Genomic DNA, 72,089 nt, shown 5'->3' on the forward strand with positions numbered 1-72,089 from the left:
TACTTTTTGTAGAAATGTCCTATGTTCTGATGAAACAAAAAATGAACTGTTTGGCCATAATGACCATTGTTATGTTTGGAGGAAAAAGGGGGAAGACGAACCGTGAAGCACGGGGGTGGTGGCATCTTGTTGTGGGGGTGCTTTGCTGCAGGAGGGACTGGTGCACTTCACAAAATAGATGGCTTCATGAGGAAGAAAATGATGTAGATATATTGAAGCCACATCTCAAGATATCAGCCAGGAAGTTAAAGCTTGGTCACAAATGGGTCTTCCAAATGGACAATGACCCCAAGCATACTTCCAGTCATGGCAAAATGGCTTAAGGACAACAAAGTCAAGGTATTTGAAAGCCTTGACCTCAGTCCTATAGAAAATTTGTGGGTAGAACTGAAAAAGTGTGTGCGAGCAAGGAGCCCTACAAACGTGACTCAGTTATACCAGCTCTGTCAGGAGGAATGGGCCAAAATTCACCCAACTTATTGTGGTAAGCTTGTGGAAGGCTACCGGAAACATTTTACCCAAGTTAAACAATTTAAAGGCAATGCTACGAAATACTAATTAAGTGTGTGTAAACTTCTGACCCACTGGGAATGTGATGAAATAAATCATTCTCTCTGCTATTATTCTGACATTTCACATTCTTAAAATAAATTGGTGATCCTAACTGACCTAAGACAGGGACTTTTTACTAGGATTAAATGTCAGGAATTGTGAAAAACGGTGTTTAAATGTATTTGGCTAAGGTCTATGTAAACTTCTGAGTTGAACTGTAATTACTGTATATTTGGTAGGCACTGATGCTGTTTATTGCAGTAGCAATCATGAGCAAGAACCAAAAATGAGCAAGAACCAAAAACCAAGCATACAGGGAAAGAAACAGGAATCGCACCACCTGTATTACTTAAGGAACCTCAACTTCAACCTCAGGAGGCTGAAGAAATTCGGCTTGTCACCAAAAGCACTCACAAACTTCTACAGATGCACAATCGAGAGCATCCTGTCGGGCTGTATCTCCGCCTGGTTCGGCAACTGCTCCGCCCACAACCGTAAGGCTCTCCAGAGGGTAGTCAGGTCTGCGCAACACATCACCGGGGGCAAACTACCTGCCCTCCAGGACACCTACACCACCCGATGTGGTGTAGGAAGGCCATAAAGATAATTAAGAACAACAACCACCCGAGCCACTGACTGTTCACCCCTCTATCATCCAGAAGGCGAGGTCAGTACAGGTGCATCAAAGCAGGGACCGAGAGACTGAAAAACAGCTTCTATCTCAAGGCCATCAGACTGTGAAACAGCCACCACTAACATTGAGTGGCTGCTGCCAACATACTGACTCAACTCCAGCCACTTTAATAATGGAAATTGATGGAAATTAATGTAAAAATGTATCACTAGCCACTTTAAACAATGCCACTTAATATAATGTTTACATACCCTACATTACTCATCTCATATGTGTATGTATATACTGTACTCTATATAATCTATTGCATCTTGCCATCTTTATGTAATACATGTATCACTAGCCACTTTAAAACTATGCCACTTTATGTTTATATACCCTACATTACTCATCTCATATGTATATACTGTACTCGATACCATCAACTGCATCTTGCCTATGCCATTCTGTACCGTCACTCATTCATATATCTTTATGTACATATTCTTTATCCCTTTACACTTGTGTGTATAAGGTAGTAGTTGTGGAGTTTTTAGGTTGGATTACTCGTTGGTTATTACTGCATTGTCAGAACTAGAAGCACAAGCATTTCGCTACACTCGCATTAACATCTGCTAACCATGTGTATGTGACAAATAATATTGGATTGGATTTGATTTGATCAGACTGCTTGACCTTAATGAGGCGAGTTAGAAAACGGCTAAACCAAACTAAAGTTATAATGGAAAATGGCTGCAGTCTGAGGTGACCACTTGTGTGATCTTGGAGATGGTGAGGGAAACAGGAGGCTGAGTTATGCTTGTGAAACATCCCCTTTGTGGAATTTTAAATACCCTGTAGCCTATTGAGCTCACTGTAATCTATAGTGTTTGGCTGGCTGACAGGGAGAGGGAGGAGGGGGTTCACACAGAGGAACACATCTAACAGAAATTTGACTAAATTGACTGTGTGGGCCTGAACTGCATACTTTTTGGACTATGGTAGGTCAGATAAGATCTGAGGTATTGAGCAAAATCATATTTTCACAGGAGAGATTTCGCCCTTTGTTTGGCCTGCAAGACTTGAACACATTAATGTAGTCTCTCGTTATTCTCCCTATTATAGAGACATACAGTACTATAGCTATCAAAGCTAGAAAGACAGATTCTCCTCTCAATATGGTGTCTTGATTACCAGGACCTCTTGTTTATAAATATGTCAAGCATTACCTGGTATCAGAATTGAGCAGATTAGGCCTGATTGTTAATTTTCTCAGTCCTATGTGAGTTAAATTCAAACATGGAGCAACATGCAAAGAACGCTGTGATTCATTTCGGAGAGCTAAACAACAAATAACCTGCTGCTTGTTTTGTGCAGTCGCCCAGAAAGCATCAGTCTGTTTCTTACTTCATATTCATCACTATGTTCCTCATCAAGGGTGCCTCTATTCAGAGGGAACAGAATGTTCTCAGAGGAGCGCAGAATGGATTTCTCACGCAGGTACAGAGTGCAAAGGAGAGGAATAAAAGCAAAGAACGTGAAGGTTGAGGCTCAATTAGTGTTAGTTGATCTTAGAGAGGAGAGGCCAAGTCAAAGCTTTGCTGAGGTCACAGCAATCCAGTCTCCTGCCACTCTTCATCTAACATTGAGCCCGTGGATTGAGATAAGGTTAGCCAACACGTTCAGGTTAACAACAATTAAATACACATTTTCTTGAATTAACTATCAACAATTTTTATGGAAGGTTTTTGCATTTTTGATGTTGTGAGTGGGCTTAAATGGAACATATCTGTGATGAACAGGCACTCAGTAGGAAATCATACATATTTGAGTATTTTCTTTGTCTTATGGTGAGTTGAATGAAATAACAGAGAAATGGCCTATGAGATGGTCTCTGTGATCCACAGAGGATAGAGCATCTAAACCCCATGGAGACCAAGGTCAGGGGATAGCACAGTTTTCCCTTTCCGTTAGGGACACGCAACAAAACATTTCCCACGCTTCGAGTGTCACATGCAGTTGCGTCTCTCTTTTTCTCTTGCTCCTTCTCTCACACCCTCTCTCTCTATCCTCCCTAGTTGAGGTTAGATGTAACCAAATTGGATCTCCATTTAACCTCAGAAGTATTTAAACTCAAGGGACATCAACGCCCCCCCCCCCTCCAAAAATCCCTCCCTAGCAGTTATTGGAAAATATGGACCCCCCCTCTCTCCCTCCCTCTCTCTATCTCCCCAGCATCTCTTTCTCATAACTTATGATAACATACTGTATGTCACCCTGCCAAAATATTATGGAAAGTACAGTATTTGTTGGGGGTTAGAGATAGTGGTGGGAGGACGACGGCCTCAGAGCTTGGGATGTGAACAGGCAGATGTTTCAACCATAACCACAGGTGGAAGAGGACAAAATCTAATTTTATTGGTCACATACACATATTTAGCAGATGCTATTGCAGGTGTAGCGAAATGCTTGTAAACAACTGTAGCTTAGTCTGATAACAAGTTCCTCGCCCAGGTGTATTTATTTACTAGCCCTTAAATAAAATAAAAACATTTAAATGCTGGCTGGAAAGCATTCTTTTAAAAATAATTCCCCCCTAGTCTGTTAGGGGGGAGGAGAAGGGGGGAAACAGAACTGGGCTCAATGCTTCTTTTTTATTTAGAAGCCTAGTACCCCCACTGGTGGTTCCCTCAGAGAACTTCCGCCTAAGTGGAGAACGACCGCCCCCTATCATTGAAGCCATGGAAGTTCAAGACCAACGGCGTACTGCAGGAGTTGCTTTCAGAAAACAGGATCCCCCATTATAGTGAATGAAAAAATGGCAATCTTTGTATAAATAAAAACATGTGTCCAAGACAATCAAGGTACCAATAATTGCTTCTACTACACCAGATGTATATCTTTGAACCGATCATCTAAAAATCACACAGAAGAAGTTATGAGGATAATTGACTTGCCAATGGCAGCCTGCAGGACCCCGGTTGGCCTTCAACTGGAGTTATTCAATAAGAGGGGCTGCACTGAGCTAGCCTGGAATGTCACTTCGTGGAGTAGCTCAAAGTGCGCATTTTATGTCTCCATGAGAAGCCATATTAACCAACTTCCTTTGGCTTCAATGCACTAGTGAGTCTTCACATAAGAATGAATGGTGTCATGTGATTGATGGCCTTGTCCATTCATATATACAGACTACAAGTTATTTCTCACTCGTCCATTGAAATAAACATACATTTATTTTACTAGTTTTACACCGATCTGCATTAGAATGGTTGGCGTCTCCTGCTACCTGACCACCTTGAGTGACCAAAAATTAAGGAACGCTTTGACTATGTACAGACTCAGTGAGCATAGCCTTGCTGTTGAGAAAGGCCGCTGTAGGCAGACCTGGCTCTCAAGAGAAGACAGGCAATGTGCACACTGCCCACAAAATGAGGTGGAAACCGAGCTGCACTTCCTAACCTTTTGCCAAATGTATGACCCTATTAGAGACACATATTTCCCCCAGATTACACAGACTCACAAAGAATTTGAAAACAAATACAATTTTGATAACTACCAGTTAGTTGCTCCCGACGCCAGTTGGGTACACTGCAACATCCACCGAGAGGCTCTTGCTGCCATGGGAATGCCTGACAGCTTGAAACACGTTTTGGGCACTACAGTAAAAATGGTTAACTTTGTTAAAGCAAGGCCCCTGAACTCTTGTGTATTTTCTGCAATATGCAATGATATGGGCAGCGACCATGTAACGCTTTTACAATGGTTATCAATGGGCAAAGTTTTGACACATATTTTTTAATTGAGAGACAAGCTTAGTTTTCTTTTACTGACCATCATTTTCACTTGCTTGCTTTCACACTGCTTGCATGATGACGAATTTCTCACACGACTGGATAACCGGGGGGACGTTTTTTCTCTCCTGAATGATCTGAATCAAGGATTACAGGGACAAAATTGAGGTTATGATTAAAGAAGTTGGAGCTCTTCTCTGTCTGCATTAACAAGGACTACACACAGGTCTTCCCATAATTGTATATATTTTGTGTGCAAATGAACTCAAGCTTACGGACAATGTCAAATGTGATATAGCGAAGCACCTGAGTGAGAAATGGACAACCAAAACAACTGGATTCGTTATCCCTGTCATGCCCTGCCTCCAGTCCACTTACTGATATCTGAACAAGAGAGCCTCATCTAAATTGCAACAAGCTGTTCTGTGAAAATTGAATTGAATCAGAAGCCGCAGACAGATTTCTGGATTGGGCTGTGCTCAGAGTATCCTGCCTTGGCAAATTGTGCTGTTAAGACACTGATGCCCTTTGCAACCCCTTACCTATGTGAAAGTGGATTCTCGGCCATCACTAGCATGAAAACTAAATACAGGCGTGGACTGTGTGTCGAACATGATTTAAGACTGAGACTCTCCAATAACACCCAACAGTGCAGGGGTATGTGCATCCTTTCAAGCATACCCTTCTCATTAACCTGTGGTGAGTTATTCACAATATTTGATGAACAAATAAGGTTTTATATGTAAGATGGCTAAATAAAGAGCAAAATGATTGATTATAATTATATTATTATTTGTGCCCTGGTCCTATAAGAGCTCTTTGTCACTTTCCACGAGCCAGGTTTTGACAAAAACTAATTCTTATGTTTAATAAATGTATTGTATAGTGTGTGTGTGGCAGGCGAACAATGATGTCAAAAAACAACATTTGAGAGTGCTCTGAACCTGGTGCTAGAGGGGGTACGCAGCAGGAGGTTGAATGTTTGAAGGGGTACGGGACTATAAAATGTTTGGGAACCACTATATTGGGTAAAATACTGCAGTGTGCGATCACAGCAGCAAGATTTGTGATCTGTTGCCCCTAGAAAAGAGCAACTGGTGAAGAAAAAACACCATTGTAAATACAACCCGTATTTATGTTTATTTATTTGCACATCGTTACAACACTGTACATAGCCATAATGACATTTTAAATGTCTCTATTCTTTTGAAACTTGTGTGTAATGTTTACTGTTCCTTTTTGATTGTTTTATTTAACGTTTGTTTATTATCTGTTTTAATTGCTTTGGCAATGTAAACATGTTTCCCATGCCAATAAAGCTCTTTGAATAAAATTGAAAGGATGTTGTGCTGTATCAGTTTATTCCCACATGGTGGCAGTACTCTCCTGTGAATGTTATCCCAGTGGTCGACCTCATGCAGGGGGCTCTTGGTTACAAAACACTACACAACCAAAAGTATGTGGACACCTGCTCGTCGGACATCTCATTCCAAATCATGGGCATTAATATGTAGTTGGTCACCCCCCTTTGCTTCTATAACGGCCTCCACTTTTCTGGGAAGGAATTCCACTAGATGTTGGTACATTGCTGCAGAGACTTGCTTCAATTCACCAACGAGCATTAGTGAGGTTGGGCATTGATGTTCAGTGATTAGGCCTGGCTCGCAGTCAGCGTTCAAATTCATCCCAAAGGTGTTTGATGGGGTTAAGGTCAGGGCTGTGTGCAGGCCAGTCAAATTCTTTCACACCGATCTCAACAAACCATTTCTGTATGGGCCTCACTTTGTAGACAAGGGGCATTGTCATGCGGGAACAGGAAAGGGCATTCCCCAAACTGTTGCCACAAAGTTGGGAGCACAGAATTGTCTAGAATGTTATTGTATACTGTAGCATTAAGATTTCACTTCACTGGAACTAAAGGGCTTATCCCAAACCATGAAAAAAAGCCCCAGACCATTATTCCTCCTCCATCAAACTTTACAGTTGGCACTATGCATTGGGACAGGTAGCGTTATCCTGGCATCCTCCAAACGCAGATTTGTCAGTCGAACTGCCAGATGGTAAAGCGTGATTCATCTCTCCAGAGTATGCGTGTCCACTGCTCCAAAGTCCAATGGCGGCGAGCTTTACACCACTCCGGCCGACTATTGGCATTGTGCATGGTGATCTTAGGCTTGTGAGCGGCTGCTCGGCAATGGAAACCCATTTCATGAAGCTCCCGACGAACAGTTATTGTGCTGACGTTGCTTCCAGAGGAAGTTTGGAACTCGGTAGAATTTGTATTTTTGTATTTATTATGGATCCCCATTAGCTGCCAAAGCAGCAGCTACTCTTCCTGGGGTCCAGCAAAATTAAGGCAGTTTATACAATTGTAAAACATTACAATACATTCACAGATTTCACAACACACTGTGTTCCCTCAGGCCCCTACCCCACCACTACCACATACAGTGCCTTGCGAAAGTATTCGGCCCCCTTGAACTTTGCGACCTTTTGCCACATTTCAGGCTTCAAACATAAAGATATAAAACTGTATTTTTTTGTGAAGAATCAACAACAAGTGGGACACAATCATGAAGTGGAACGACATTTATTGGATATTTCAAACTTTTTTAACAAATCAAAAACTGAAAAATTGGGCGTGCAAAATTATTCAGCCCCTTTACTTTCAGTGCAGCAAGCTCTCTCCAGAAGTTCAGTGAGGATCTCTGAATGATCCAATGTTGACCTAAATGACTAATGATGATAAATACAATCCACCTGTGTGTAATCAAGTCTCCGTATAAATGCACCTGCACTGTGATAGTCTCAGAGGTCCGTTAAAAGCGCAGAGAGCATCATGAAGAACAAGGAACACACCAGGCAGGTCCGAGATACTGTTGTGAAGAAGTTTAAAGCCGGATTTGGATACAAAAAGATTTCCCAAGCTTTAAACATCCCAAGGAGCACTGTGCAAGCGATAATATTGAAATGGAAGGAGTATCAGACCACTGCAAATCTACCAAGACCTGGCCGTCCCTCTAAACTTTCAGCTCATACAAGGAAAAGACTGATCAGAGATGCAGCCAAGAGGCCCATGATCACTCTGGATGAACTGCAGAGATCTACAGCTGAGGTGGGAGACTCTGTCCATAGGACAACAATCAGTCGTATATTGCACAAATCTGGCCTTTATGGAAGAGTGGCAAGAAGAAAGCCATTTCTTAAAGATATCCGTAAAAAGTGTTGTTTAAAGTTTGCCACAAGCCACCTGGGAGACACACCAAACATGTGGAAGAAGGTGCTCTGGTCAGATGAAACAAAAATTGAACTTTTTGGCAACAATGCAAAACATTATGTTTGGCGTAAAAGCAACACAGCTCATCACTCTGAACACACCATCCCCACTGTCAAGCAGTGGCAGCATCATGGTTTGGGCCTGCTTTTCTTCAGCAGGGACAGGGAAGATGGTTAAAATTGATGGGAAGATGGATGGAGCCAAATACAGGACCATTCTGGAAGAAAACCTGATGGAGTCTGCAAAAGACCTGAGACTGGGACGGAGATTTGTCTTCCAACAAGACAATGATCCAAAACATAAAACAAAATCTACAATGGAATGGTTCAAAAATAAACATATCCAGTTGTTAGAATGGCCAAGTCAAAGTCCAGACCTGAATCCAATCGAGAATCTGTGGAAAGAACTGAAAACTGCTGTTCACAAATGCTCTCCATCCAACCTCACTGAGCTCGAGCTGTTTTGCAAGGAGGAATGGGAAAAAATGTCAGTCTCTCGATGTGCAAAACTGATAGAGACATACCCAAGCGACTTACAGCTGTAATCGCAGCAAAAGGTGGCGCTACAAAGTATTAACTTAAGGGGGCTGAATAATTTTGCACGCCCAATTTTTCAGTTTTTGATTTGTTAAAAAATTTGAAATATCCAATAAATGTCGTTCCACTTCATGATTGTGTTCCACTTGTTGTTGATTCTTCACAAAAAAATACAGTTTTATATCTTTATGTTTGAAGCCTGAAATGTGGCAAAAGGTCGCAAAGTTCAAGGGGGCCGAATACTTTCGCAAGGCACTGTATCTACAGTACTAGTGAGAACTACAGTATATGGGCAATAGGTAGGCTGTGAATGTAATTTTCAATTGGGCTGCCCACCTGGGACCAACCTGGGTTTGTTCTCAGTCTCCATGTAGGAGCCAGATACTGCTGCCCAAGCAAGCTTTCTTAAGAGATGACTAAAGCAATTCTTTGTAAAATAAATACATGTTTATTTATAGTACATGCTCAGATCAAATGCAATGCAGGAACTCTGAGTAAAGCGATAGTTCAATCAAAATTACAAAATGTACATATTGGTTTCCTCACCCTGTATACAATCCCAAAAATGTGCATGTCAGTAGTGAAGTTCTCAAGCTAGAGGACTTTCAGTACACCAGTGTTCCTCAATCCTGGTCCCAAGGGGTGCACATTTTAGTTTTTGCCCTTGCATTCACATGCCTTATTCAATTCAAAGGTTTGATGATGAGTTGCTTAGTGAAAGGAAGTGTGTGAATGTTAGGGCAAAAAACACCAAAAAACACCACTGCAAATCATATAGAACAATCATGTTGGTAATTTGCGTATAATTTGCATCATCACACTTTTTGCCCTGTACTTAATGTACTCTATCGTGATTGCGTGATTGCTAACATGCAACATTTATATAACATACAATATTACAATAGTTTTTTGTTGCTGTTGTAAAACATCCCTTTCATAGCACCTACCACTCCATTCAGGAAAGCTGTCAAGTAACTTTTGCTCCATCGCCTCCACATTTATGATAGTATTCATAGCGAAATCAGCCCCTCGAGCAGTGCTGCTGTTGCTGTTTCACCACAGTTAATTAAGTCCTGACTCTTCTTCATCCATGTCTGAGAGTCTGCAGATCAGAAGTCTCCTCTGCCTTTTTAAGTTTGATCCAGGCCTGTTCATAGGTAGCTGTGAAAAGAAAACATAACCTATTTAAGGTTACTGATCTAGTGCAACATTTCAATCTTTACCTAAGGGCTCTAAATGGTCATCTTAGCTGGTACTGTAGCTAATTGGGTTAACCTTTTGGCCAGACATGGATATGGCATGTGGGCTACATGAGCCCCTTTGGCTGAATTTACACAGGCAGCCCAATTCAGTTTCTTCTTTCCACTAATTGGTCTTTCGGCCAATCAGATCAGTTCTTTTGCCAATAATTGGGCAAAAGATTTGAATTGGTCTGCCTGTGTAAACACAGCCAAAAGAACCCTTTACCACTTAGGTGCTTATGATTACATAATCTTAATAATTTTGACTATTGAGATTTCAGAATCAATTCCAAAATCATATTTAATTTCAACTTTTCTGATCAACCTGTTCTAATAAACTGAGTTTAGCCAGCTCAATAATTTAACATTATATTTATTTTATTTTAGTTAGTGTAGGAGGCAAAGTTTCTAATTTCAGTTTTGTTTTGGGTTCTTTTTTTTTTTCTTTTTTTTTTTTTACAACCTTTATAAAATTAAAATAAAAAATCCACAAAAAAATACTTGAGTCCTTTAAATCGATTCCACAAAAAAAGGACTTGATTCCTTAAAAATAATAAATTCCCAACACATTATAGCATGTGAACCGTGAACAATTCATTAGCATTGTGCAACCAAAATGGCTGCTGCCATTTAATACAGCCTGTCAAATTGTATTTGCCTTGGTACAAACATGACTTGGACCGAGTCGGCCAACAGTAGATAAATACAGCGAAGGCCGTATAATTAGCTACTGAGAAATGTTCACTCACAAAGAAAGACAAAATCAACTCAATCAAACACGACTTTTTCATTTACTACTAATGCAAGCTTGTTCAGCAAGCAAACCATGTTGAAGTTTAAAGTTAGGTCCAATGCAAAACTAGCTAGCTAACCAATGTTAACTAGATAATTCAACAATAGCACAGATAGATGATACAGATATTTCACTGCATGTATAAATGTGAGACATCCGGTTGGTGTTTCCTCTCACTACCAAATATGGAAGCCCAGTGGACTGCAGTGGGAGAAGATTGAGCTAGATGGATTTTTGCAACACAATCTGCACATTTTCTCATAAATGAAACATTTGATCTCCATACAATTTTCTGTTTCCAAAAATAGAATCTATAAGAAACAGAGTGCTTTAAGTTAGGTAGACTTGACATACCTAATTGTTTATATAATTGTTTATGACAACAGCTAGTGAAAGTGCAGGGCGCCAAGTTCACTATGGGCACGCAATTCATCCAAAGTGAAAATGCTGCCCCCTATCCCTAAAAAGGTAATGCAACCGCTGTGTCAGATTTCAAAAAAACTTTACGGAAAAAGCAAACCATGCAATAATCTGAGCCGGCGCTCAGAAAAATAATAAAATTATCCGATAATGTCCATTATTTATGTCCAAGTAGCTACTTTTGTTAGGGCATTAGGTACATATATCCAAACGCTCGTGCAGGTCCAGCATAACTTCGGACAAAAACTTCAAAAAGTTATATTACAGGTTGAAGAAACATTTCAAACTAAGTATAGAATCAATCTAGAGAAGCCATGGAACGCAGGTCGATATCATGTGAAATGCGCGTGACCAGGAAATGCCTCTCTGCCAGTAACCTGACTCATTCAGTTCTTATTCAGCCCCACAACACGGTAGAAGCCTCATTCAAGTTTCTAAAGATGGTTGACATCTAGTGGAATCCATCGGAAGTGCCACTTCATCAATATCCCACTGTGAATTCAATAGGGCCTGGGTTGAAAATCGACCAACCTCTGATTTCTCACTTCCTGTTTAGATTTCTTCTCAGGTTTTTGCCTGCCATATGAGTTCTGTTAACCTCACAGACATCATTTAAACAGTTTTAGAAACTTCAGAGTGTTTTCTATCCAATCTAATACTAATAATAATATGCATATATTAGCAACTGGGACTGAGGAGCAGGCCGTTAAATCTCTGGGCACCTTTCATCCAAGCTACTCAATACTGCCCCTGCAGCCATAAGAAGTTAATTAAGGACGAGTGCACTAGATAGTGGGCGTTTTCCTAATGAACGTCATGCATATTCAGCAAGGCACAAATGGTCTTCATTCTCTTTGGTGGTGGCTAGCTAGCTTGTCCCAAGTAGATATTTGGCTAGCTAATTCACTTTTTTTTATTTTTTTTTAAATACGCACATTTATTTGCAAGTTTTCCCACTAATATTAAGTTACTCCTGTGAATCAGCTTTTTTTCACGATAGAAACATATCTCATCAACAAATACCTTGTTTACTGTAAAATGGAAGGGTGTTACATCCTTTTCCCAGTTTTCAACAGACGTTGAAAGGTATGTTATAAACAATGAGAAGATGCATTTGGAGTAATTATTGCATGGTGAGTCACGCGTCCTTGGCTGTGTAATCAGTAATGTGCTATATCCATGACTACCCATCGAATCAATCGGCAAAGCAATGATCACTGATAGATAAAACATGCTAGCTACCAGTAATGAAACACATTTATAGCTGGATTTAACACAACTAAGTAAACTCACCCCATTCCGTACAAATGTGCGCAACCGCAACATTCAAACGAGGCTAAAAAGAAAACTAATGGGACTGCAGCGACTGTGTTGACGTCAAAATCAGGGGTGTGAACTAGGTTTCTATTCAAGCATTGATCAACATGGTAATGGCTCTATAGTATTGGAGAAAAGTTGATAAAACTGACCCTCTGTTACATCTTGACGTGTCATGTCGTAACGTACCGCACGCATAAAGCAACTATTTCTGTCTTACAATCTCTCTCCACCAGGTGTAGCACTTCTATCATCATTTAAAAACAATAAATGGACAGTGACAGGGGTAAGGGGGGGATACTTAGTAATTTTTTTGTCATCATTGCATGAGATCATCATTCTCAAAGCCGCTGTTTACTTCTAAGATCACTTTGGCACCGCCCTAAAAAACCCGATTCAAATTCGACACAAACCTTTAAATAGGTATGTAATAACCTCTTTATAGTGTTTTATTTACTTTTTAGAGGCGATAAGGTGATAAGTTGGACAGATCGAGTGAAAAAAAGCAATTGTCCCACACAAATCTCTCCTTCTCACTATCACGCATTAGTTTCGCTTCCCCACCCGCCATTTTTTTTTAACCGACGGGGCTCATTGCCTACTTGAATTATGCAGAAACGGGCAACGTGGGGGTCATGTAATTGATTCTGTTGGAAAGGGGAGTAATTGTGCTTTATAATTGTATTGACATTACAGTTGATCTGGAAATATGAAGTTTTTGGGGCACTAAAATAAGGGCAATTGTACAGACCAAGGCGATGTACGAGTTTACGTGAGTTTACGTTAGCATGAGGCAGCATTTACCAATGTGCCCAGCCATATTACTATTCTGTAATGAAACAGGGAGGAACCCATCTGACTGACTTCTGATAGACCAATAAATGCGACATTGAAAAACCCATCTCGACACTTGATCCCACCTACTCGGCTCACTTGCCTTCCATTGAAAATGACAGGATGTAGTCATTAGATAGGCGTGACTGACACGCCTATTTAGCTAACTTCGACAACACACATCAATTCGCTCAACAACAAGGCTAGCTAGCTAACTGAACAACAAGGTGACTCTTTGAGTGAAGTTGCTAGCTAGCCATTGTATTTCAGCCCGCCTTGACTTAGCTAACGTTACCAAATAGCGTAAACTAGCAACCATGCCAAACATTAACTATAACGAGTCTGCAGTCAGGCAGCAGCAGAAGATACAAAAAACGATTAGCTTACAACACAAGCAAATATTACATTTCGTCAGTTCCACTTACCGGTTGAATAACTAGATTTCCAGCTCCCGTTGTCTTGCCTGGACATCTCCAACGTTAAGTGCCTGAATTAGAAATTCTGTATTGTGCCCAATATTGTATGGGTATGTGCCCCAGGTGGTATACGCAACTGGGCCCCAGAGACAACCTCTGACCATATTCACGCCAGATAGCCCACTGGGGACCTATGTTGCCAACATGGGTTTGCCTGTGTGTGACCAAACTGGTTAACCCCACTATGTTCCAATCATAATTCCTGAAAAAATAACACCAGATGACTAAGTTACAGCCCATTAAAAATATATATTTTTGAGGCCCATTTCTGGCCCAAAATATTAACCAGTTAAGATCATCATTAAACCTTTTACCGCAGTGGGCTAAATCAGGGTCACACAGAGTGTTTATTTGTAGCCTTAAACAAATCTACTTTGACCAAAAATATACACCTCACACACATGGTTATGGGCTTAAAAAAAGAAGACACCTGTACCATGTCAGATATAGAGCTCAGTTTTTATATTTGTTACTTCTACCTTCGAGGTCAAACAACCATTATCTCTGGTTTGGAACATTGCTTTCCCAGTCAGAACATTGCTTTCCCAGTCAGAACATTGCTTTCCCAGTCAGAACATTGCATTCCCAGTCAGAACATTGCTTTCCCAGTCAGAACATTGCTTTCCCAGTCAGAACATTGCTTTCCCAGTCAGAACATTGTTTTCCCAGTCAGAACATTGCCTGGTGCTCCACTAAAGGGAATGTACATCTGTGAGTCCATGCTGAAGAGGCTTCATCAAAATAGTTCCGAGTACCCCTCTTCAGCATCCCCAATGCATTGAACAGCTCTCAGCATTTGCCTACAAACTAGCTTTATTGATACTCCTCGGCTGGGACTAATGGACATTTTGTTCCAAATAAGATCAGATCTAACTTAAATACAAATTCAGCAGCTCTGAGTTCCACCTGCGCTAGGTCCACTCCTCACTAATGACATTTAAATAACCATGACTTGGACACTTGTCATCAAGACATTGGCTGATTAAAAGACATCTTCAAAATTACATTTTCTAAATCAGATAATTATTCTTATCACATTTGTAGTGGGTACTATCCAATATTGTGTAGTCTACCAACAAATGAATTACTTGAATAGTTACCATGTCATTACATTGCATGTATTAGTGACAGTACTTTAAAAGTGTTACCTCAACATGATCTAAATTAAGTCATACAACTGGTTTTACATCATCTCAGCAGGATTATGAACCATTGTGGATATGTGAGATGGCTGACGTGGTTGTAGCAGCTGAGGAGTGTCAATAAAGCTAGTTCGGTAGGCATATGATATATGCTAAGAACTGTTCTGCCACAATGCTAGTTTGATTTATATCATTGGTTGCAAACATAGATGACTTGATCAAACAATAATAACTAACAAGGCTTTATGACTCTATATTACGTAGATGCTCTCACACTATCTCTCTTTTATTTCCTGTTTCCAAGAACTAGCTTCCAGTTCACACCATATGAAACAAAAGCTCAGATAGTCTACACAATGCACATACAATGCACAGTTATTAGCTGGAAGGAACATTTGGTGTTCCTGGTGATTTGGAATACATCCCAAAACGGTTGCCTCGGTGACCCAATTAGTGTAAAGTTAATGTCACTGCCGATTGGGTTTAATGAAAATAATCCCAGCCTCATAATAATCATAGTAATGATAGAGTATGAGCAAACATGTTCTATCATCATCCGAAGATGACCGTTGTATTGCATGTCTGATATCCTGTTACACTGAAATGGATGTTGTCTAGCTTCGTAAGGAGAGGCTCTGATCGGTATTATGAATAGTAAATATATAGAAAATCATAGCTAAATTACATATTTTGTGCTACTTAGTTATTAACTACAGTATATAGTGAACATTTTATTAAATGGCATGTTGCCAGTGTTGTACTACGCAGGCATAATCATGTACTGATCACCATAGTTGGGTAGGTTACTTTATGAATGTAATCCGTTACATTTTGCTGGTAACGTAACTACTGTAGTTACCTGTCCAAAATTGTAATCAGTATCATAACTTTTGGATTAGCCAAATTTAGTAATGTAATCTGATTACTTTCAGTTCCTTTGGGATTGCTTTCGTCTAATAAGTATTAGAAGAAGACTAAAATGATCCATCAAACACATTTGATGTGTCATCACAGTGGTCTGAATTGTGGTCAGACTCGCTGAGGTGGAGCAAACTTAAACTTGTGCCTTCTGTAGGGTGGCAAGTAGCCTAGTGGTTAGAGCATTGGGCAAGTAACCGAAAAGTTGCTGGTTTGAATACCTGAGCCAACAATATAAAAAATCTCTTTATGTGCCCTTGAGCAAGGCACATAACCCTAATTTTCTCCAAGGGTGCAGTACAACTATGGCTGACCCTGTAAAACAACAACCTATGTGGTGTATGTGACAATAAAGCACAATTTATTTTCAATGCTGAATTGAATGTCATTGAGAAAACATAAAGGTGTTAATGTATTTTTTCCCGCATACATTACCAGCAAAAGTATCTGTAATATGATTACCATAATTTTGCTGGTAACGTAACTGATTACAGTTACAGTTCTTTTGTAGTCTGATTACTCCCCAACCCTGCTGATCACAACCTACTATTCAGTTACCTCATCAATATAGTGAACTGACTCAAAAGTGATATTGGAAGTGATATTATATATGACAGACACTGTTTTAATATTGTGGTTTTGTTTTTTATTCAAATAACTTATAATTCTTTACAGTAAAAAACATCACAAATCAGATAACAGTAGAAATATATTGCACAGTTTTTCATCATTTGTTGGTCTTGTCAAACAGAATATTTAACACAGAGACAACAGAACAGAGTAGAAACAAATCAATAGAATAAATACTCAGTTCCCATAAACATTAAAAAAACATGTAGAAAACATGCCTAGTCATGAACACAGTGTTAGACATTGATGCAGTAGACTGGGACACTATAACAGTGTGTCTTTGATTGCAAATGTCCAACTTGTCAATGCATCCTTTATCATCCTTCCTTCAGCCCACTCTGTATCTCTGTACATTCACTGATGATAGTCGACATCATGTGTTGATATTGCCACCACAGTTCTTGTTCAAGTCTCATCTTCCATCCTCATGGGGTATCACTTTTCTCTTTCTCTCCTTCAGAGCTTTATGGTGATTGACTCTCATCATCTTTCAGAGTAGCTGGCACCAGAACCTCTGGTTCATGACGAGACATTCGTCCATCTGTACAATTCCCGTCTTGAGGCTTCACGCACGGTCAATGCTCATGGGCGATGCATTCATTTTCTTATTTAAAATTTTAGACGACCACAGTAGGTCCTCTATTACTAATTCACGCCTTCTTGGAGATGGATGTGCACTTTGCACGGAGTTGGCTGATCAGGTCTTTGTAAGCTGGGGAACGAAGGAAGCGAGGGTAGCAGTCCTTGGCCATGAGAAGGTAGATCCTATGCTGGGCCATGTCGAAACAGGATGTAGATGGATCTTTCAGGTTGGCCCTGGTGATGTCACGAGTCTCGTGGTCAATGTTCACCTGGAGAGAGATAATGGAGAGAGGGAGGTTAGTCATCTGCTGCAGTTTGAATGAAGGTTTTTTATTTTCACTTTTGAGTTATAATTAAGATTATTGAACGTGGGATGCTATGCAAATTCCATAGGTGAGGGAGAGTAAAGTAAGCTGTTGAGGGATGCATACCTCTCGGGGTGCGTCGGTGCAGATGAACTCATCATAGATTCTCTGGGCTTTTGCCGCCAGCTTGGCAGCAGACTTAGTGCTCCTGAAGTCCTCACAGGCAACGTAGAATGCAATGTTCTCCTCACTGAACTCTGACACCAGGAAAGCTGTAAAGGCCATCAGTCCGTCTGATGAAGGGAGAGAGAAAGAGCGAGAGAGATTCATATTGGTACAGTGCAATAACAATGATGCTGTGCAGTGGGCTATCCTAAGCATCTGTGTCCTTGCATTATCTGCTGTGTGTCTGTACACGTGTATGCATGTGTCTATATCTTGTGGTATAGCCACCAGCACAGTGCCAGCACGTGTGTTCTAATCTACAGTAGCGGCTGTGTGATGTGGTGAGGATCAAGTCTTCTCTTATCTTCGTAATTAGCGAGCTCCCAGTAATAATGGGGTTAAAATCTGGGGCTAAAATTGGACAAAATGTCCCACTCTAATCTTAAAGGATTATTTATGTCGGAACTAGGCTAATCGTGTATATGTTTGCATGTGTTTTTGCAGTGTCTTCAGAGTAAGGTTTACTTACGTTTACTGGACAACAGCTTTTCAAAAGACTCTTTCCACCTCATACATTGTTCCAGAGTAGGTCTAGTTTTGCCTATTTTGCAGCTTGCTAGACTCCAGTCGGGTTTTTGCAGAAAGCTGCCCAGCTTTGCTTTTAGTTCCTTGGCCCTAGAGAGAGAGAATAACATCATAGGTTAGATAAATACTCCACAAGCCCTTGAATTGTGTCCTTGTTCAGCACAATATTTTGCTACAAACTAGTCACACAAAAATAGACACGTCTCCGCACTGCAAGGTCTAAATTTAGAATCTACCAAAACCGCCTTCACTTTCACCATTACAGAAGCTACAACACCCAATAATGATCCCCTTTAATCCTCTCATCCAAATGCCAGAGACAGCAACAGTAAATGTGGATGGTAAAAAAAATGTTCTATATACCTTTCCAGGCAGGTGGTAGGCAGTAATGCTAGTCCTTTGCACATAGTTGCTGTGGATGATAGAGAGCGATAGCGAGATAGGTAGATGTGTAGCAGCTGAACTGATATCAACAGAGTGTGTCTGCATTGAGGGAGCAGAGAGCTTTTATCCTCCAGCCTGTGACTCATCATCAGCCTGCTCAGCCAATGACACGGCCTGAGGACTCTGCGTGTGTGTGAGGGAGAGAGAGATAGGGAAGGAGGAAAAGGAATAGGAAGGGATGGAGGGTGGAAAGGAAGGAAGGGGAGAGAGAACGAGAGAGATATAGAGAGGAGAGAGGGAGCGAGAGATGGAGGGAGGATGAAGCTGGAAATGACTGTGTGACCTAATGATAAAAGCTTCTGATATTTTTTATATATATTTTTCGACATCCCTGAAATCACACGTCCTTCATGTTGTTTGTTTTCTTTCTGTTCCCTGAAAACATGTTATTGTCTAATTGGACAAAATTAATCTCCCACTTACATGGGCCAGTGGGCATTTGTGTGTGTGTGTCCATTTCAGGGTGTGTGTGCATCCATTCATGTGTGTGCGTGCATGTGTTCAGTTCATGTGTGTATGTGTGGCAGTGCTTACTAACCATAAGGAAGAGGTGCCAACATGTGCACTGTTATATCCGCCACCTGTTGGATGTCAGCACAATGATTATGCTCTTCCTTTGTCTGCTGTATTTTTGTTAACCTTTATTTGACTAGGCAAAGTCTGGGGCAGCTGTTTTGTCTGCTGTATTTTTGTTAACCTTTATTTGACTAGGCAAAGTCTGGGGCAGCTGTTTTGTCTGCTGTATTTTTGTTAACCTTTATTTGACTAGGCAAAGTCTGGGGCAGCTGTTTTGTCTGCTGTATTTTTGTTAACCTTTATTTGACTAGGCAAAGTCTGGGGCAGCTGTTTTGTCTGCTGTATTTTTGTTAACCTTTATTTGACTAGGCAAAGTCTGGGGCAGCTGTTTTGTCTGCTGTATTTTTGTTAACCTTTATTTGACTAGGCAAAGTCTGGGGCAGCTGTTTTGTCTGCTGTATTTTTGTTAACCTTTATTTGACTAGGCAAAGTCTGGGGCAGCTGTTTTGTCTGCTGTATTTTTGTTACCTTTATTTGACTAGGCAAAGTCTGGGGCAGCTGTTTTGTCTGCTGTATTTTTGTTAACCTTTATTTGACTAGGCAAAGTCTGGGGCAGCTGTTTTGTCTGCTGTATTTTTGTTAACCTTTATTTGACTAGGCAAAGTCTGGGGCAGCTGTTTTGTCTGCTGTATTTTTGTTAACCTTTATTTGACTAGGCAAAGTCTGGGGCAGCTGTTTTGTCTGCTGTATTTTTGTTAACCTTTATTTGACTAGGCAAAGTCTGGGGCAGCTGTTTTGTCTGCTGTATTTTTGTTAACCTTTATTTGACTAGGCAAAGTCTGGGGCAGCTGTTTTGTCTGCTGTATTTTTGTTAACCTTTATTTGACTAGGCAAAGTCTGGGGCAGCTGTTTTGTCTGCTGTATTTTTGTTAACCTTTATTTGACTAGGCAAAGTCTGGGGCAGCTGTTTTGTCTGCTGTTAATGATCACTGCTTGGACACAAACACACAGGAGATAACAGGGAAGATAAGATGAGAATACAGTAATAATACTACATCTTACAACGGTAGGAATTACCCCTCAACAAAGATGATCTCATAGATATAAAAAGTCCAGGGCCTGTTTCAGGGAAGGAAATGTGGTTTGATTATTTTGTAAAGTTTAATGCTCATCACAACATTTGATTGGATACTAAGCATACTATGGATCATTTTGCTACTTGATATTGAATTTTTGGACCCCTGTAGGTATCCATTTTTCTTACTTTCTTATTTGATTAAACATTGAATTTGACCTTACTGCTATTAGCCCATAGAAACACATTGAATAACATATTTAGACATGGCAAACAGATAGTCAAAAAATAGATCAGAAAGAAGTTTGTGTGGAAGTGTCTCTCCTATATCTGAGCGATATAAGTCAGGAAACAGACTGCCATAAGACTCCTGAACAGCTAATCAAAGGGCTACCCAGACCCCTCTTTTACGCTGCTGCTACTCTCTGTTTATAATCTATGCATAGTCACTTTAACTCTACCTACATGTACTGTACATATTACCTCAATTACCTCAACTAACCGGTGTCCCCGCATATTGACTCTGTACTGGAACCCCCTGTATACAGCCTCACTTGTTATTTTACTGCTGCTGTTTAATTATTTGTTGCTTTTATTTTCTATTTTCATTTTTTTTTACTTAACACTTATTAAAAAACTTCTTAAAGCATTGTTGGTTAAGGGCTTGTAAGTAAGAATTTCAATGTCAGGTCTACGACACCTGTTGTATTTGGTGCATGTGACAAATAAAATTGGATTTGAGTTGATATGTATATAATTCGACCCATGTTTAACCCCTTTTTTGGGGCACTAAACTACTTCCATATAATATAATTCCATACATTTCTTTAACTGGTACTAGGCCACCTTGTGAGGCTTGTGGGTGTCTTAGAGCAAAACAACCAACATGTACTGTATGTGTTCATGCGAGTCTCATCTTTCCATAGAGGGGACATATTAGCTTTGAGCGGTTTGGAGCTTCAGACGTTTCTGTGAAAAGACCAATTTTCGGGACATCTCCTGCTCTGACAAACACTGCTGTAGCTCTTGCACCGTACACTGCAGATGCAGAAGGCCGACATCGGCGGATTCGGTGGATTGAGATGCAGCCCAAAAACAGATATCTCTAGCTACCTCTTAGATGTAAGGTCCCCTTTTTAGGGGACCTGCTTGGTTCTGGTACCGGTTCCGACTGACCAACATTTATGCTTACAAATTGATCTGTGGATTATAAATTGATCGGTAGATCGAAATGGTTTGCATTTAGCGATAGCCCTGGTTCCCACAGACTAGTAGTCTTTTTTTCTGAGCCTGTGTGACATAGGATGTGAAATCTGAAACCACTTGAAGCTGGCATGTCACTCCTACCATTTTGTTTGCTCTTCCAACTGTCCATCAACTCCTGACTGAACCCTACAACACAGCCACTGACAAAGCACATACCTGCAATCATTACATCGTAGCAAGAGAGTGTGTTTTTATCATGATAGCACATTCATAGATCAATTTATAGCCATTTATCAAAAATAATTAGTAGATTGTAAACACAAAAACGGAAGACGAGTTCCTAACGAGTTCAGGAAGCAAAGCAGGAGCTCTGTGAGACGTTCACAGCGATGGGGAAGACATTTTGATCAAGACAGAGCTTTAGAAAATATGCAGATTTTCTCGAACTAAACATAAAATATGTATTTTACAATTATAAGTAAGGTGAAATCTTATTGTCGTTTTATAATTTGATTATGAGATATTTAGAAAGTGACTACACCTCAGCAATGTATTACTATTTTTTTAAATCAGAAAGGTGATATTTTAACCTTTCTTTGAGTGTGCAGTATTGCTAGTTATTGTTTATGGCCCTCTCATGATAAATTATTCCTTTTGGGGATTACGTAGATTACATTTTCGATTACATTTAGTTACGTTTAACTGGTTTAAAACCGATGGATATAGATGTTTTTTAAATTATTATGCTAATTAGATTTCCGCATTGACTTTAGGGGGTTTAAAAAATAATGCTCAGGTACTATTTAAAAGAAAGTAAAAAAAATATAATAAAAAAGCTTCAGAAGGGTTCTAAGTAGAACCTTCTTGACTTCCAAAAATCATCAAAGAACCCTTTCTTCCAAAAATGGTTCTTAGGATTTTAAAGGTTCTAGGTAGAACCCTTTGCCTTACAAAGAACACTACTCATCCAAAAAGGGTTCTTCAGATGAAAATCGTTCTTGGTAGAACACTATCCCTCCGCAAAGAACCCTTTTGGAAACACTTATTTCTAGGAGTATCTTCATAACGTCGTCAGATAAGATGCATCATTTGTATTACCCATCCTTCTTATACGATCGTAGAGAAAATAAACATTTGACTGTGCAATACACAAACATAATGATTGCACAATGCACAAATGCCATTTTTTATTGCAGCATTAATCAAGGTTAGTTTGCATTGATGAGGATGATTCACCTGCATCATCAGTGTATGGCTCATAAAATAGACCATGGGGACCATATGGGTATACCACGGGGAACATTCTGGTAAAAGACCATTCAATTTAATATGAGGGAATAAAAGGTCTCTCCGGTTCTTAGAAAGGCCTGGGAGAACCTGTCCACACACAGACACACAGTTATCATGGTGATGTCATCACACACAAAGGCCTGTCTGTTCTAACATCGGAGAACGAAGGAGGGAAGAAGTGTCTGGAAGGAAATAATACTGTGCTTGTTGTGTAAGGTGTGGGAATTACAAAAGGAACTCTCCGGAAGCTGTGAAGAAGCTGTCCTTGAGGTCTGACGCTGTCTTCTCTAAGGTTGGGGTTGCCTGGGTGATGTAAGCTAGGGTACTTTCTTCTATTCTTTACTTGGGAGCTATTTGCTCAAGCAGGAGGTGTGTAGGGAGGACATAGCCCTCTGTATTTTCTTTCCAAATCTCTCTTTCTATCTGTCTTGCTGCACCTTCTCAGACGTATTTTTTTTGCAGGTAAATGTGTCACTCACGATTTAATTGGCAATTTAATTGACACTGAAACATCACACTAGGAGAAACTACCAGAGAATAAGAGTTATTCTTTCCCCTACAATGCATCTCCTCCTGTAACATACTCTACATAGAAGCCTACAGCACTGGCATATACACAAGTAATTCAAGATTTATGCTAGGATAATGGTTTCTTTATGGAGGTGAAGATCAGTTATTGGAAGGCAAACATTATAAGGGATGCTTTACCCAGGTCTAGTAGCAGTTCGTAGTAGCCTTTTAGTCTTTGGTTGGGATTCTGAAAATATACACAAGCAACTGATACTCTGCAACAGTTAGATGCTCAATATAACACACTCACAAAGATCTGATTTGTTAGAAGATCCCCTGATAAGGACCTATTCTGGGTATACAGTACCCTAACCCTGCAGACACGCAGAGGAGTAGACAAGATATGACCCAAAGATATACGTTCACAAAACAGACAGTCATTGAGAAGGACTGTCACACATAATTTCATGCCTCCAAAGGGAAATATTAATTGAAAGCATCTTTCTTCTTTTATCAATTCTGTTCTAGTCTTCCATGGAATGTTCTTGATAATCTCCTGACTTAGCTTCTCTGAACAGGTTTGCTGGCATTTTGTAGTTTTCCTGTGTAGCAGCTGAGGGTGTTATTCTGCGCCAAATAACCATCTGTTTACCTAACTGTATATGTTCATCAATGCATAAATATTTTTTATCATCCTGAAGTTTTTTGACACCGCAAAGCCGAACAACACTGCATAAAACCTGAATTGACATTTCAGTTCAGGGCGGAATACAGTATCACAAAAGTTTTATCTGTGGTAATTATTCTTCTCTCCTTGTGTGACACCATGAGGGGTAGCCGTTGAGGACAAGTACCTTACAGTACCTCTCCGTACCTTCTTAGTCACATTTGGTCTCAGACCACCTGACCTCACCTTACTTAGGTGCTAGGTATCATCATTCTACATTACGCAACCCATAGATATTACAACATATTCTACGTTACCTACCCCTGGGTATCATAATTCTACATTACCTAGCCCCTTGGTATAATTACTCTACCTTATGTAGCTCCTAGGTATCATTACTCTACATTATGTAGCCCAGTTGGGATAATCACTCTACCTTATGTAGCCACTAAGTATCCTCACTCTACCTTATGTAGCCCCTTAGGTATCATCACTCTGCCTAATGTAGCCCCTAGGTATCATCACTCTACCTTATGAAGCCCCAAGGTATAATCACTCTACCTCATGTAGCCACTAAGTATCATCACTCTGCCTTATGTAGCCTCTAGGTATCCTCACTCTACCTTATGTAGCCCCTAGGTATCATCACTCTACCTTATGAAGCCCCAAGGTATAATCACTCTACCTTATGTAGTTCCTTGGTATAATCACTCAACCTTATGTAGCCTCTAGGTATTATACACCACATATTATTATTACCTAACACAGCCCCTACATAAAGTATCTCACTCTACCTTATGTAGCCCCTAGGTATCATCACTCTACCTTATGAAGCCCCAAGGTATAATCACTCTACCTTATGTAGTTCCTTGGTATAATCACTCTACCTTATGTAGTTCCTTGGTATAATCACTCTACCTTATGAAGCCCCAAGGTATAATCACTCTACCTTATGTAGTTCCTTGGTATAATCACTCTACTTTATGTAGTTCCTTGGTATAATCACTCTACCTTATGAATCCCCAAGGTATAATCACACTACCTTATGTAGTTCCTTGGTATAATCACACCACCTTATGTAGTTCCTTGGTATAATCACTCTACCTTATGTAGTTCCTTGGTATAATTACTCTACCTTATGTAGTTCCTTGGTATAATCACTCTACCTTATGTAGTTCCTTGGTATAATCACTCTACCTTATGTAGTTCCTTGGTATAATCACTCTGCCTTATGTAGTTCCTTGGTATAATCACTCTGCCTTATGTAGCCTCTATGTATTATACACCACATATTATTATTACCTAACACAGCCCCTACATAAAGTATCTCACTCTACCTTAACTAGCCCCTAGGTATAATCATTCTACCTTACCTAGCCCCTTGGTATCATAATTCACTCCAATGTAGCTCCTTGTATCTCATTCTATCATAGCCTTCTCCAGATCTCCCACTAAGCCGTATATGGCAGCTCCATTTGGATCCAGCTGGGAGGGATGCTTTAGTTATTAGGTATTGGATGGGCGGTCGAGACACATTGTTCGATCACTGCTAGCACATTCTGGGTCGCAGCTGAAGACAAGGCTGGAACGTTAAAGCATTTTTTGGTTTATTGGGTCATGAAAATATTATAAAGGCTTTTTTGGACACAAATGGGGAGTGCTTTCATGAAGTCTAATGTACTTAATGTGTTTGTTACAGTCGAACCCCATTCAATATATATATTTTTCTTAAATTCAAAGTAAAGTTTTTGCTAGCAACATAGGAGAGTTTGGCTCCCTCTCCCTTGAACAACATATTTTTCTTTATGTGGCTCCAAAGGGGCTTCCGCTACACAAACATCAATAATTGATTGCATTGATGTAAACCAATCAGCATTCATCACCAAGAGTACTTTCTGTCTCTTCTCTATCAAGGGTACTTTCTGTCCTCGCATGGCCATTAAAAAAAACTGTCACTCACCTCAGCTAGCAACAGAAACAGTTCAGTGTTTCCATCTTAACACAGATGTAACAAAATCCACAGGCATCATTTTATATAATAGTCTGTCTCTCTGTCTCCTGCAAAACCATGGTTTCCCTAGCAACTTGTGTGAATTGCCCAGTGGTGTGGTGAGTGTTCTGAAGGCCAGCAGCAGGCACCATAATGCCTGTGAAATCCGGTAAATAAGAAGTGTGTGTGGGGATATGTGTGTCTGTGTGTGTGTGTGTGTGTGTGTGTGTGTGTGTGTGTGTGTGTGTGTGTGTGTGTGTGTGTGTGTGTGTGCTGTGTCCGTGTACTGGAATATAGTTCACTTCAGTTCAATGCCACCGGAAAGACCCACAATGGTTCCCGGCAGCACAGACAATTTTTTAATGTTTGTTCGTTTTTGAGGACTTCTAGTCAACAGCAAGCAAAGGGATGGCTTGGTTAATATCATTGAGGCAGAATGATGATAGGAAAAAGACCAATTGCAATTCTCAAGGTAATTGATGAATGCAGCCAGCTGAAGGAATCATTAAGAACACAGAAGGCTGCTGAGGGAATGACGGCTCATAATAATGGTTGGAATGGAGTGAATGGAATGGTATCCAAAACATGGTAACCACGTTTGATTTGTTTGATACCATTCTATTTATCCTGTTCCTTACTATGAGGCTGTCCTCCCCAATTAATGTGTGACCAGCCGCCAGTGCTTGAGACACATGGGAAGTTGCACCTCCATGAACCCAGAGTTGACGGAGTGGGATCAGCTAACCCTAACCCTATTGCTATAGAGATGCTGGACATGCTCTATGGCTCTGGGGTACATAATGTCAGTTCAAAACCTCTATAATTGCAACGTCCATGAGTAGACAAAGATATTCTATGCAGTTTTTTTTGTGTAAATGTATGAAAGTCATCATTGGTATGCGTATGCTTCTTGTATGTGACAAGTATTGGTGGCTCTAGTGTTGATAAAATCAAATATATGAATGCTGTGAAATCACAATCCACTGTAATTCCAAACTTCTACAGCTGCACCATTGAGAGCATCCTGACCGGTTGCATCCCCACCTTGTATGGCAACTGCTCAGCATCTGACCGTAAGGTGCTACAGAGGGTAGTGCGTATGGCCCAGTACATCACTGGGGCCAAGCTTCCTGCCATCCAAGACCTTTATACTAGAAGGTGTCACAGGAAAGCCCAAAAAATTGTCCAAGACACCAGTCACCCAAGTCATAGACTGTTCTCTCTGCTACTGCAAGGCAAGCGGTACCGGAGTGCCAAGTCTAGGACCAAAAGGCTCCTTAACTGCTTCTACCCCCAAGCCATAATAATGCTGAACAATTAATCAAATGGCCACCCAGACTATTTACATTGACCCCCATTTGTTTTTTTACACTGCTGCTACTTGCTGTTTATTATCTATGCATAGTCACTTCACCCTACCTACATGTACAAATTACCTCAATTAACCTGTACCCCCGAACATTGACTCGGTACCGGTATCCCGTGTATATAGCCTCGTTATTGTTATTTTATTGTGTTACTTTTTACAATATTTTTTACTTTAGTTTATTTGGTAAGTATTTTCTTAGCTCTTTCTTGAACTGCACTGTTGGTTAAGGGCTTGTAAGTAAGCATTTCACGGTAAGGTCTAAACCTGTTGTATTCGGCCCATGTGACAAATAAAGTTTGATTTGATTTTGATTGATTTGAAACTAGTTTTCAATCAAATGCCATGCGATTAGTATCAGTTGAAATTACACATTTTTAGTACACGAATGTTCCCCTCCATCTGTGGTGGCAACATGGCTCCATGTGGTGAGTTTGGGAGCCTTAGGTGGCTCATCTGTCTGATAGTTCCCAAGTGAAGAGGGGAAGAGGGGAAGGGATGAGGTGGAGGAGGGTTTAGCCCAGAGCCAACAGATGCTGCCCAGGCCTCGTTACACAATATTCACTGTACGACTCCACAGGGACAGGCAATCTAACCTCTCCCTATTGGCTCACAATGATTTGAGGGCCCGCTTCAATCAAACCCACTTTGTAGTGTACAGGAAGTGGCATGTGTAATACATGTTATGGGATGCTGGTAAATCACCAGGTTGACACCTGTGTATGCTTCCGGTATTTAGAAGATGCTTTGTGCGCAAAAAAATGCATGTCCATATGAATATATGTAGACCTGCATTAAGCAGCATTCCCATCATACACACTGAAAAATAACATATTTTATATGCTGACATCACATGAACACTACAGACTTTAATATTACAATCAATCAAAAACCACATGATTTCACGTGGAAAGTCACAAGATTCCACATTAAATTTCAGATGTAAAATCATGTGAAAACGTGTTTTTGGAACACTTCATATGTGATCACGTTTTCAGATGTGTAGTTTCATTTTATCACACGTTGCTTTACATGATGTCACAAGTGATCACATGAAAACATGTACTTTTGGAACACTTCCACGTGTTCACATGTGAAATTCATGTGTTTTTTCAATAAGGGAGTGGCCCTCAATTTTCCTTGTGTTTTGCTTGTCTCCAACACCTCTTGTTGCTATGTACTTCCCTTGTGTTTGGCTGGTTCCTTCATAGCATATTGACTGGGCTGAGACAGTTGCTCAGTGACTGCATGTAATGTGATCACTGTTTTGTCTGTTTTATTGCCCTGTGATAAAACCATTTCACAGCTCCTCTGCCTCAGAGGAGGGACTGAGCGTGAATAATGTCCAGTTTATTGAATACTACACTAACAGAACCTTGAGGTGTTGACCACATGCTACCCATTGTTTGACTGGGTTTAACGACTGCATAGAGGTATCTCGCCTTTTGGCCATATGATCAAAATAGACTGCTAACTGATTAACTCTAGCATGCTGAGATTTGGTGCTTATCTTTCACTACACAATGGAAGCCTGGGAAATAACATGTTGATCACAGGTGTCTTACTTCACTCACACCAATGTGCCATTTTAAGTGATTTTGTCAATAACAATCAATATGTAAAGTCACCATCTTTTGGATGGAGGCATATGGGTTTCTACTCTCTGGGACTGTTGTTGTTGTTTCTCTGTAAATGTGATGAGTGAGGAGCAATCATAACAGCAGCAGGCTCTGGGCAGGTGATTGCGTTTGCTATTGATTAGGAAGCTACAGAGAGAGGAGAGAGAGTGTGGCACGTTTGTTAGATTTCTCATTAGTGAAGTAGAACAAGTGTTGCCTTGCCAACAGTTTGCTTTGGACATTTGTTTCTCTTTACTGCAAATACATATAGAAAGATTTGTTTTGTGGAAATAACATTCAAAAACAGATCAGCCAAAAACATTATGTTGATGTCTTATTTTATGTAAGAAAGGAGTACCATTACTACTGCTATTAGCAACATGCATGCCCATCATAATCATCACAATTACACAACCATCATCATCAATAATATCCAACGTAGCTCAGTGGGTGTGTTGTTTGTCTATTGACCTACATCGGCCCATGTGCTGCCCGTGTGCTGCCCGTGTGCTGCCCGTGTGTCTACGAATGAGAACACTGGCCTACATTTCCCCTGGTCCTCTTCCCCACAGTGACTCAACAACTTACATATACACAGCAGGCGAACTAAGTGGTGCAGTGGGCGAGACCACTGGGCACCTGGCCTACACATTCAAAGGGCACAGATCCCTCATGGCTGGCACAGCAAACACACATTTTTGACACCTGCACCTGTTTTGAGTTTTTACTAAATCCCCTCCTGAATAACCAGATGCTGTCCCTGTCTTCTTTATCTTTATCTTCCCTCTCGCTCTCGCCCTCTCTCCGGAAGTGTTATGTGTTCGTTGGTTTGGTCTGTATCTGTGTGCATTTTGTCTGTGTATAAAATTCAGCTTGACAACAGGTAATTTCATTTTTATAGAAAAAAACTCAAGAGGACATTACTTTCAAGGTATGCACCAATATGAACAAACCATTGCAAATATGTATATTTTATATTTTACTCATGCAGTTTGACTGATCCACAGTAAGTTTAAATCACATCTTTTAAAGTGTGTATATCATCAATAATTCAAATATACTCTATATTCTATGTAATTTTTAAAGAATAACAATAGAAATATTCATAATCTGAAAGAATATTACAGTATATATAGAACATGACGTGCTGCAAATGTTGAATAAAATTCCCAGAAACTTATCAACTTCAAAATGAGTATATATTGAGAGGATAAATACACATGAACAAAAACAACACGTTGTCTAATAAGAGTAATACAAGTATACACAGTACAAGGTCTTGTGGTATTTTGTTTTCTAAGTGCAAACTAGCTCGACACAATATCACGATATGTCTAAATTCTATGAATCCCTCTGTTAGAATCCTAAGTTGATACTTAAACTTAATCTTTTAACTTAAACTTTCACATGATTCACTATGACAATGGGAGACTGAAATCGAGTTACGCACATATATCTCAAGTTAGGACTTGAGGAATAATGGTTACTTGTGTTCTTCTAACTACTGAAGAAGTGTGTGTGTGTGTGTGTGTGTGTGTGTGTGTGTGTGTGTGTGTGTGTGTGTGTGTGTGTGTGTGTGTGTGTGTGTGTTTGTGTGTGTGTGTGTGTGTTTATACAACGGGTGGGTCTAATCCGGAATTCTGATTGGTTAAAACAGCAATCCAGCCGGTGTCTATTCCACAAGTTACCACTGGCTAAATCTATGAACTTAAAATGCCTATTTACTTTGTTCCATCTGACTGTGCAATCCACTGTCTCATCAGCCCAGCCAAGCAATTTATAAACTTGATCTCCACTATAAAAAGCATCTAGATATTATCTCACTTTTATTTTAGACTAACATTTAGTTTTCAACAGAGGAGATTTGTATAAACCTTGCAGCATGTCTCTCTGACATTTACAACATTGTTTCAATATTCAATTTCGATCTCCAGCTGTCCCATAGTAATGAACGTGTCGGGAGTCGGAACGAGACCGACAGGCAAGCTGCGTTTCTCAGCCAGTCGAAATCATGAATCAGCTGGCATAATTTTTTATGGATATATACAAAGAAATATCAATTGAAACAAGGTAAAATGAAATGAAGTGCAGCTAGTTTGCAGTCTTTCCAGCTTCCGTTTGAAGTGATTGCATTAGCTGTGTTGTTGGCTAGCTCCTCTCAACGACTGTATCCTGACGAGTGAGCAGATGTTATATGCCAGGTGAAATTGCGCCTCACTAGCTCATTGTTATGGATGTATACAAATAAATGTCACTAGAAAACAGCTTAAACAAATGCAAATGCTTGCTGTTATTCTGGCTGCACTTTTTGATGTGACTGTAAGTTAGCCATAGTTTTCTAGCTAGCAAGCAAGGGATAAGAACGTTGCTAGCCAGTATGGCAATGGAATATTTAGAAGGAACGACTGTGTCGCCTCCATAGATACAGAACAAAAAATCTGAATGACTGGGTCGCGTCTCTAGCAACCGAACCGATAGAATGAACAACCAGCCAGCTTGGGTAGCAACCCTAGATTTGGGACAATATATTGTGGAAGGATGAAATAGTATGAATACATTTATCAAATTAATTTTTTTAATGAAAATACGTCAATCATTATTTGAATATGTTGCTAACCCGTTGTATAAAAGTAATAATGCCCAAGAAGCTGATGTTAGGGCATATATTGGCACGGTTTGCCGACCCTCGACTTTGTCTCTGGCCTAGCAACACCCGTGCCAATATATCCTCCAAACACTGGCTTCACGGCATTATCACTTAAGTGTGCGTATATGTATCTGCGGCTGCATGTGTGTGTTCTTCAGACAGAGTTCCGTTGGCAGTGTGTGTACTGCGTTTTGAGTAAGTCCTGGTAGATCTTGGAGCGGAGGAAGCGTGGGTAAGAGTCTTTCTCCATGAGGCTGTGGACCCTGGCCTGGACCTCGTTCAGACTGGAAGGAGTGGGCTCCTCAAGGCTCTGTCTCGTCACCTCCCGTGTACGGAAGTCTATGTTTACCTACATTGACCAAGGGAGTGCAAAATAAACATGAGATATCTGAATCATCTAAGTGTGTCAATGTTCTATGAAAAACAGTATCAAAATTGAAGACAGTATCAAAATTCGTTTTATTCCATATAATCAAAGTATGTGTATTCATGTGTACCTATCTGTAATATTGCAGAGTTGTGGATTGTTTAAAAACAAACACAACCCTTAGCATTGATATTTAAAGTAACTGTCCAGGGAAAACAAACTTTTAAAAGTTCATATTCTGTTAACTAGGACCCAAATGATGTTGATGACTCATCCTATACTCGTTTTTGTGGCCAAAGCGTAAATTGGGGAGAAAAAAAAGTTGAAAAAAATGCTTGCTATTTCCTGATGGAACATAGTGTCATGTTGACTCATTGGCTGAGCTGGCCAATCAGCGGTCTACTCGCATGAATATGTTAAATGACCGGTATAACCATTCTGTTGGAGGATTAAATCTACACCGTTCCAACACAGAAAAGCTGCTTTATAACGTACTTTATGGTGACACGTTATCCCATATAGATGATTTACAGATAGGTTGTTGATAGTATGACTATGTTTTAATAAGCAATTGCCTGCTAAAGTTACAGTTAGGGTTATGTTTAAGAATAAGGTACAGTTAGTTAAAATGTTGCTGACAGTTATTGAACATTTAAATTTGGGTCATTTAGTAGATGCTCTTATCCAGAGCAGATGCATATATTTTCATCATGGGAATTGAACCCACAATCATGGTGTTACAAGTGCCATGTTGTACCAACTGAGCCATCTCCTGAACATCTACAAACCATCTACAAGTCATCTACTTGGGACTATTCCAATAAAGTGTTATCTAAGGAAAACTATTTTACTCATATTGTAATTAATTATAGGTCATATTTCATAGAAATCTGGAAACACTGCACAGTCACAATAAAACTGACAAAATGCATATTTTGCATCATTAGCTAGTTGATCCAACACAAACCTCTCTGGGAGCCTTGACATCGATAAACTCATTGTAGATCTTGTTGGCTTTGGTCACCAGTTTAGCGGGAGTCTTGATTTTTTTATATTCCTCGCAGGCCATCCAGAACTCAATGTTCTCGTCGCTGAACTCCGTCTTGAGAAAAGCCCGGAAGGCAGCCAGGCCATCTACGACACAAAACATCCATCAGCCAGTTAGAGGGGCTAATGGACAGCAAGTGTGTGTGTGTCTGTGCGAGAGAGAGAGTGTGTGTGTTTTTACAAAGATCTATATCGTATCCCAGCACCTATTTCTGAACATGGGCCAGTTTTTTTGGAACTGATGTGTTTTTTTCCACAGAGAGCACCTGTAGTTCCCTTGATGCATATAATAACAGGGTTGATTATCATGCATTGATATTGTCTGAGATGAGGAGTGTTGTCACGTCCTGACCTTAGTTCCTTTTTTTGTTTCTATTTTAGGCTGGTCGTGGCGTGTGTTGGGGTGGGCATTCTACAGTATGTGTTGTTCTAGTTTTGGTTTTCTATGTGCTTGGCCTGGTATGGTTCTCAATCAGAGGCAGCTGTCAATCGTTGTCTCTGATTGAGAACCATACTTAGGCAGCCTGTTTATCCCACTTGAGTTGTGGGTGATTGTTTTCTGTGTCTGTGTTTCCTCCATACAGAACTGTTTCTTTTTTCGTTTCTGTCTTTCACTTTGTTATTTTGTATTTTCATTTTCAGTGACTCTTCATAAAAATGACAAACACTTACCACGCTGCACATTGGTCCGATCTTTCATACTCCTCGTCAGAGGAAGACAAATCGCGTTACAAGTGTGCTTTCATTCTCAGTACATTAAACAGCCCAGCGACTAGAACACAAAAATGTGTCCCACAACCTTCCAATGAACTTTTTTTGTCTTCATCAATCAAAGATGAGATCAATTGTCTGACATCAATGATAACATGGAGGGAAGTCTTGTTTTACAATCGGCCGTGTCATGATGACATGTTTTATCCATCCTCCCTCCCTCACCTGTTATTTTCTCTTGCCTGTATTTGTTTAACATTTGCCCAGCAGGAGCGCCAGGAGAGTAGGCCATCAGGCCCAATCACCAACATTAGCCACACACTCTTACTAAACAATGGTTTTAGGAAGATCACCAGAAGGACACTTACTGCATGTAGCCTTGTAAAGATTTTCTCTCGCTGCTTTATTTTTAATCAGCGTCTTTAGGAATAGTCTATGATGTGTTAATGAAGCCAAGGCCTTCTAATGTGTGAATGTAGGTCAGTGTACATTTCAAACCCTGAAAGTAATGTTTACATACACGTAAATGTTATAATTAAATATTGAAAAACATATACATGAATGTTGAATTGAGGCTTATTTAGTTCAGCATAAAATGGACTCCCATAGAAATGAGAAGCAGTCACAAACCACATCATCACAGATAGGTTGCCTAAGGTACCCAGCCAGAAGCAAAGGGCAACCAGATAAATAGGATTAGCTGTGATACAAATGGGCTGTGGTTACATGATCGGCCGGGTGAATGTGATAACTGTGTTCTCCTGTTAGATCCAATAAGTGCTAAATCAGGAGGTGAGGACAGAGCCAATGTGGCCAAGGCATGGGAACAAATAGTACTGCTTCTGTTCCTCTTATGTGATTATAAAGTTGTGTGTGTGCGTGTGTCTTGATTCACTCCTTTATGTTCAGTGAAGCCGGATACTAAAGTCTGTCTCTTTGCCCCCTTGTGTTTGAAGATAATATTTGCACCTGTACACACTGTACATAGCCCATCTGTAAATAGCCTACCCAACTATCTCATCCCCATATTGTTATTTTTTGCTCCTTTGCACCCCTGTATCTCTACTTGCACATTCATCTTCTGCACATCTATCACTCCAGTGTTTAATTGCTCAATTGTAATTATTTTGCCACTATGGCTTATTTATTGCCTTACCTCCCTAATCTTATTACAATTGCACACACTCTATGTAGACTTTTCTATTGTGTTATTGACTGTACATTTGTGTTACCCCATGTGTAACTCTATGTTGTTTGTGTCGCACTGCTTTGCTTTATCTTGGCCAGGACACAGTTGTAAATGAGAACTTGTTCTCAACTGGCCTACCTGGTTAAATAAGGTGTGGATGCGACTTCAAACCATCAAGTTCACACCAATTTGTCTATGTTATACAAACTACACCACCTGTTAAACAGTTGGCAGTGGGGTCTACAGGATACTGTATACTATGCTTGATTAACTCATTACTTACAAATACTAATATGAGACATGCACACATGCAATGTTTTTGCAAATGTCCATTAACATATGACTTGATTTGTGTCCATGTTTATATCTCTAGTTTGGACAACATATTTATTGACCTATTAGGTATCCTAACAAAGGAACAGCACAATAAGACAACAGAAAATGTAAGACATTTAGTTTGCTTTTCAGGAACACTGGAAGAACAAAGCCTGATATAATGATTAATGAAGCCAGAATCAGTCAGCGGTTTAGAGGTCAACTTTTTCTAGTGCAAAACCTGCCCTGTGCATTGCACAGCACAACATCCAGGTTCTGGTTTTGGAAGGAACAACTAGTAATATTCAAAAGCAGCTAGGTGGTGTTCATTGATGCACTACAAAATCAAAACAAATATAATACAACCAAAGTCTTCTGTGCAATGTAATTTCACAATCCCTGTGGAGAGCCTAGTTATCACAGCTATTTCTGCGTGTACATGTGTGTGTGTGCACGTGAACATCTGCATGTGTTTGCATGTGTGTATTTGCGAGTGAACATGTGTTTGTATGTGTGTTATTGTGTAATACACAGAGAAGGTCACAACCAAGAGTGTGTCTCATTGTGTGTTGTGCAGTGCTACACATCAATAACCAGACAGACAGGGGATGTTAAATAAGAAGGGTTTAGGGGAAGAGAAATGGGCTGATGTGGAAAGCCATCCTCAGATAGGGAACAGATAAACAATCCTCTTGTCAAAGGAAATACATAGGCAAGCATTTTGTCAAAGGGACAAACAGAAAGAGTACAGAATGGGACGGAGGAGAAAATGTCATCAGTACAGTTGCCTGGTTTGCTTCGAACAGTTCGCTAACAATGACATGGACTCCCAGTTGTTTTTTGCAGGGTTGGTTGATAAAAGGTGAAATATTTATATCTAACTCTAAAGAGAAGGATCAACTGTTACTTTTTAATATAAAGGGACTATCATTTAAATTTCACTTACACTTGTGCGATAGAAGAACATCGAAGGAATCTGCCCATCGAATGACCTCGTCTTTTGTCAGCCTGAAGGAAAGACAGAGATACTGAGACACATGTTTTTAAATGTGTATGCAAATATGCAGTTGCAGGTTTTCAACACACAGATATTCACAGTTTCAAAGGTTTGTTTTAAAAGAGCCTACACCATCTATTGTGTAGTAGTCTAATAATTGTAGTAGTCTAATAATATCTAAATACTATATGAATGGGAGAGACTGACACCATGCAATCGGATATAAAGGTCTACTTACTTTAGGCATCTGGTGGTCCTGTCTTGGGCAGGGGGCAGGAACTCAGTGAAGTCGGTGTAGGAGTCAGACTTATTGGACAGGCAGGCTAGTCTGGTCTTCATGGTTCTGCTCAAATGACGGGAAGAATAGAATACAAGCATTTAAGAAAGTACAGTACATTTCTGAATATTGATCACATAACATCAAAACACATGATATCAGATGCAGATCACATTGATTGTCTTCTGATGTATACATTTCTCTTCACAGCTTTTTTAGACAGTAGCTAACTAAAGACTGAGCTATTTCCATGTACACCTACAGCTTGCAGCTCTGAGCATAGTCTTCTCAGAAAGTGCTCGGATCCAACTGAGCCACACAGTTGCTTGCAACGCCAGGGTTGTGGGTGCAATTCACATGGGGGACCAGAAGGAAAACGTATGCACTCACTGCAGTAAATAGCTCTGGATAAAAGTGTCTCCTAATGGATTAACAGGTAACAATGTTAACCTCCTGCCTATAGGCAGTATGTTAATGCATCAGTCATAAGCAAGGCCATGGTATTCAATCAGTGTACTGACCCTTCGAATGACTGCATAAGAAAATGGATTCAGATGTTGGAGGAGGTGGAGAGCTGGTTCAGGATGTGCCTGATGAAGTTTGCTAAACATCACTTCACATTTGTTTAGTCTGCACCGACCTGATGACGCATGGTCATTTGCTTTCAACATTTTTCTGCTTGCTAACTCACACTACAGTACATATCACACAATCAATCTGATCAATGTTTTGTCTATGGTGTTTCATGCACTCCAGTTGTAGATATAATCAAAAAGTGATGTTTAATATCATTACCCATTGGCCAGCTGCTGTAGGATTAGACAGATCAGACATACTGATGGGTCTGATAAGAGTCATTGCTCTAAATGCCCAGATAGACATTTACAGCAGGTGCAGCTCCATATGGAGCAGGCAACATACCCATCAGCTAGCCACTAGAGAACATCCAATCTGGGTAGTGAGCCACAAGCTTCTCTACCATGCATCTAGTCCCCCTGATAACACACAGACCAAACAAACCAAGCACTGCAGTGAGTGCCTAATATGCTGGAATGGAATGAGTACTCCCATCAATAGTTGGTTACATAAGGGACACAATCTCCATCCCGCTAGTGGGTAAGCTGTTAGATTACTCACTGTTGCTTTGCCTTTTGGTTTTGTTAGAATGGTCAGTCAAGCTTCAGTAATCCAAGGACTCCTCTAAGATCACTGGTGGTTGCTGGAGTTCTCTGTTCGAGCGAAATAAAGTCATGCATTTTTATAGTGAACAACAGCAAGGTAGTTAGTGTAATTATTACTCCCATTGGTGCTCATTGTCCTAATGCCAGATGCCACCTGAAGTCCCACCACAATATCAACAAACTGATTGGGTCCCTAAAGCTTATCTTATTCAATAAGCTTGATCCCTAAAGGCCACTAGTTTCCAAAACAATTTGTGGTTAAGATGGTTCAGTTGGATGGAGCATGGTGCTGCTAGCAACACTGGGGTTGTTGGTTTGATTCCTGCATGTGCCACACATACTGAATACATGATGTGTAAACTCTAGGTCAATTTGGATGGAAGTGTCTGCAAAAATGTACTACATTACTGTATTTTAGAATCTATCTGAACAAACACTTCCTCAACAAACATTGATGGGTGTTGAAGGAGGCGATATGGTGGATTGCTTTTCCGTCTGCTGTAATTGGGAACATTGCATGAAACGTACCACTCATGTTTCTAGAGAAAAGCACTTAACTGGAATTAATGGGCTTTCTTATCATGTACTCTTAAAATTCCACTCATAGGTTCTATCTAGGCAGAGCTGGTTTGTTATGATGCTCGGTGTGTGTTTGTGTGTGTGTTGTGTTTGTCTGTGTGTCTGTTAGTCCTTGTATTTGTGTGTGTGTGGTAACTTGATGAAATAGAAAAAGACTGGGTATACAGCTCTTCCAGGAGTCTCTTGAGAAAAGTACTTGCAAGTATTTGCAATCAAAATCAACAACAGGGAGATGTGGAATTGATTCCTAAGCTTTTTAAGCATTTCATTTTTTCATTTTTCTGAAGATGTTCTGATGACACTGATATATCTTCTACAATGTTTTGTTGCATTAGTCAGCCTAACACTGCAAATATTAACGTATGGGCATATATAGTTTTAAGCGTCAGTGATACGGAGGTCACATGATGAAACTACAGTATATAAAACCAAATGATGTCACAAAGTGTGAATTTTGAACCCTTTTGAGACTAATGACATTAATAGTTGCTAGTATTATGAGAAACTAATGATGCTCCACCGATTACTGTGTCGTAGATTTTTGAAGATAACTGCAAACTAATTACCACAGATATATCAAAAATATTAATGCATTTCAAGATGCATATCTTTTCCAGGTATCAATCTTTTTGGAATATACGTCTGCTGATTGCAGATTTCAAACCAGTCTGCAGTCTCTCTGCAGTGGAAAGCAGATCTGTGTTTTCCTGTTCTCTCTCTACTCTACTTAGCAGCGGGCAGAATCTTTTTTTGCCTACATGGGGTGGGTACACGTGCCTGCCTGCCTGCCTGCAGAGCTATTTATAAAGTTCTCTGACAAATCCGTGCAGTCAGGGGGAAGCCACTTTATGTTTTATTCAGCCATGCAGCAAGCACAGACTCCTGGAGGGGCAGCTATAAAAAGGAGTCTGAATTTTAATGTGTCAGAAAAAATGGGGATGTCATGTTGCATCATGAATTTTGAACATGCCAACATTATAAATTCCTCTTCAAAGATGCCTGGTTACTTTAAAGGGACCCTGAAAGTCTTGAAATTCCCTTTGATGTCATTTTGGTGCATTGCGTTTTTTTCAACTTTTCCTTTGCCCTGGTTTTCTTGTTCTTAGTGTGGAGAATGTAGTTGGAGAGCAGATCCTGGCATGTCCATCTGTCAAGCAAACATCACTCTCAGCAGCCATTTGGCAACGAACATGTATCACTTCAAATCAATCTATTACTTGTTGAAAAAAATGACCCAGCACAGTATAAAACGCTGCATGAATAACAACAACCCTGAATTGATGCAAGCAGTCTCTCACCTTGTAGAGTTTCTCTCTGTCGCTACAGTACATTATTATCTATCCTAAATGTTGCATTAGAAATGACGAAAAGCATTTCTTGCATTAAATATCCCAGTGTGTTTATGAGTTAAAAAATGGGAACACTGAAGAACTCTGTGTCCTTTTTGCACCCCCACTTTTTACCAGAGAATGATCATGATCCATTGGGTAAATTGTCATTTTGAATAATTAGTAGTGTTTTCAGCTAGTCTGTATTAAAATAGATATGCTCATTTTTTATATAGTATAATTAAAAATGGTATTTTGCACCACCGCCCCCATCCTTCAAGATGATTGGTTTTGAACTCTGGAAAGTTTTGCTTCACACCCGCACGCCACTGTTTTGGTTCAGTGCATTTAGAAAGCACTAGTTGCACCACTGGTGTTTAAAATGAAAAGGCACCTGCAAAATCAAATTGTTTATCTATTTTGTTGTACTGTTGTTACATTTGTATCATTGTTTCCTGTCAGATGGTGTTGGTCCAATGGTGTTGTTAAATATAATTTGAGATGAGGGCACCACAAGCAAATTCATTGTATCGTTTCACTTTGCCTATAACAACCATGATGCATGGTATTTCTGATTAGGCTTCGCTGTAGCGCGGGCTCTTTATTTTTTATTTTTTATTTCAACTTTATTTAACCAGGTAGGCTAGTTGAGAACAAGTTCTCATTTACGACTGTGACCTGGCCAAGATAAAGCAAAGCAGTGCGACACAAACAACAACACAGACTTACAAATGGAAAAACAAACATAGAGTCAATAATACAACAGAAAATGTCTATATACAGTGTATGCAAATTAGGTAGGGTAAGGGAGGTAAGGCAATGAATCGGCCACAGTGGCTAAATAATTACAATATAGCAATTAAACACTTGAGTCATAAATGTGCAGAAGATGAGTGCGCAAGTAGAGATACTGGGGTGCAAGGGAGCAAAATAAATTTAAAAAATAACAGTATGGGGATGTAGTTGGATGGGTTATTAACAGATCGGCTATGTTCAGGTGCAGTGATCTGTGAGTTATTCTGACAGCTGGTACTTAAAGCTAGTGAGGTAGATATGAGTCTCCAGCTTCAGCGATTTTTGCAGTTTGTTCCAGTCATTGGCAGCAGAGAACTGCAAGGAAAGGCGGCCGAAGGAAGAATTGGCTTTGGGTGTGACCAGTGAAATATACCTGCTGGAGCACGTGCTACGGGTGGGTGCTGTTATGGTGACCAGTGAGCTGAGATAAGATGGGGCTTTACCTAGCAAAGACTTATAGATGACCTGGAGCCAGTGGGTATGGCGACGAATATGAAGCGAGGGCCAGCCAATGAGAACATACAGGTCGCAGTGGTGGGTAGTATATGGGGCTTGTGTGACCAAACATGTTTTGTGTCGCGCCTGCAGGGTTGAAATATGCTTCTCTCTCTTTACTGGGGTGCTATCCTCAGATAATAGCATCATTTGCTTTCGCCGAAAAGCCTTTTTGAAATCTGACATGTTGGCTGGATTCATATCAATTGTAGCTTTAATTTGCTATCTTGCATGTGTGATTTCATGAAAGTTAGATTTTTATAGTAATTTATGGCACTCTGCATTTTCACTGGCTTTTGGCCAGGTGGGACGCTAGCATCCCACATATCCCAGAGAGGTTAACTTGGCTTTCGAAGACCTTAGAAAGGCAGGGTAGAATAGATATAGGTCTGTAGTAGTTTGGGTCTAGAGTGTCTCCCCCTTTGAAGAGGGGCATGACTCCGGCAGCTTTCCAATCTTTGGGGATCTCCGATGATACAAAACAGAGGTTGAACAGGCTAGTAATAGGGGTTGCAACAAATTCAGAGCAAAATTTTAGAAAACTAGAGCTCCGTAGACTTCCAAAGGTTGCACCTTAGCAGAAAACTGCATGTCTATCAGGAATCAGGCTAACACCAGGTGCAGACATAGGAGGCGGATAATATGAGTCTCAGAGTTTATAACAGTACAAGGGGCAGGCAATCGGTAGGTCAACGCAGGCAAAGAGTTGATATCCAAATCAGAGTCAGGCAGGTACAGGACGGCAGGCAGGATCAGGGTCAGGACAGGCAGAAAGGTCAGAATTGAGAAGACTAGTAAACACTAGACCACAGGAAACACAGGAACACGCTGGTAGGACTTGACCTGACAAGACGAACTGGCAACAGACAAACAGAAAACACAGGTATAAATACACATGATGTACTGGGAGACATCTGGTGGGGGTTGGACACAATCACAAGACAGGTGAAACAGATTAGGGTGTGACAGTAACCCCCCCACCAGAAGAAGAACCCTACAAATACTCAGCCCTGCCACTTCCACGCTGCCAGTTCATAGCCTCTGCTCAGTCAGTCTGTGTTTCCAGTCATTTGTTCCTGCATAGATTTTATTATCCTATTTGCCTGTTTTTCCCTAGCCCGACGCTGCTTTTCTCTCAACTACAGTTCCGTCCGCTCTGACTCTGGTCCGTGTCTCCAGCCCCGGACGTCCACTCTACTGCATCTTTGGATTCCACTCCGGACTTGCTTACCCTGCCCCTACTTCCCTTTCCCCAGCCTCAGCCTCTGTTCCTGGTTCCCTGCTACCCGCCCGAGCTTCCCCTGGCCTGTACCCCCCCACACTTTTCAATAAATACCTTAGTTACCTTATTTCTGTCTCCAAGGTCTGAGTCTGCACTTGGGTTCACCTGCTCCGCCAAGCATATCATTACGAGCAGTCTCTTTCGGACAATGGAGAATTTAACACTTTTCGTACTTCCGCCACAAACTCCTCCAGACTGAGGCAAACGGTGGACTGTTGCTCCCACACCACCGTAGCCCAGGCGAGTGCCCTGTCAGACATCAGCATTATCACGTACTCTATCTTTGAGCGGCCAGAGGGGAATGAAGAAGGCTGCAGCTCGAAGATGAGGGAGCACTGGGACAGAAATGACTGGCAGGTTCCAGAATCTCCAGTGTGAGAAATAATCAGTATGCCTATATGATTAAACCTTTGATATAACCCCCCCCAAGCTGTTTACAGGCATCTAACACCATTGTGCATTTTTGCTATCTATTTTCCCAAATTCAATATGTTAAATCTCATTGTTAAAATGTTTTCATTCAGTTACAAAGTAACGGTCTTGGCTGAGCCTCATTTGCAAACGCAGCAGCATAGCTGTGTCTCTGATCAAATGGAAAAGCACAGGATATTTGATTAAACAGCTCTGCTAAGCCATTTCTAACCTTGTTGCATCAAATATGTATTCTGCTAAGACAAGTTCATTTTAAACATTGTCATGGTGACAGCACTTCAAACAACAGCGTCAATTAAAGTCAATGTTGGAGGAAAAGCCGAACGGTCAATTAATGTGCTTGCTGAGATAACACTTTTGCTTTCCTCATAGTTTTTATTATTAGTCTGTTTCTTCATGATTTGTTGTCAAATATGTAACCTACTCACTGTGGTTGCTGTTCAAAAGGCTACTATTAAACAGAATTACCATTTTATTGTCTCTCATCTTAAAAAGGCAAGATTCTCAAGGTAGACTTACAGTAGAATATTTGTTCAAAATGTGTGGTTTTAAAAACCAAAACGCAATTACATTATGTATGCAGTGCTGTTCTTTGTTCTATTCATCAAATTTGGCCTACATAATTTAAAAAAATATGCAGGCTGTACATGAGTAGCTTGTACATTTTCTTGGGTATGAAGTAGCCTTTGAAATAAAGTGTTGGAGACACCTACTCCAAGCCAAACTATTCAACTATGACTCATATTAACAGAGCTACATTTGATTCTTTCTATTGCAGATTCAGGGCCTTAATTTATGGATATACAGTGCGTTGGGAAAGTATTTAGATCCCTTGACTTTCTCCACGTTTTGATACTTTATAGCATTATTCGAAAAGTTTTTCCTCGTCAATCTATACACAATACCCCATAATGAAAACTCGAAAACTGTTATTTTTAAAAACTTTTTTCAAATCTACAAAAAAAATGTAAACAGAAAAACCTGATTTACATAAGTATTCAGACCCTTTGCTATCAGACTAAAAATTGAGCTCAGGTGGATCCAGTTTCCATTGATCATCCTTGAGATGTCTGACCAATCGGATTTCATGCTTCAAGATTGCTTCGATCACGTGGACTGGAATATGTTCCGCATAGCGCCGAACAATAACATTGATGAATACGCTGATTCGGTGAGCGAGTTTATTTGCAAGGGCATCGGTAATGTTGTACTCACAGCGTCTATTAAAACCTTCCCCAACCAGAAATCGTGGATAGATGGCAGCATTTGCGCAAAACTAAAAGCGTGAACCACTGCTTGAATCAGGGCAAGGTGACCGGAAACATGATCGAATACAAACAGTGTAGCTTTTCCCTCCACATGGCAATCAAACAAGCTAACCGTCAGTATAGAGACAAAGAAGAGTCGCAATTCAATGGCTCAGACACGAGAAGTATGTGGCAGGGTCTACAGTCAATCATGGACTACAAAGGAAAACCAGCCCTGTCGTGGACCATGATGTCTTGCTCCAGACAAACAAAATAACTTCGTTGCTCACTTTGAGGACAATACAGAGCCACTGACACGGCCCGCTACCAAAACCTGCGGGCTCTCCTTTACTGCAGCTAATGTGAGTAAAACATTTGAATGTGTTAACCCTCGCAAGCCTGCTTGCCCAGACGGCATCCCCAGCTGCGTCCTCAGAGCATGCACAGACTAGCTGGCTGGTGTGTTTACGGACATATTCAATCAATCCTTATCCCAGTCTACTGTTCCCACATGCTTCAAGAGGGCCACCATTGTTCCTGTTCCCAAGAAAGCTAAGGTAACTGAGCTAAATGACTATTGCCCTGTAGCACTCACTTCCGTCATCATGAAGTGCTTTGAGAGACTAGTCAAGGACCATATGATCTCCACCATACCTGACACCCTAGACCTACGCAATCGCAATCACACTGCACACTGCCCTAACCCATCTGTACAAGAGGAATACCTATGTAAGAATGCTGTTCATCGGCTACAGCTCAGCATTTAACGCCATAATACCCTCCAAACTCGTCATTAACTTCTTTGGGATAGGCGGGACGGTAACGTCCCACCTGGCCAACATCCGGTGAAATGTCAGAGCGCCAAATTCAAATTAAATTACTATTCATTTTTAACTTTCATGAAATCACAAGTGCAATACATCAAAATAAATCTTAACTTGTTGTTAATCCAGCTAAGGTGTCAGATTTCAAAAAGGCTTTAAGGCGAAAGCAAACCATGCGATTATCTGAGGACAGCGTCCAGCACACAAATGCATAACAAATCATTTTCAACCAGGGAGTTGCGACACAAAAGTCAGAAATAGTGTAACCTTTGAAGAAAATGCCTTACCTTTGAAGATATTCTTCTGTTGGCAGTCCAAAAGGTTACAGTTACATTATTAAAAACGGTCCTTTTGTTCGATAAATTCCTTATTTATATCCATAAAAACTCAGTTTAGCTGGCGCGCTTCAGTCAATAATTCATTTGGTTTCCCTTCATCAAAATACATACAAAATTAATTAAATTAATCCCAAACGTTACCAATAAACTTATCCAAACGAGTCAATCAACGTTTATAATCAATCCTTTGGCACCCTAATACGCAAATAAACAATAACATTTAATACGGAGTATTGTTATTGTCTTTACCGGAGATAAACAAAAAGAACACGCTCTCTCGGCCATGCGCTTGGCCGAAATGGGAGCCACTTAGAAAAACTACAACTTGGATAAAAGTAGAGACTCAGAGCTAGACAATTCTGTATCATACACTACAGTTGAGGAACAATGGCAAGGTAATTCTGCTTTGAAAGTTGGAAAACTTGTAACCTCACTTGAGAAAATGGCACTTGAATGTTTTGGTACACCCATTCAGCATAATTCACAGAGCATTTCTCTCTTGGAGTATTCAGAGTGCACACTGGATGCGCTGGCTGAGGAGTAGGGTTTATCTGAGAGTTTTGACATAAAAACAGCAGTCAAGCACCTAAGCTAACTGGCTAACATTGGCTAGCTTGCTAGCTACTTCCAGACACAAATGAGAGAACAGCTCACCCTGACCATTTTACTCGTCCTAGCAGAGCTGGTTAGGCTGCTTTGATGTTATCCAGAGTGTTGGTGACTGCAACTGTGCTGCTGGCAACAATGTAATTACTCTTTTTTGCCAACGTTTACTGACACAGGTATTGAGCATTCGTAAATTTGTCAGTTATTCTGGTACAGTCAGATGAGAGTGATCTGAAATCAGAGTAGACAGCCAGAGCAGAGGTTGTCGCAGTGACATCATGAACATTCAACTGAAATGATTACTTGCATAGTGTCTTTTGTTTAGACAGGTAGCAAGTTAGCGAAACAATGAACCATAATCCCAACGCATAGCATTTACCACACTGCATGAATCTGCAGGTAGCTAACCAACCAGGTTCAATGATAGCTAGCTAACATTAGGCTATAACTAGCAATGCAAATGCCTCTGAGATACGAATAATATTACTACACAGATCAAACATATAACGTTAGCTAGCATTTTAACTTGAAATGAAAACAACTTTCTGACAAAATTAGAAATGTGTAATATCTGAAAATGTAGCTAACTAGACTATCTTACCCATATACATGGATGGATGCTTCTCCCTCTCTGTCATGGATGTCATTGTTGCCCTTAGTTTGAAGATGTAATCTGGAGACAGATGTTTTATACAACAGCCTTCTGTGCGTTCTCTTTTCGACTCTGTCTGCATATTTGCAATCACACGCCAGAAATGTCTCAATCTCCTTACCTATCATACTCTAATTCCACTGATTTCAAAACTCCATCCTCCAAAAAGTGGAGAGCAAAACTTATGTAGTTCTACCAAGTGATATCTTCCAAAAAAGACTCGTTAGAAAGGGTTACCTACATGGCAGACCAATCTGAACTCATCTCTCGGCATGTCCAGCCCACTCATTTTCTCAGCCATCATGGCTAGCTTGAAGGTTCCTTCTTTTTTCCGAGGCAAACACAACTACGGTTGTAATTTAACAATTTTATTGGAATTTACAAATGGCATACAAGTTTGTTATTAAGGCAGATGAAAGTTCAAATGTTCCAGAAGGCATTTCTGCATGGTGGCTCTCCTGTGAAGTAGTGAGCCATGACATACCCATAGTTTCCTGAAAGGAGTCACAAATATGGATTCCCCCAAGAATTGCAGGAAATGCAAAAAACAAAAAATCCCCTGGGAACACCCCCCTCTTTTTGCACTTCCACTTTCAGACACATTCAGACGCCTATGTTTGTGTGTTAATGTGTGCACTTGCACCTACGTGCATTTGGCTACCCTGCCTGAAGGAAAAGTGCCTCCTGCGGAAGCCGTGCTGCCCACAGACAGTGTGTCAGGCCATCTGATGTGTAGCCTCCGGCGGGAGGACCGTTTGGGTAATTTCTGGTCTTACAGACCTATGCTGCTCTCCTTTCTCTGTTTCAGCCTGGAGACTGTCTGTCTGTCTAATGTCCACTGTGTCTCTGAGGGGAAAACCTGACTCCGCTTGAACTGATTCCGTCGCTCTCTCTGATCCCCCTCGCCATCTCTCCCTCCATCACTTTCTCCATTAGTATTTTCCTCTTTCTCCATCCCTTCCTCCCTTCCCCTCTCTATCTCTTCTTCCCTCCCTGTTTGTTTACCTGTAGCCACCGCCAACAGCTACCCTCCAACATTGTTATGTGGACCTCCAGCTATCATGATTTATCCACAGAGGCATTGACCTTACCCACTCAGGTAAAAATAGCCCTGTTGTCTGTTCTGCAGCTAGCAGTCTCACTGATGTCCTTGCCTTACGCCAGCTTAGCACTTAGCCTACACTTGTTATCTAAACACTCTCATAGAGTAGGCTTAATCCTGATGAACACATCAGCCCTGATTTATGGCTCATCTAGAGAGGCATGGGGTAAAGCCAGCACAGAAGCCTCTCAGTCTAAGCTCATCAAACAAATACAGTCTATCTATTTTTACTCTTTGCTCTCTTCAGGTACATCGATGTACAGTCCTGTTAATGTCACTTTGTTCACCCACAGTGGTAGTTTGCTTCTGCTTGATTTTAATAGTTACTGCTGCCCAGTAGGCTACAATAAACTCTAAGGCACTCTAAACCAGGACAAATAAGTATGAGTAAGACACACACGCATGCACACATGCATGTGCACCTGCACATCTCTTGCTAGCACACACACACACACAAACACACACACACACACACACGCACGCACGCACACGCACACGCACACACACACACACACACACACATGGAGGTGGAAGTTGAGGATTGAGGCATAAGACACAAGGTTTGTGATGACCCTGAGATTGGCCATACCCATCCAGCCCTGAGTGATGAGGATATTACTATTTAAAATAAATATATGCACAGAGTGGTCACGGTAATTGGGACATTCTGCAGAGCATCAGGTAATAAGCTTTTGTTTTTGTCTCTGTTTTAGAATCATTGTATGTTTTACAAAAAAACTTGTTAAGCATTTTAGCACATCAAAAAATATATACTGAACAAAAATATAAATGCAACATGCAACAATTTCAATGATTTTAATGAGTTACAGTTCATATAATGAAATCAATCAATTGAAATAAATAAATTAGGCCCTAATCAATTGATTTCACATTACTGGTGCAGCCACTAGGGAGCCAGGCCCACCCACTGGGAGCCAGGCCCACCCACTGGGGAGTCAGGCCCAGCCAATCAGAATGAGTTTTTCCCCACAAAAGGGCATTATTACAGACAGAAATACTCCTCACCAGCTGTCCGGGTAGCTGGTATCAGAAGATCCTGCAGGTGAAGAAGCCGGATGTGGAGGTCCTGGGCTGGCGTGGTTACACTTGGTCTGCGGTTTTGAAGTCATATGGACGTACTGCCAAATTCTCTAAAATTACGTTGGAGGTGGCTTATGGTAGAGAAATTACATAAAATTCTCTGCCAACAGCTCGTGTGGACATTCCTGCAGTCAGCATGCCAATTGCACGCTCGCTTAACACTTGAGACATCCGTGGCATTGTGTTTTGTGACAAAACGGCACATATTAGAGTGCATTTTTATTGTCCCCAGCACAAGGTGTACCTGTGTAATGATCATGCTTTTTAAGCAGCTTCTTGATATGTCACACCTGTCAGGTGGACAACATTTGAGAGAAATCTGTTTTTTGTGCAAAACGAACATTTCTGAGATCATATATTTCAGCTCATGAAATATGGGACCAACACTTTACAAGTTGCTTTTATATCTTTGTTCAGTGTATGTGTGTGTTTTGGGGTCTGGATTCATGCTCTATGTGGTGATAATAACCACTAGTATAATGATTATCAAGTTTATGATTACAAGTCGGACCATTGCTCTTCTGTTGGTATTTTGATATTTTGTCTGCAGAGTCAGGAATAATGCTCTTAATCCTGACTTTAGCTTTTTATGTAATCAATTTATTTGGGGGATTAGGTTTGCAGACCACTCCATCCAGAAAGTATAAATTTGACAGCTCATTATGTTTAAAACTTTCACAGTTGCTAACCATCTGTAGGGTCAGTTGTTTTAAAAGTATTGCAGCTGCATCTTCGTTAGGCAGCTGTTTGCTCTTTTAAACCCATCCTGTTCACAGTTTGAATGTAGACTTTCATATAGTGTTTCTGTGTTGAGAGTGGCCACACAGAATCTTTGTTGGATTAGGGGCAGGTGCTTGTGTGAGATATGCAGGAGAGGGAGGAGTACTGAGATAAGGGAAGAGGGAGGGGTAAGGGAAGAGGGAGGAATGGAGAGATGGAAGAGAGGGAGGGAAGAATAGAGGGAGAGATGTTGATTCTCTCTATACACAAGGATGAGACAGTTAGGTCCATAATTATTGCCACCCTTGATAAAGTTGACCAAAACAGACTGTAAAATAAATAAATCATATATTGAGCTATATTATTGTATGCTCAAAAATGTGGAAATGTATATTATTTCATACTAATACAAATGCTCAGCGAAAGAGCTAATGTTTAACAAGTAATTCATTTGATTTTTTTAAAGATAAGGGTAAAACTGATTATCACCACTGTTTTAATTCTATTGCGCCCTAAAACTCAACTCTGGACCTTGAAGCCAGTTCCCCTGCATTTTTTTAATTGTTCCCCTCTAATCAGGAACTGATTTATACCTGGGACACCAGGTGGGTGTCTTTTTCTGAAATATTTCATGAAATTGGAGAACATGTTGGGTGGGATCATAGACCATTCCTCCATGCAGAATGTTTCCAGATATGGAAATGGGATATAGAAAAGATATAGAAAAGATATAGAATAGTCCGGAGACTGATGGCCATTGAAAAATTTCAGTTTTGTGGTCAACTAAACATTTCAATGTGTATTTTGCTTAGTGCGTGGAGTTATTTTCTTGCTGAAAGATCCACATAATTTTGACCCCTATCTTTTTAATATATTTTTTTTAATGACTTAAACATTATCTCTTTCTCTGAGCAATTGCATTATTATACAAAGTAACATCAATTAGCATTGTTTTTGCATGCAACATAGCTCAGTATTTGTAATATTACTTTTATGCAGTCATTTTTGCATCTTTATCAACATTGCCAAAAATGATTGACCTAACTGTAGATGGTTGTGTGAGAAACTGAAAGGAAGACGGATACCTATTGAGAGAGAAGAGAAGGGAGGAAGGAGAAGAAAAATAAATAGGAAGGAAGAGTTGCTTTGACTTTCTGAGTAGGGGGATGAAAAATCAGAGGGAGAGAGAGAGAGAGAGAGGTGTGAAACATGTAGGTTGGATGTGTGGGTGCTTCAAAGCCGCCTCTCTCCATCTGTGACTCCTTCACTGTTTGACATTTACACACACACACACACACACACACACACACACACACACACACACACACACACACACACACACACACACACACACACACACACACACACACACACACACACACACACACACACACACACACACATTTCAAAACTTGTAAACAGTGCACTGCTGTAGTAAATAATCAAGAATGTGTATTATCAAATATATTTGGAGTAGCAAACACACTCTCCACTTACGTCTCTAACGGTATGTATTATCCAAATGATGACAGTTCCCCGTCCTGTAAACAAACAGTCTCCATCTTTTATATTCTGATGTCAGTCAAGATCAGACAGACATACAGTACATTAAAACAGCAGATGTACATAACGGCAGCCTGCCTCCCATCCCTTATCCATAGTGGATGTACTTACGTAATGAAACTATCTACTAGCCAGATGAATATGGATGATGCTTTACCTTAGCCCTGTTGTGTATGAGATAAGCGCAGGTGGACACTCTCTCTCTACCTCCCCAGCGTACGTTTGAGAAGAATAAGCCGATGTTCATCCAACGTTGGTGTGTGTGTGACTGTGTGTGTAGATGTCGGCGATGGCACTCCTCTTGAGTGGCGATATCTCTGCTGTTACTGTTACAGTTGCAGTGATGAGTAGGAGGCTAGGAGCCACACAGCATGCTCATCGGTTTGAAAACATTGGAGAAAGAGAAACAGAGTCAGGCGTATGGAGAGGGGAATATGGAGAAAGGGAGAAACAGAGGGAGGGAGAGGTAGAGAACGCTGTTAATGCTCAGAGAATTCTCAGAGGACAAGCCAAGCTTCAGCAGAGTAGTTGTTTTAAACAATATATGGGCAACAATACAGTGTGTAGAAATATACAGTTGTACACAGGGGCTGTATAGAAATATACAGTTGTACACAGGGGCTGTATAGAAATATACAGTTGTACACAGGGGCTGTATAGAAATACTGTTCTGGACAGAGAATGTTGAGGCATTTTCAGGATAACCACTGAGGTGAGGTAGGACAGAAACATTATTCAGCTGATAAAAAAGAATAATGATGCTGGCAGATGGACTTCCTTTCATCCACCTCTCTCTTAGAGGAGGGAGAGGTGAGGAGGGAGAGGCGAGGAAGGAGAGGGAGAGGATAGGAGAGGAGAGAAATTAATTTGATTATCTTTCAGCAGAGGGAGATATACACAGCAAGGATGTGACCACTGCGCTGCTTCCACATCGAGAAACATCCAACTGAATATCTAATAACTATGTGGTGTAATGTGGTGTATGCATGTATTTCCTTAAACCTTTATTTTAGCAATATGTGTCATAAAGAAATCATAATGACATAATGTTTTGGTCAGTAGGTGCCCAACATATCAACACAGTAGCTCAGATAGATAGAGCCTGTCTACATTCCGGATTCATGTAACTGCTAGATTACCTGTGTAATATTGACATAAGCTCAGAAGCCCTTGTGTGTCAGAAAATTGTCCTGTTTTATCAATTGCTGTGCTGATCAATTGACAATTCATTACCCCTGTCAAATAATATGTTGCTTAAAGTTATGTTTGTACTTTAATTTATTTTTGCAATAAAGATGGTGATGCAACGTTAATACACATTTACAATAGGCCTATATCTAAAAATACATACAGCCAAATGATATACAGTGCTTTCAGAAAGTATTCAGACCCCTTGACGTTTTCCACATTTTGTTGTTCGAGACTTATACTAAAATGCCAAAAAAAGGGTTTAATACATTTTTGCGAATGTATTACAAATAAAAAACTTAAATATCACATTTACATAAGTATTCAGACCCTTTACTCAGTACATTGTTGAAGCACCATTGGCAGCGATTACAGCCTCGTGTCCTGAAGCCACTCCTGCATTGTCTTGGCTGTGTGCTTACTGTAGGGTTGTTGTCCTGTTGGAAGGTGAACCTTCGCCCCAGTCTGAGGTCCTGAGCGCTCTGGAGCAGGTTTTCATCAGCAATCTCTCTGTACTTTGCTCTGTTCTTCTTTCCCTCAAACCTGACTAGTCCCCCAGTCCCTGCCACTGAAAAACATCCCCACATCATGATGCTGCCACCACCATGCTTCACCGTAGGGATGGTGCCAGGTTACCTCCAGATGTGACTCATGACATTCAGGCCAAAGAGTGCAATCTTGGTTTCATCAGACCAGAGACTCTTGTTTCTAATGGTTTGAGAGTCCTTTAGGTGCCTTTTGGCAAACTCCAAGCGGGCTGTCATGTGCCTTTTACTTAGGAGTGGACATCTGGACACTTCCATAAAGGCCTGATTGGCGGAGTGCTGCATAGATGATAAAAATCAGCATGTGAGAGTGATAAATTATAAATGTAATCAAAAATGTTGCACCTACAAACTTATTCAGTCCGAAAGGTGTCAAGTCTAATGGTCCCTTTATGGACTCTGTTGCCTTGTTCTTATCCAACGGCAAGATATTGAGCTAGTTCCTGGCTAAAGATTTTGCTAACGAACCTGTAAAAAATTTGGTGTGTAGTTTTTGGTAACGGACGTACAGCTCATGATGAATGGCGCGGAGTGTGTCATCGAGATTGGTGTCATATTGCCCTATATATGATTGTAGCGACATTATAATAAATTATAGTAAACAAAATTGAAATTGAAATAATAACTAAAAGTGGAAAAACTATTTAGTAGACTGAAATAAAATAAAAAATAAAAACATTTGAAAAAATAAAACTATACTGAAACTATAATCTTTGACTGCAAAACAAACTAAATTCAAATCAAAACAATCATAAATTATGTTTAGTTTTAATTTTTTTCCCTTCTAAACCTTGGGTTTTTAAACTTTTTTCTAATGGGGTTTTCAAGGTTCTGAATCTGGTGAGTAAATTGCTGGAAAGTACAAAAGCAAATGCTTTTGTAGTATTAGAAGATGGCAGCTTTAGTAGAATAGAGATAAAAGGGACAATCCCAATCAAACCCAACTTTAATCTGAACAACACCCACAAACAATTTCTTGGATAAAGACCTAGGTATGACAGCTATACTGTCCAAATACTTTTGGAATTTGGTAAGGATGTAAACACAAATAAGACACACATTTTGGGGGAATTGCAGGGGAAAAAATGGCTAAATGTTTTGTTTGCTTGATGGCATAATAAGATTTAAACTGCTAATTTGTCTCTCTGCCAACAAGAAGGGTGTGAACAGTTTGGGGTTCTATGGATTGCGAGGTGGGTATTTGTTACTACGCCAATAAATCAAAATATCTTTCCGGGCCTTTGCCACCTAGGACATTTGTGTGACTGGACCATCTCAAATACTACTTGAGTACCCCTGCTATAGGCTGACAGCACATAAGTGACTCCTTACCTTCCCAGTTTGTACTTTTCTGTGAAGGGAGTAGTACACAGCGCTGTATGAGATCTTCAGTTCTTGGCAATTTTTCGCATGGAATAGCCTTTATTTCTCAGAACAAGAACAGACAAATAAGTTTCAGAGGAAAAGTTTGTTTCTGGCCATTTTGAGCCTGTAATCAAACCCACAAACGCTGATGCTCCAGATACTCAACTAGTTTGAAGAACGCCAGTTGTAATTGCTTCTTTAATCAGGACAACAGTTTTCAGCTGTGCTAACATAATTGGAAAAGGGTTTTCTATTGATCAATTAGCCTTTTAAAATGATAAAATTGGATTAGCTAACACAACATGCCATTGTAACACAGGAGTGATGGTTGCTGATAATGGGCCTCTGTATGCCTATGTAGATATTCCCCCCAAAAACAACCGATTCCAGCTACAATAGTCATTTACAACATTCACAATGTCTACACTTTCTGATCAATTTGATGCTATTTTAATGGACAAAAAATGTGATTTTCTTTCAAAAACAAGGTGATTTCTAAGTGACCCCAAACTTTTGAACGGTAGTGTAAATCTAAAAATGAATAGAAATAAAAATGAATATAAACTCACAAAACTATAATTACCTTGCTCAGAACCCACCAATGTTTAAGTGAATGTGCACACAGACATTGACGGATGCACTTATACACAAACACTACACACACATAACTCAGCCATCCAGTGCCAAATGGGGAACAGGGGCACTCATCCACAGCAGGAAACAACAGGGGGATGGCTGTAGTGGAGTGAGGTCTCATGGTCATGGTGTTGGGAGGCAAACACAGCAGCGGCTCAGGTACATGTTAGCAGTGTTTTTGTTAGACAGTAGAGAAAGAAGAAAACACATTTCTAAGCATGGGAAATGTTTGGATGTGTTTCTTTTTATTTCACATGGTGGAGCAGAAATACTTCCCATTTTCCAGCAACAGCACAAACGAAGTGCAGAGAGCCAGGGTTGTGTCTTTCTCTAGCGCTTTATTTCTTTCTCCCTTTGTTTCTCTTTCATTGTCCCTTCTCTCTATCTCTCTCTCTCTTTATCTGTCTCTTGTTCAGGGGCATAATTGGCATGTGCACTTCACTGCTGAACAACCCTTTCTAGTCTCCTGTCAAATCATTGGGGAGTTGGAAGAATGTAGCTGCCAATTACTGAACAACAATGAACATGCCATCCCTTGATATCACCAATGACAATTGTGACAGTATGCACAAAGAGAAAAAACAGTGCTTTTCATAGCATATTCAATCAGAAATATACATAGCTGTCAGAATGCTCACCCTTAAAAGCCCTGAGCCAAAGTCTTTTTCCTTTAACTTCCCTCCACATCAGGCAACGTCAGACAGAAGCAGTTTGTTTGCCACAAGGAGAGAATCAGCCGCAAGCAAATCAAATGGAGCCCTTTTCAATACTAGGAAGAACCGTACAAAAGGAAAGTGATGAGAGATGTCCGCCCACTTGGTACCAAGGACACACACCTTTCATACGGCTACTACAGTCAGAGCTAACTAATGCTGCTGGCATCGCTGATGTCATTCAAATCACACAGACACTTCTTTCTCTCTCAATCGTTCTTTCTCTTTACCTCTGCTGTAGATGACTAATCGACATGGAGAACCTCCCCGGCAATTGTGTGAGAGTGTGTGTGTGTGTCATGTGTGTACACATGTCACCCCTCTTTCTCTTTCTTTAAACATTTAACTAAAGTTAATCCCTGTTATTATTGCTTCCTAACCATTGACCTTTCATCTCTCTGCCGTCTCTTTGTCTGTCGCACGTGGCCGCTGTCTGCTGGGGCTGCACATGTCACATGCTGAGAAGCCTACATTCAGTATTGTAGCTCTGCTCTATCAGGCACACTGCTCCTCACAGCCTCACAGCAAACAGATTTTTCTACAGATGTCTGACTTCTGTACCCGTGACCAGCTATGTTCACTCACATAAAGCACACACATTCACTTCACTTCCAGATTACATTATTGGGGAAAGTTAGAAGGCATCATTGGACCAAAATAGGACAATTAAAGTATTTACTCATCCTGCACATATTATACAAGTAGGTCAGCTTAGAGTATTGTAGATCTAGGATTCAGATGTGGGATCCATTACAAAAAAAGACCTCAAATTTGCAGTTGAAAATAACTGTTTTCACATGTTGATCTTAAATTTCAAATCACATTTTCATGTGTATTCAATCTAGAGTTTACATGTTAACACCACCTATTCACTTGAGGAGAACAGCATGTTTTTACATCACATGTGAATTGCAGTTCCCTTTCAGACAGACAACTTCGGTACAACACACTGTGGGGGAGTCCCACTCTAGCGACTTTGTTTGAAGATCTACAATCCCGCCTGACAAGGCCAATAAAATCCTTGCCTCGGTGGACACCCCGCCTGTCAAAGGTGATAAGCGTGAGGCTCGGATTTATTCCTTAAATTATTCCGCTCTTCACCTCGGTGTGAAAAGGAACGATTCATACTCCAACTAATCTGTCCCATAGCAGTAGAGCTTGCTCACCCCCTGGACATTGTGTGCTGAAGTTTGTACTTGTTCTCATAAGTTTCCTAATCACAAACAATTTGTTATTCTTCAATTTGCTAGCGAAATTAGTAAGATTGCTAAGAAAGCAACAGAAACGACGATGGCTAAGTCTGGTTTGGGGTCGAGATCGTGCCCCCAGTCATGCGGTTATAGAATTTCTCTGAAAGATACTCACGATTTATGTGTAGTTTGTGGGTGATGAGGTGAGAGATGGTCCTGCCACAGCACAGGGAAGGAGACAGCCCTAGCTCAGGGATGGGAGGTGGCGCAGGATCGATCGGGTTCTCCCTTGCCAGCCCCCCCCCAAACACCCATGGTGACAACAGTACCCCCAAGTGGTCTGGTTCACCACCATCGACCTAAAGGATGCATACTTTCACGTGCCCTTGTACCCCAGTCGCAGAAAGTTCCATTATGAAGCGATAGTCTTTGGTCTTGTGCGTAAATCACTTTTTCTACCCAATTTTGATTGGGGCATACCGTACGTTTTCACCAGTTCCTGTGCTTACTGGGGATAATGGCTTCTATGATAGTGGTCATTCCCCTGGGACAATTTTTGATGCGGGCATTCTAGGCTTTGATGCCACCTAAACCATTCGATTAAGCTATCCCTGATATGCCTTCAGGACTGGCCCAGCGGAGGGATACCCTGCTGCTGTCACAAGGGGTTCTCATGAGTCAGGTGTTCTCCCGCAAGGTGGTCACAACAGACGCATCCCTACAAGGGTGGGGCGCGTTGTGCGAGGGTTAATCAATTCTCGGAGTATGGACAGTTCACAGAGTGCCAGGAATATCAATTACCTGGAACTTCTGAAGGTGTACTTAGCACTCAGGTGCTTCCTCTTCCATTTCCGGGCCGACATGTGCTGGTTATAACCAACAACATGACGACGGTGGCATATATCCACAGACGGGGGGACTTAGTCCCTCCCACTCCTCACATTGGCTCGCTCCCTGTTGCTGTGGAGCAGTTCACATTTGCCTCAACTCGAGTGTGGATCTGCTATTCGGGGGGGGTTGTCCATATATGGGAGAGGTTCGGCAGGGTCAACATAAATCTTTACTCATTGCTGGAAAACACACAGTGTCGTCTTTTTTTCTTGATAAGGGATCCGAATGCCCCATGGTGAACGGACGTTCTGTCATACCAGTGGTCTCAGATCCTCCTTTAACGCGTTTCCACCAGTGGTTCCGATTCAGCCTACATTAGAGAGAGTGTGCCGGGAGGACTTATAATTCTTTATTGTGGCTCCCCATTGGCCCAGGCAGCCTTAATTTGCGAAGATCTGTTGTCCCACGTGAAAGGACAGGTTTGGCACAAGATTCCAGAGATTTGGTTCCCTTGGGCCTGGCCCCTGAGAAGGCCAATCTGCTAGCTAGGGGTTTACCTCTGAATGTTATTTCTATCATGCAGTATGCAAGGACGCCCTCCACGAAAGGTCTGTATTTGTATAAGTGGCAAGCGCTTGAGCTCTGGTGCCAAAATAAAGACCTGTTCCTTTTCAGTGCTCTGCTAGGGACATCCTTGTGTTCCTAGAGGAGCTTTTTGAGCAAAAAGTGAACATGTCTGCTATCTCAGCTGTCATGTGGGAATTGATGGAGCCTCATCTGGGGCTCACCCTCTGGTGGTGCGGTTCCTGAAAGGTGTACATTGTCTCAGACCAGTATCTAAACCTATTGCGCCCACATGGGACTTGACGCTGGATTTGGAGGCATTGTGTGAGATCCCCTTTGAGCCTCTGGAGTCAGTGGACATGAAGATACTCTCTTACAAAATCTCTCTGCTCATGGCTTTGGCTAAATGGTTAAATGTGTTGGGGACCTCCACCCGTTGTCTGTACACCTTTCTGGTACTCAGTTCGCCTCAGACGACTCTAAGGTGAGTCACCTTATGCATTGGGGTTGGCTTGAGGAGGGATTATATTTCCCCTTAATATGCACCGAAACTGACTGACTGAAAAGGATTGTAACGTTATGACTATAACTACTGTTCGCTGATGGAAGGAAACGAGGTACAACACATGTTTGACCCGCACTGACAACTCCTGGGCTCTGTAAAGAGAGGTGTTAAATTGAAGGAATGAATCCGAGCCACACGCTTATCACCTGTGGAATTCAGGGCTTGAAGCGAGGCGCAGATTTCATTGGCCTTGTCGAGCGTGATTGTAGATCCTTCAACCCAAGTCACCAGAGTGCGACTCCCCCATAATATGTCGTACCTCGTTTCCCTTCTTCAGGGAACAGTACTTAAAGTCATAACATTACGTATCACATGTGAAATTTGCAGTTTCCGGTGCATCAAGTCTGACACCAAAAGGCTCCTGAACAGTATCCAAAAGTATGTGACACCGCTTCAAATTTGTGGATTTGGCTAGTTCAGCCACACCGATTACTGACAGATGTATAGAATCGAGCACATAGACATGCAATCTCCATAGACAAACATTAACAGTAGAATGGCCCATACTGAAGAGCTCAGTAACTTTCAATGTTGCACCGTCAAATGATTCCACCATTCTAGCATGTCAGTTAGTCAAATTTCTGCCCTGCAAGAACTGCTGTTATTGTGAAGTGGAAACGTCTAGGAGCAACAATGGCTCAGCCTCGAAGTGGTAGGCCACACAAACTCACAGAATGGGACCACAGAGTGATGAAGTGGGTATTGTGTAAAAATCGTCTGTCCTCGGTTGCAACACCTACTACTGAGTTCCAAACTGCCTCTGGAAGAGAAATTAGAACAATAGCTGTTTTTCTGGAGTTTCATGAAATGGGTTTCCAAGGCCGAGCAGACACACACAAACCTAAGATCACTATGCACAATGCCAAGCTTCGGCCTGTGTGGTGTAAAGCTTGCTGCCTTTGGACTCTGGAGCAGTGGAAACGTGTTCTCTGGAGTTATGAATCATGCTTCTACATCTGGCAGTCCAAAGGACGAATCTGGTTTTGGCAAATGCCAGGACAACGCTACCTGCCCCAATGCATAGTACCTCCTGGTGGAGGAGGAATAATGGTCTGGGGCTATTTTTCATGGTTCGGGTTAGTCCCCCTAGTTCCAGCGAAAGGAAATCTTAATGCTACAGCATATAATGACATTCTAGACGATTCTGTATTTCCAACTTTGTGGCAACAGTTTGGGGAAGGCCATTTCCTGTTTCAGCATAACAATTCCCCCATGCACAAAACGAGGTCCATACAGAAATACAGAAATTTGTCGAGATCGGTGTGGAAGAACTTGATAAGCCTGCACAGAGCCCTGACCTCAACCCCATTGAACACCGTTGGGATGAATTGAAATCCCGACTGAGAGCCAGGCCTGATCGCCGAACATCAATGCCCAACCTCATTAATTAATGCTCTTGTGGCTGAATGGAAAGCCTTCCCAGAAGAGCAAGTGTGCACATACTTTTGTAGTGTAGTTCTGCTATATGAAGGTCACTGCCTGTTATTAAAGGGGCATTCCTTAGTTACTACATCCATTTTTGAACTCATACATTAATGATATTTTCAGTATGTGGGGAAGGGTATAAAACCATTTATAAAGTTTTGAAAGTTTCCAAGAGCACAGTGGTCTCCATCATTGTGAAATATAAAAAAATACAGAACTACCCGGGCTCTGCCTAGAGTTGGCCATTGGACCAAACTGACCAACTGGGCAAGAAGGACCTTGATCAGGGAGGTGACCAAGAACCCAATGACCACTCTGACAGAACTACAGAGTTTATTGGTTGAGTTGGGAGAACATGCCAGAAGGCAGCAGTCTCTGCAGCACTTCACCAATCTGGGCTTTATGGCAGAGTGGCCAGACAGAACCCACTCCTGAGAAAAAGGAGCATGACAGCAAGCCTGGTGTTTGCAAAAAGGCACGTGAAAGAGTCTGAAAGCATAAGGCAAAATATTCTGTGGTCTGATGAGACTCTTTGTCCTGAATGCAAAACGCTATGTCTGGAGAAAACCAAGCACAGCTCATCACCCATCTAACACCATCCCTCCCGTGAAGCATGGTGGTGCAGCATCATGTCATGGGTATGCTTTTCAGTGGCAGGGAATGGGAGACGGGTAAGAGGGAACAATGAATGGAGCCAAATACAGGCAAATCCTTGATGAGAACCTGCTTCAGAATGCGAACGACCTTAGACTTGGGCAAAGATTTACGTTCCAACAGGACAATGACCCCAAGCATACAGCCAAAGCAACGCTAGAATGGCTTCAGAACAATAATGTGGAGTGGCCCAGTGAAAGCCCAGACTTGACTCCCATAAAACATCTGTGTAAAGACTTGAAGATTGCAGTTAACCGCTGCTATCGATGTAAGTTAATAGAGCCTGAGAAACATTGCAAGGAAGAATGGCAGCTTCATTAAATAGTACCCGCAAAACCCCAGTCTCAACGTCAACAGTGAAGCGGCAACTCCTGGCATTCTAGGTAGAGTTCCTTTGTCCAGTGTCTGTGTTCTTTTGCCCATCTTAATCTTTTATTTTTATTGGCCAGTCTGAGATATGGCTTTTTCTTTGCATCTCTGCCTAGAAGGCCAGCATACCGGAGTCGCCTCTTCACTGTTGACTTTGAGACTGGTGTTTTGCGGGTACTATTTAATGAAGCTGCCAAGTTGAGGACTTGTGAGGCGTCTCTTCTCAAACTAGACACTCTAATGTACTTGTCCTCTTTCTCAGTTGTGCACCGGGGCCTCCCACTCCTCTTTCTATTCTGGTTAGCGCCAGTTTGTGCTGTTCTGTGAAGGGAGTAGTACACAGCGTTGTATGAGATCTTCAGTTTCCTGGCAATTTCTCGCATGGAATAGCATTCATTTCTCAGAACAAGAATAGACTGACAAGTTTCATTAGAAAGTGCTTTCTTTCTGGCCAATTTGAGCCTGTAATCGAACCCACAAATGCTGATGCTCCAGATACTCAACTAGTCTAAAGAAGGACAGTTCTATTGCTTCTTTAATCAGCACAACAGTTTTCAGCTGTGCTAACCTAATTGCAAAATGGTTTTCTAATGATTAATTAGCCTTTCAAAATGATAAACTTGGATTAGCTAACACAATGTGAAATTGTAACACAGGAGTGATGGTTGCTGATAATGGGCCTCTTGTACGCCTATGTAGATTTTTCAATAAAAATCAGCTACAATAGTCATTTACAACATTAACAATGTCTACACTGTATTTCTGATCAATTTATTTTATTGGACAAAAATGTGCTTTTCTTTCAAAAACAAGGACATTTCTAAGTGACCCCAAACTTTTCAACGGTAGTGTATTTTTCAGTGAAACATAATTTTATGATAACACTATTAAATAAAACGACTCCCTCTTCTTGCATGTTTCCGTATCTTTGGTTATGTTACCCTTGCCTTTGTTTTCACTGCGGAAAATGTAACGTGATTTGTTGACACACGTATGTTCACATGTGATTTTTCACGTGTTCTTTTTGTAAAGAGTTTGCATTCAGACATACAAGACTGTAGGCTACAGACTAGATAGATCAAGACAGAAAGCTGAGGTCCACTCTAGGACATATGAGACCTCGCACAGTCTCATAACAGTGTCATTATAAGGTTATCACATGGTCTTCTGTACCTCAGCTGGCAGAGCATGGCACTTTCAATGCCAGGATAGAGGGTTTGGTTCCCAGGACCACCATATGTAAAAGAAAATGGATGTACGCATTACTGTAAGTCGCTTTGGATAAAAGCCTCAGCTAAATTCCATATACTATAACATGAAGCATTAGATTTATGACCACAGCATTATTCAAATAATACAGGATCAACTGGGTTCTCTCAAGTCAAATACATTTTTCATGGGCTGGCAAGTGCACTGTCCCTTTTTATAATTTCATGGGTCTCTTTATGAACGTCACAAGCCTCTATCTTTCATAATGCATCATCTTTTTTATATGCAGAATTCGTTAACTGTTACATCACAAAAATACGTGGGTCAATGGGATGTTTCTCTAAAACACACTTAGACCACAGTGTGTGGATTGTTCCTTTTCTTTTTGCCTGCAGTGACTAAACTAGAGTTCAGCCCTCTTATTCTCAGCCATCATCACCTTTAGGGTACATTGACACACTAACTGCAAAGACTACTGCAGTCATAACATAACACTTACACAACATTGAGGCCTAATACTTTCAGATATAGAAACATTAATGTATTGATTGCAGGGTTGGAAAGTAATGGATTACAAAAAACTGAAACTGTAATCCGTTACGTTACCAGCAAAAATATTGTAATCATATTACAGATACTTTTGAAAAACTAGATGTTTATTTCGAGGATTCATTTTATATTCAGAAAAGATGTTTGCGGAAATAAATCTTTGACACTTCTCTGTTTTCTCAATGACATTCAAATCAGCATTGAAAAAAGGCACAACTTTAAGTTTGTTCCACCTGAGCAAGTCTGACCACAAGTCAGCGACCACTATGATGACACACCAAATGTGTTTGATCAATCGCAGGAAAAGAGCAAGAATAGGCTTTTGTAGGCTACAGTACAATCTATGTCTTCCAATAGTGCGACTGCTGTCAGCACCCAAAGATTATCCAACTTGAATAAGCACTTGGATGACAGCAGTGGTGTAGTCTACGGTGATACGTATACCACTTATTATTGATATCTACATAGCGAATTGATGTGAATCTCACTGCTGCTCTCTCATTTAGTTATTTGTGCCTTACGGATTGTGGTTGTTGAGGATGGCTGTTCACATATATAAATGTGTATTTGAACCCAATAATGGTTGAATTCAAGAAGTTCAAGCTGCCTATCAATCATTGTTTTTGAAACCAGTGGACAGCCAGTGAAAAATGCGCTCTTGCAACAGCTGCATAGTGTGGATCCCAGCCTATGGAATAAAAGTGGGGCTTTTATTACTCCATGTAATTCATGCTGATAAAATAAATAAATCCATAGGCCTAATGTATAAGGGCACAAGGCGTGACCCAGATGCAGACACGGGAGGCAGATGGTTTGAGTCTTTGATATTTATTACTTCCAAAAGGGGTAGCCAAAAGAATGAATGTGGACAGGCAAAAGGTCCATACCAGTTCAGAGTCCAGAAGGTACAGTGTGGCAGGCAGGCTCGAGGTCAGGGCAGGCAGAATGGTCAGGCAGGCGGGTACAGAGTCCAGAAAACAGGCAATGGTCAAAACCAGGAGGATTAGTAAAAGAGAATAGAAAAGGCAGGAGCACGGGAAAACCACACTGGTTGACTTGAAACATACAAGACGAACTGGCACAGAGAGACAGGAAACACAGGGATATATACACCAGGAATAACAAGCGACACCTGGAGGGGGAGGAGACAATAACAAGGACAGGCGAAACTGATCAGGGTGAGACATAATGGACACATGCTCAAACTCGCACACTTTTGATAGACTTAAAGGGGCATTCTGTAGTTGCTACATACATTTTTGGACTTATACAATATATATATATAAATAAATATATACATATATATCCATTGCTTCTTGAAGAATATAACTTATGAGCCTCATGAGCTTGGTTCAACTGTCACACTCAACTGTCACAGAACCCAAAATATAAGCTTATTTTTCTCCAATGTTTGTAAACATTGTAAATGTAAACAAACACTATATAGCTTCATAACATGGTTAAAATAATAATTTTGATATCATTGATGGTCAGTCCATGCATCCGTAGCTCTGTCTATTAATCTGAGAGTGGTTACATTTCTCAAGGCCCATCCCTCAGACTTTTACCAAAACAGAGGCAGGGCGTCCATTTTGTTATTGGATTTGCCCTTTAAACAGCTGCATATTATCAAGATATCAACGTGTCACCAACAAAAAGTTAAACAATTGGCCTATAGAAAATGCAGCATATGGCATACATTTTTCACATGTAAATAGCACTTTTCAAAAGTGAGCCCAGCATTTATTTTTGAACTCGAAGCAATGAGCCCAATCAGTCCTCCATGACAACAAAATCATAAACAACAAAGTAGGGCTGGCTAATAAGTCCTTCGTTTTTGGTTAATGCTCAGGTAAAACAATTTGGTTAATATATACTTCTATATTTCAAAGTCCTATTCCTGAAGATCAAGGGGTATAAGATTTATTGGAATGACTGGAATAGACTGACTGTGGATTTTAATGTAAATATATAATTTAATCGTATTACATGTAGTAGAAAGTGATGGGTTAGAAGAAACCTACTTAACCAACCCATAAAGTAAAATTGAACATCCATATATGGCCAGCTATGTAAACGTTAACATTGATTTATCCTGCATTAGATGTCGTTCAATTGGTAACATACATTTTTGTCTTCTTCTAATGCCTCTTAAGAGGAAAGTAATCTAAAAGTAACTAAACGTAATCACATTACTTTACTGAGTTTGTTTCCCTGACACCCAAAAGTACTTGTTACATTTTGAATGCTTAGCAGGACAGAAAAATGGTCCAATTCATGTACTTATCAAGAGAACATCCTTGGTCATACCTACTGCATCTGATCTGGCGGACTCAATAAACACAAATGCGTTGTTGGAGTGTGTTTCTAGCTATCTTTTTAACAAATTGTGCCATCTGGTTTGCTTAATATAAGGATTTTTTTAAATGATTTATACTTGTACTTTTGATACTTAAGTATACTATCAATTACATTTACTTTTGATACTTAAATATATTTCAAATGAAATACTCTTAGACTTTTACTCAAGTGGTATTTTACTCTGTAACTTTTACTTGAGAAATTTTCTATGAAGGTATCTTTACTCTTACTCAAATATGACAATTGGGTACTGTTTCGACCCCTACTGGCGAGTCCTAAAATAGCCCAGGGGATGAAGGTGTCTGAGACACTAACCAGTTTTCCTTCCAACCTTTTTATGCGAGTAAAGTACATGTTGGATAAAAATGTAATGATAGGCCTGATGGAAACAGAAACACTTTCGGTAAACTTTCCAAATGTCGATAAAACAAAATACACAAGACAAGGTGGAATCCTTTTGTGCTGGTAAAGTGAATTATGCCAGAAATATCGGTGGAAATGCTTTTATTCGCAAAATGTGATGACATGTCGTGTGGTCCTCCCACTACGACTCCTGGGAATGCATGCAGTTTGTTAGGCTACAGATTAAATAAATTATGATGAACTTCACAGGGTGGGGAAAGTGCATGGTGATGAGCTTGATGCTCCTTTCCAATACATTTCGAAGGTCTTACTATATACTTTATCTTGGCTGCCGTTTGACAAATAAAAATAATCGTTCTCTTTTGTCCATAATAATCTCATAATGTAGGCAATACGTGGCTCTAGACAACAGCACAAGGGCTCCGCTGTCGGCTAGAGTGCACGTGCCAATACCAGAGTGGGCACAGTCGCTACATAACACTTTATTTTGTGTGTGAAAACCATCAATAGAGTTTAAAATGAGATTGAAACCCATTTAACTTGTATTTTATATTTGGTACATGGGTATTTTTATGTACACTATGTCATCACGCGAAGCCTTTTATCTGCAACAAGTCAATTTGATCAAAACACATCTCTAGTGGGAAAATGCACATATTGTTTTATGCAGATTTGAGGATATTCACATGAAAATCTGTCACCAATTAGATGGAAACCTGGCTGCTTTCTATCTTTGGAGCACTTTTGTTATCTATTGGGCAGGCACTGTACCACTACCTCTTCTTCTAATCAGTTTAGTGTCAGCTGGATTGGCTCTCTAGGCTTTCAACCACACTACCAGGTGTTCATCACTAGACCCTTAAGGTATGATACAGTGAACTTTTTTGTTACTAAGAATTTACTAAGGAAATACACATCTGTTGATATGTTTATTATATGCATAGTGTATATTACTGTTTAATCTTCTTTCTTAGAATATGTACTAGTTGTACATATAAATCAGATGATCACTACAGTATATGAGAGAAAACATACTGGGGGATTTACATTTCTTTTAGGACAAAGTCAGCTCTATGTTGTATGCTTCCCCACATTGTAAGCAGTTGCGGTAACACTTTACATTAAGTTTCCCCTATTACGTAACTACACAGTAATGACTATAGTACCAACATAGGAGTTAGACGTTACTATGTAATTACATAGTAATAAGGTTGTAGCGCAATCAGTTATTATACAATTGGGACAAGGACTGTGTAATTACACATCCACTTGCTGAAAGTTATTCCAGATGTAATACCAGGGTTGATAAATAGGCTAGAACCTGGCAATGACAATTGAAATATTTGTTTATTTCTATGTTATGACCTAGCGCAAAGGCTATACCCGAATCAGGTGTAATGTAAGAACAATGTAGTTACATAGGATATACTTGTAATTATCATTAACCAACCCAGGAGCAAGCAACAATGTAAACCCAGAAGGGTATAACCTTTATAATTACTAGGTAGTTACAATGTAACAACCTTTGCAGACTATCGGCTAACCAGAAGAAATTTATCAACCAACTCTGTAATTACAATGTTGTTACAAGGGAAATGCGCAGAGGTCAAGTTTCAGGGTTGACCTCATTATGCACAAATGTGTAATGGGTTAGAGTTAAAGTTACATAATATTGAATATAATGGGTTATTATGATGATCTGATGAAGTAACAATATGAAAATGAATCAGGGGAGGACAGAGAAAAATCCATTCCTTTTTTAATCTGATTCAGAGAAGGATACAGGAGAACATTTTTCAATTTGATATTATTTTATGGATTTGACAAAGATTCGTATTCAAACCATTCAAATGCAATTCCCCATTGCAGACACATTGCAATCATTTTGGAAAATGTACTAACTAGTAGAACATACTAACACAGGGTGTTAAAGCTAGTGTAGCTAGAAAATGTGGAATAACATCAGTAATGTGTGGAATAACATGTGGAATAACCTTCAGCAAGTGGTTTCCTAGTTTCAAATGTGCAATAACTGAGAGTGCTACAACCTTATTACCATGTAATTACATAGTAAGACCTATAATTACTATGTTGTTACTACAGTTATTACTGAGTAGTTGATAGTAATAGGGGCAACATAATATAACGTGTTACCGCCTTGTCAGATATCATTGACACTATGTTGTGGAAATTCTTACACGGGAACACAAGTCAATCTTAATTGAATCATTGTTTATTGTAAGCGCGCTGGAGAGGTTCCAACCAACTCAATATTATGTTACCATTATACATTTGTGTTACATCAGAAATTCCTCTTTTAGACTAGTGTTCTATTCATACAGGGGTTTAGATATTTACACTAGTTCTATTTAACAGCATATTCGGAAATAGTTCTCTCTTCTTTCATATCTCCATACTTAATAATGTTATACCATCAAACTACACTGATGAGACATGTTATCCTCATGTAATCTAAAGTCATGTTAACCACAGAGACATGTTATCCTCGCTACTAATAAGACATTACTAACGAGACATGTTATCCTCTGAGACATGTTATAGTTGAAGTCGGAAGTTTACACACTTAGGTTGGAGTCATTAAAACTCGTTTCCAACCACTCCACAAATTTCTTGTTAAAATTTCTTATGGCTGGGGCAGTATTGAGAAGCTTAGATGAGTAAGGTGCCCAGAGGTGCCCAGAGTACACTTCCTGCTACTCAGTCCCAGTTGCTAATATATGCATATAATTTGTATATTTGGATAGAAAACACTCTGAAGTTTCTAAAACTGTTAGAATGATGTCTGTGAGTATAACCAAACTCATATGTCAGGTAAAAACCCGAGAAAAAAATCCAACCAGGAAGTGGGAATATAAAGGTTGGTCAATTTTCAACTCATTCCCTATTGAATATATAGTGGGATATTGGTCATGTTGCACTTCCTAAGGCTTCCACTAGATGTCAACCGTATTTAGGAACTTGTTTGAGGCTTCTACTGTAAAGGAGGGTCTCATAAGGGCTCTTTGAGTCAGTGGTCTGGCAGAGTGCCACAAACACGTGACGCTCGTTCACGTGAGAGGTAGCTCCTGTTCCAAACGGAATTCTCCGGTTGGAACATTATTGAAGATTTATGTTAAAAACATCCTAAAGATTGATTATGTACATCGTTTGACATGTTTCTACGGACTGTAGCGGAAGTTTTTGACATTTCGTCTGCTCCTAGTGAACGCGCTTCGTGACTTTGGATTTGTTTACAAAATGCGCTAACAAAAGTAGCTATTTGGACATAAATGATGGACATTATCGAACAAAACAAACATTTATTGTGGAACTGGGTTCCTGGAAGTGCATTCGGATGAAGATCATCAAAGGTAAGTGAATATTTATAATGTTATTTCTGACTTCTGTTGACTGCACAATATGGCGGATATCTTTTTGGCTTTTTGGGTCTCTGAGCGCCGTACTCAGATTATTGCATGGTTTGCTTTTTCCGTAAAGCTTTTTTAAAATCTGACACAGGAGTTGCATTAAGGAAAAGTTTATCTAAAGTTCTATGTAAAACACTTGTATTTTCATCAACATTTATAATGAGTATTTCTGTAAATTGATGTGGCTCTCTGCAAAATCAATGGATGTTTTTGGAACTACTAAACATAACGCGCCAATGTATAATGAGATTTTTTTAATATAAATATGAACTTTATCGAACAAATCAAACATGTATTGTGTAACACAAAGTCCTATGAGTGTCATCTGATGAAGATCATCAAAGGTTAGTGATTAATTCTATCTCTATTTCTGATTTTTGTGACTCCACTCTCTGGCTGGAAAAATGGCTGTGTTTTTCTGTGACTCTGACCTAACATAATCGTTTGTTGTGCTTTTGCTGTAAAGCCTATTTGAAATCGGACACTGTGGCTGTGCATGACACAAGGCATTTTCCAACAATTGTTTACAGAGAGATTATTTCACTTATAATTCACTGTATCACAATTCCAGTGGGTCAGACGTTTACATTCACTAAGTTGATTGTGCATGCCATGGCTTTAGAAGCTTCTGATAGGCTAATTGACATCATTTGAGACAATTGGAGGTATACCTGTGGATGTATTTCAAGACCTACCTTCAAACTTAGTGCGTCTTTTCGCTTGACATCATGGGAAAAGCAAAAGAAATCAGCCAAGACCTCAGAAAAAAATGTGTAAACCTCCACAAGTCTGGTTCATCCTTGGGAGCATTTTCCATCCCCCTGAAGGAACCACGTTCATCGGTACAAACAATAGTACACAAGTATAAACACCATGGGCCCACGCAGCCGTCATACCGGTCAGGAAGGAGATGCGTTCTGTCTCCTAGAGATGAACGTACTTTGGTGCAAAAAGTGCAAATCAATCACAGATAACAGCAAAGGACCTTGTGAAGATGCTGGAGGAAACAGGTACAAAAGTATCTATAACCACAGTAAAATGAGTCGTATATCGACATAACCTGAAAAGCCGCTCAGCAAGGAAGAAGCCACTGCTCCAAAACCGCCATAAAAACCCAGACTACGGTTTTCAACTGCACATGGGGACAAAGATTATACTTTTTGTAGAAAACAAAAATAGAACTGTTTGGCAATAATGACCATCGTTATGTTAGGAGGAAAAAGGGAGATGCTTGCAAGCCGAAGAACAGCATCCCAACAGTGAAGCACGGAGGTGGCAGCATCATGTTGTGGGGGTGCTTTGCTGCAGGACGGTCTGGTGCATTTCACAAAATAGATGATATCATGAGGCAGGAAAATTATGTGGATATATAGAAGCAACATCTCAAGACATCAGTCAAGAAGTTAAAGCTTGGTCACAAATGAGTCTTCCAAATGGACATTGACCCCAAGCATACTTCCAAAGTTGTGGAAAAATGGCTTAAGGACAAAAAAGTCAAGTTATTGGAGTGGCCATCACAAAGCCCTGACCTCAATCCCATAGAAAATGTGTGGAAAGAACAGAAAAAGTGCGTGTGAGCAAGGAGGCCTACAAACCTGACTCAGTTACACCAGCTCTGTCAGGAGGAAAGGTGCCAAAATTCACCCAACTTGTTGTGGGAAGCTTGTTGAAGGCTACCAGAACAGTTTAACCCAAGTTAAACAATTTAAAGGCAATGCTACCAAATACTAATTGAGTGTATGTAAACTTCTGACCCACTGGGAACGTGATGAAAGAAATAAAAGCAGAAATAAATGATTTTCTCTACTATTATTCTGACATTTCAAATTCTTAAAATAAAGTGGTGATTCTAACTTGAACTAAAACAGGGAATTATTACTAGGATTAAATGTCAGGAATTGTGAAAAACTGAGTTTAAATGAGTTTAAACCATTTAATCCCAAATTGTTCCCAGACATGAAAATATCCTAATCAAGTCTCATTAGTAACCCTTTGAAGTAATCAATCATTCTTAAAAAAATAATAATAATGGAAAAGTAGGCGAAAAGGTGTGTTTTATGGTTGGTCACAATTGTGACCGGTGGGATAATGTTACGTATACTGAATTAACATATTTCTTCTATGCAGTTATCAAAGTTCTTATATATCCCAACCCAGTTATTAACACATTTAAAACTCTGTCGCTAGCAGTCCCCAGCATTGCTACTAGAATGCCCCGTCACATTCTAGTGTGACTATTTTACACATCAAAAACCCTTATACAACACGATATGAATACTGAGAGCAAAGACAAAAAAACAACCATCAATGTATTTCAACATTTTTACATTATTGTAACATACATTGTTACTTTAGTGCAACATGTATTGAAACATTAATATTGTAACTTTATTGTAACATTTGAACTTGTACTTTAGTGCAATATTCATTGTAACATTTTAGTGCAACATTCACTAACAACTGTATAGCAGTCATGTGATTCATTCCCACTGAACATTAAGGTAACATTTAGGATAGAGGTAGCCTGTAGAGGCCTACACTGAACAAAATACAATTATATATATAAAGCACCACTGCACAATGAGTGCTTATATATATTTATATCATAGAGGTAGGCTTCAGAACCAAGTGCAAGATTAGTTTGTGCATCACTATTTTGAACTGTGATCAGTCAGACCTACTGTCATACTGTATGTCTTGAATCAATTGATCCTCTTTTCCAAAAACATTTCAGTTATTTTGATTGTCTTTTTCGTCAACTATACTTTTCTTCTTAGAGTCCGTTGTACTGCTTCTCCTCACCCTTTATCAACTTTTCTATTCTTATTTTATTGTCTTTTTCAGGCCTTTTTCATTCGCTCTTATCTCCTTTTCTACTGTCCATGGTATATCTTGAAGCACTCAATGTGCAGTGGCGCTTTGCATTTCTCACATACATAGGTAGTACGTTTGTCACAATGACGACTTCTCTGGAACCGGTGCATCGTGTTGATTGGCCAGTGAGAAGCTTTGTCATATCTTGCCTGATCTTCAACAGTAGCAGCCAGTAAAGATGGCTGCTGGCCATCTTTGGCTCAGTGGTTTCGTGCCAAACTTTTGCATATTTGGGCTGTATACTATGTGTTTTGGAATCACATCAGTGGCTTGTAGAGGCCCTTGGCTCTTCTTGACTGGACCCTCTGGCGAGTAGAGGCCCTTGGTTCTTCATTATCAACAATGGAGGGGGTGGGGAAGGTTGTGGATGGGGGGTGAAGGGTAGGTCATCATCACTGATAACGTTGTTCCTGTCATGATCTGTTTGCATCGGTTCAGCATATGCATTCAACAGCCTGGCTGGCAAATGGCCTGTCCATAGTCCATATCTGACCCATCGCTATCACAATCACTCAGGACAGCATCTTTCTCATTTTGAGGGATAACTGCAATGTTGCATGCCTTGTCTGGGCAGTCACCTAGATCCAACATATCCAGAACTTGAC

The 72,089-nt window shown here is 40.3% G+C and overlaps 2 protein-coding genes across 4 annotated transcripts; both read right to left on the reverse strand.

Moving 5' to 3' along the window:
• Window positions 1-16,541: 16,541 nt before the first annotated feature.
• Window positions 16,542-18,668, reverse strand: rgs16 (regulator of G protein signaling 16). The gene is made up of 4 exons (XM_024422765.2): window positions 18,541-18,668; window positions 18,122-18,267; window positions 17,554-17,720; window positions 16,542-17,391 (listed from the first exon to the last, which is right to left on the reverse strand). Exons 1-4 carry the CDS (start codon window positions 18,582-18,584, stop codon window positions 17,191-17,193), a joined length of 558 nt encoding a protein of 185 aa, XP_024278533.1. The 5' UTR covers window positions 18,585-18,668; the 3' UTR covers window positions 16,542-17,190.
• A 12,751-nt stretch (window positions 18,669-31,419) lies between these two features.
• rgs8 (regulator of G protein signaling 8) lies at window positions 31,420-51,109 on the reverse strand. Of its 3 annotated transcripts, XM_024421954.2 has the most exons (7): window positions 50,813-51,109; window positions 50,590-50,633; window positions 37,548-37,639; window positions 36,372-36,476; window positions 36,083-36,144; window positions 32,842-33,008; window positions 31,420-31,856 (listed from the first exon to the last, which is right to left on the reverse strand). In XM_024421954.2, exons 4-7 carry the CDS (start codon window positions 36,470-36,472, stop codon window positions 31,662-31,664), a joined length of 525 nt encoding a protein of 174 aa, XP_024277722.1. In that variant the 5' UTR covers window positions 36,473-36,476; window positions 37,548-37,639; window positions 50,590-50,633; window positions 50,813-51,109; the 3' UTR covers window positions 31,420-31,661. The 3 variants fall into 3 exon arrangements, with proteins under 3 accessions (XP_024277722.1, XP_024277721.1, XP_024277723.1); XM_024421953.2 differs by lacking the exon at window positions 50,590-50,633; XM_024421955.2 differs by lacking the exons at window positions 37,548-37,639; window positions 50,590-50,633.
• Window positions 51,110-72,089: the final 20,980 nt, after the last annotated feature.

This window comes from Oncorhynchus tshawytscha, linkage group LG05 (genome assembly GCF_018296145.1).
Source record: "Oncorhynchus tshawytscha isolate Ot180627B linkage group LG05, Otsh_v2.0, whole genome shotgun sequence".
Taxonomy (NCBI): domain Eukaryota; kingdom Metazoa; phylum Chordata; class Actinopteri; order Salmoniformes; family Salmonidae; genus Oncorhynchus; species Oncorhynchus tshawytscha.

Bases quoted from the DNA above. Each gene is read 5' to 3' on its own strand.
- rgs16 (XM_024422765.2), bottom strand. From the start codon at position 18,584: ATGTGCAAAGGACTAGCATTACTGCCTACCACCTGCCTGGAAAG. The intron at 18,268-18,540 runs GTATATAGAACA...CTCTCTCTCTAG, and splicing joins CCTACCACCTGCCTGGAAAG to GGCCAAGGAACTAAAAGCAA. The intron at 17,392-17,553 runs GTATGCATCCCT...ATCTCTCTCCAG, and splicing joins GCACCGACGCACCCCGAGAG to GTGAACATTGACCACGAGAC.
- rgs8 (XM_024421955.2), bottom strand. From the start codon at position 36,472: ATGAAGACCAGACTAGCCTGCCTGTCCAATAAGTCTGACTCCTACACC. The intron at 36,145-36,371 runs GTAAGTAGACCT...TCTTTCCTTCAG, and splicing joins AGGACCACCAGATGCCTAAA to GCTGACAAAAGACGAGGTCA. The intron at 31,857-32,841 runs GTTTGTGTTGGA...TGGTCAATGTAG, and splicing joins ATGTCAAGGCTCCCAGAGAG to GTAAACATAGACTTCCGTAC.